This window comes from Euprymna scolopes, chromosome 16 (genome assembly GCF_053919585.1).
Source record: "Euprymna scolopes isolate OS-2025 chromosome 16, ASM5391958v1, whole genome shotgun sequence".
Taxonomy (NCBI): Eukaryota; Metazoa; Mollusca; class Cephalopoda; order Sepiida; family Sepiolidae; genus Euprymna; species Euprymna scolopes.
The window spans coordinates 34,211,937-34,284,025 of NC_136497.1; positions in this window are offsets into that span (position 1 = coordinate 34,211,937).

Genomic DNA, 72,089 nt, shown 5'->3' on the forward strand with positions numbered 1-72,089 from the left:
TTTGTATATCTATTTGTTTCATATTTTATTGTATCATTCTTTGAGTCATATTTTTGGATATATTAATTGCTTTATTAATAATTTGATTTTACGTAAGGTGCTTTTAATAGATCGATTGATTTTACTTATATTCGAAAATCAACGTTTTTTTAAATTAATTTTCCTAAGGCTTATTTGCTACTTATATCTTAATTCAACGATAATTTTCCCATCATCATAAAATTATTTGTTACATGTATACGTATTTCAATTTTCTATATCAGCTTTATTTTATGTCGCCTTAATTTCATATGAACATCAACCGAGAATTTACTAAAAATGAAAATGTATATATATATATATATATATATATATATATATATGTATATATACATATGTATATATATACATATATATATATATACATATATACATATTTATATTTATCATACTTAAAATATGAAGCAATTATGTACCGAAAATTGTGTGTATACCAATTAATTTTTAATATCAAAATTGGAAAAAATGACAGTCAAAATTATTAGCACAATACTTATGTTTGTATATGCTAGAATCTTGCTTTGGAGATATACACTGACTTTACTATTCGTTATATATATTGAAAATGTGAAGGACTATCTAGTAAGTTAAGCATTTTACTAGTAATAGGTACTTTAAAAAATTATTGTCAGCAATACTTAATATCTCCTGAAAGATTTATAGTACATAATTTCATTTTTTATCAGAATTTTCTTGTGATTTTTTTCAGAACTTATGTATATGTATATTTCATTTATATAAATATTGAACTTCTTTTTAATTCAATTTTGTTTAATATTGTGTCTATATTTTCACACTTTATTGTTTTTTTATCTATTATTTTATTTATTCCTATAATAGAAGGTTTTTTTTATTTCAAAATCTAAAACAAACAATTTTTCTATTTCTAATCTAAATCTTCTCAACGTCGGCGTGTTCTTGTGCCGTTACAATGCTGATATTTTTCTATTCTGACGAGAAGCATTTAGCTTCGAAATGTTATGGATTAAGGAGTTTTACAATGTATTTCCCATTATGTAATTCTTATTGATTACATAATGTAATAACATTTCTTGGTAATGTTAACCTTTTACCTTTACACATTCAATTATATGTTTCCTTTAACGCGGTATTTTTTTTTAAGTAGAAAGGTTTACTTCAAAATTAAACTGAAATAAGGAAAACCTTTTAAAGAAGGTCAATGTTGCTTTTGGCATGGCTAAAATATAAGATTTTCTACGGATATTCTCTGTGAATTAAAATGCAATTTGCATACACTATTATTGAAAGTGTAATTTATATAATCACACGTTAAGCGACTAGAAAACACTGTTTGGAAGGTTTTGTGAATTAAGAATATAATACATATTTTGATAAAACAGCGTTGAGAAAGCATACAAAAAGGAATATAGAATGTAATAAAGTACTTCCTCGGTTAATTATAGCTGTAAAATTTAATACAACAGAGCGAAAACAGGAAAATGACGTAAAAAGAAAATCTAATACTAAATAAATATAGACAATAGCAAAGAGGAATATATGTGCATATGTAAAGAAGAAACGGTTACTATATGATAAAATAAATTAAACATTAAATATAAATATTATACAGAATACTGAAAAAATGGAAGACATATTTCTAATCGGAAGAGTAACGGATACAACAGGAAACAAGATATGTAAAGAGATCTGTAGAGTAAAATTATAAGGATAGAGATTTAGAATTATACCTATTAACATGCATGTAAATAAATACATAGAAAGACAAGATGGAGAATAAAATTGCATATAAAATAGAGATATTATTATCACTCCGTATTTAGAAACAGCAGATCATACTCTGTGCCTTAATTACATATAGAAAAATAATGCAATACTTCATTTTAATTTCGTTTTAATATATTAGGTAGATATTAGTACGAAGGTAAATCATCGTTAAATACATTTTTCGAATGTGCATACATTATTTTTCGATTTTTTCTATTTTTTTCACTCAGCGTTAGGTAAACCCGACGCGACAAGAAAGCCACATCATTCCATGCAGCATAAAATACTATTTTTATCCAACTATTAAATTTTAACAGGTTTCTCAAATACTGCCAAAGATCTATTCAACGTGATTTTGACACCAGAATTTTTTAATGACTGCGTGTTTTGTTAGAAGAGGTATTCTTCCTTTACTTACAAGTACATACGTAAAATCACCGCAGACAAGAAGGAAACTGACCGTTTTTCTTCCACTAATATACAAAAAGAAAAAAATAGCTCAGGTGTCGAAACAAAATACACATTTTTCGATCATTTAATAAGACTGTGTTAATTTACAACTTAACACATGTGTTTATTTCAATTAATACACTCACCGTGTATTCTTCGCAGTATAACAAATGAAAATAAATTGCAACCTATTATTTTTAATGCATAAAGTCAAGTTAATTCATATAACAAACGTTACATGATATGTATAATCTTACGTATAAATTTAATATAAATATAAGTGAATAAAATTCTGCACGTACTAATTAAGGACCACCAATAATTATCTGAATATACCTTTACGGTTTTTATTAATTCGTTATAGGCTTCTAACTTTGATTGCAATAGATGAGCGACAGGTATTATACGTACAGGAAACTTATAACGTAGCGTTGTTTGAATTCTACAAAACAGATCATGTTTTCTATTCAGAAATATTAATCTTGATAGATATTAAGGTAAAACAGTGCTCCATCGATTTTCGTCGCCCAGTAAAAATATCTTATTATAAGCTTGTTAATCATACGGACCTTAGATATTACTGTTAGGTTTTTGGAGTCATGTGTAAACTGTAGTTTTGTGGAACAAATCAATTATTGCAATTGGCAATTTAGAAATAAAAAAATTGAACATCTTCACCCTATCATTTTAAAGCAACAGATTTCTATATTTGTGTTTAGCCCAAACATGATATGTTGGTATTGAATCTGATATCTAATACCATGTATACTGTGAAGAGTTTAGCATCGACATGTGTGTACACACTACTATAAAACCTTTTCAAGACAGTGAAGTCAAGAATGACGGAAACTGCAAGCTGTCCAAAGTCTCCAACTTTGAGGTTAAAATATTAAAGTAAAGTTTTTTCGGCATTTAGGGACATTACGAGTGAAGAGCTGGGAGTTTTCTGTTAGCTGCGTTAGTTAAGAGTACGCAGGTCGGGACAGGCACGTTCTATCAAGTAATCAGATCACATAACAATATTTGTAAGATATTCACAGAAATGCATGATAGCGACCAAAAAGAGAAGGATTAAGTTAGGCCTAAAAAGCGAGCCTTATAACATTTGAGACGGGTTTTCGACGCTGCATAAGAGTGAATGACATGTTAGATACACTCTCCTCAATGTCGCAACAATACTCCATGCATTTTAATATTGTGTCTTTTTAGAGGTATAACCGTTTACTTTTCCTTTATTCTCCTCACCTCTTTTCTGTTTCTGCATGCCGGATTGACTTAATTAATTCATATTCGTTCTACACTTTCAATTGTAAAATGTTTTGAAAATTTGATCCCGGCATATAGAAAATAGAAATAAAGAAACCGGTATCTCATTCTCTGAAGTATAGTCGGTTATATCTATCTTTGTTTGTTTCAATCTGTCTATCTTTATATAATAATCTCTCGACAACCTTTACCGATTCGACAATCTTCAACAAGTCCGCATTAGTAAAGTAAAAGTTGTTCTTCATCCCGGACGCATATTCCCGAAAGCCGCAGCAATCGCCTCGCATTTTTATAGAAATTCTACACCTGAAAGAACCAGTTTATCATGTTCCGTTTGAATGAGAAATCCGAATAAACAGATGATTATTGCTTACACCAGGAAATAAACAAACTAAACGCAACAAAAAGAAGCAATCCAATCGATCGTTATATTGTCCAGTCGATGTTAGAATTAGCGTAAAGGTCAATGCGATTTGGAAACTCTAAATATAAACCTTTTCCCAAAAGAACTTTCAACATTTCAAGTTAATTCTTTTTGATGGAGACAATTTTCATTTTGAACGAATGACTGAACCAACAATCTTAGCACAAGTAATATGTCCATTTTAACTGTTTATAATAAGTGCGCTATTTATCTCATCGGCAGTGACATTTTACCACTAATGTCATATACAAAACACCATTTCAATATTCAGCTAAGCATAATCTCGCGATCGATGTATGTTTGCTTATGAATTTGTATGCTGAATCGAAAAATAACTCATTATAAACTTTAACTAAATTATTAATTTTTATTACCTGTTTTCATATTATGACGATAGAGATTTTGTATTTAGGAATATTTTAACACTGTGGATAATATTAAATTTTGGATGCCAATAACCCGAATATAGTTGTGACTTGTAATTTATAATCACCCTATAATGTAAACCCACAATCACACCACAAGGAAAAAAAAACTGAATTCATGAGTAATTTTTACATATTAATATTTAAACCAAAGAGAACACTACAAAGACCAATTTCAGAGCATTAGTGTCTAAGCAATCTTTGAAATAGTTTCTCGTATATAAAATAAAACAAATCCTGTAGCTCTCAAACAAAGACCATGTATTAACATTTATAAATAAATATGTATATTTTTACAGAATTGTAATTGTGTGGCTAACCTTTTAGATAACGAAGGATTTGTTTTGCCGATTAAGGTCTTTATTTTCGGTTTCGATAAGTTTTGAGATAGCTTTGTTACAGTGTAACATATGTCAGGCCTTGATGCAGTCATCAATTATATGTGACTCCCTACAATTTCCCTGTATATTCGATTATCTTTGGATTTTGTTTCGGTCCCTATATTTTCATTTATGTCCATTTCAACGAGAGTTGAACGCAGCTTACAATCTTGCATTGTTTTTTTTCTTGGCAAGGCGGTCACCACATATCAAGATCCGGAAGCAACTCAGGGATAAGGGTTATTGTAAGTACAGTACCTTAGTGTGTAGATTTAATAAAGTGTCTACTTAAGAGGGCTGTTCATCAGGAATTTGTTTACGTTGGACTTGAAGAAATCCAAGTTATATTCAGGAGGGAAGCAGGCAGACGGAACAAAGTTTTACAGACTTGCAATTCTAAGAAAGAAGCTTTGGTCATGGAATCTACGTTTTGATTTAGGTATAGATAAATATTGGGGAAATTATTTACAGTGGATTTAGCTAGACGGGTACTTTTCGTAAAATATTGGCGAGAGGGGGACCAGAGTTTGGAGTTTTGTTTTAGATGCATTAAAGTTAACCAGCCACGAATTCGGCTGCAGAGACCAGGTAGAAGTAATCGTCAAGGATCCGTTCTTGACACTCAGCCCAACAGGTGAGGGGCCGGGAACCGGCCCAGCACATGTCGGACTGAGGTACGGCCCCTGGGTAATATCTAGGAGGTCCACCCTCCCAGACTTTGCCTCTGTGCTTGCCTGAGGTACGGCCCCTGGATAATATCTAGGAGGTCCACCCTCCCAGACTTTGCCTCTGTGCTTGCCTGAGACGCCCTACTTGGGAATACCTACGAGGTTACTCAGGCAAATTTTCCAATTGCAGGAGTGCCCCTCCTGTAGGGGAGCCTGCTGGTTTCCCATTTTCCGGCATTGTGCAACAATTTGCTGAGGTGACCAGCAAATAAATATCTGCCCCCATTAGGAGTCATAAACACTTTACATCTTCTGGCAGTGAAACTTTTAAAGCAAGATTTGTTGCAAAACGTTTTTCACAAATTTCTGGAGTGGGATATTTTGCAACATTATCACCAACGACAAATTTAATGACAATTAGAATTTTATTATAATTGGCGCTCAATACAATTTAACATACATCAAATGGATGTAAAAAAATGCTTATTTAAATGCTCCGATTGACTGTGAAATCTACATTTACCCTCCAGAGGGATTTAAAATGAAAAATAAAAATTGGGCGTGGAAATTAAATAAATCGTTATATGGACCAAAACAAAGAGCACACAATTGGAATTTTATACTCCATAATTATTTAATAGAATCGGAATTCAAACAATGTACTGTAGACGCGTGCATGTATACCAAACATGTAAGTAATAAATTGTTGATTTTGTTTTTTTGGGTTGACGATATATTACTCGCCTCAAACTGTGACAACACTTTAAAAGATGTTATAAATAAAATTAAAAAATTAAAATGGCCGATCTGGACGACTGTCATGGTTCTTTGGTATAAAATTTATTTGTGAAAATGAAACTATAACCATGAACCAATCACGATACATTGAAAAAATTCTGCTCAAGTTCGGAATGCAAGATTGTAAGCAGCGTTCAACTCCCGTCGAAATGGACATAAATGAAAATATAGGGACCGAAACAAATCCATAGATAATCGAATATACAGGGAAATTGTAGGGAGCCTCATCTACCCGATGACTGCAACTAGGTCTGACATATGTTACACTGTAACAAAGCTATATTACAACTTGTCGAAACCGACAATTAAAGATGTAATCGTGCAAAACAAATCCTTCATTACCTAAAAGGAACCAAGGAAAACTCTTTAAGATTTAAAAATCTACATATTCTCTAAATTTAGAATTAGTTGTCGTAAGTAAAGGAAAAAGAAGTATTACCAACTGTGCGTCTCGGGCGAGGTCGAGCGATAAAAACAGAGATTAAAAGTGGTACCTGTGTTTTATAAGCTGTGGCCTCGCGAACTCTTGCCACACACATGCAAATGGGGAACATAGGCTGTATAAAAAGCAGTCTGAGTTGAGAAGTACGATTGTGATCTTGAACGATTGTTGACTTTCTAGCCATCTGTTCTGGGACCGCTATACAAACTCCTAGCCTGTTAAGCAACGAAATAAATAGCTATTTCGACTATGAAAACCGGCTTGAACAATATGATAAAATCATTCAATGCCCACGAAATTGGTCCTAGTGGTGAAGCTCCAAAAGATAGGAAATGGTGGCACACTGATACAATAATTATGGAGAGGGGATGCACTAGTCTTTTCTACTTTGAGATGAATAAGCATGAACAAGGTGATGCAGACACAAGTAAGGTCAGATTAATCCAAATATTTGCTGAAAGGCAATTCGAGGCGTTCAACAGATTAAAAGAAATGAGATTAACGAGTGAACCCATTCGATGTGCACGGTAATGAGGTTAAAAGATTGGTGGAGCCATCAGGAATTAGGAGGCAGGCAGCATGACATTATGGCATTGGTCATTGGTTTACTAGAGGGGATTTCCAAAATGGTGTAACAGGTCCCGGGTGTGGAGACTTTTGAGGTGAGAGAGTGCTCCCAACTTCGAAAATGTTTGGGAGCAACCAAACCTCTTGGTCCTTAGGAACGGCGGTAACTGCGTGGAAGGATGTGAGCAGAAGTCAGCAGAGACCGCGAGTTGCATGTTTCGAATGTGGTGGTCAGCACATGCGAAGTAATTGAAAAAAGTTCCACGGAAAGATGGTGTTCCACAGATGGATAGAAAGGGAAGGGCGAATTAGATCATTCGATGGGGCATGAGTTAAATGTCGAGGAAAGAGGACCGGAAATATAAAAATTGAGCCCGGCTGATGGTTCATGAGGTTGTCGCCGACTAACTAGAGTCTGGCGCCCAAGCGATTGTTGGAATAGACGTAATATGCCGATGTGGAGGTGTCAAAGTATGTAGCAATGGCGTGAGAGTCGAACTGCCAGAGTGCACAGTGAAAAAGCAGGTCAACGAAGGGCCCAGAGGGACCGAAGAAAAGAGATTGATATCGATCAGTGATCCGGATTTTCAAGCGGAATTCGACAGAAATCAGTGGACAGTGATGTGTGCGTGGAGAATATATCACTAACGCTAACAAACAGGCACACTACGATAATTCGCTCAAAGAAGGAGTTAGAGAGGATTCTGACGTCGAATCGGGCATCTTGCCATTGATGGCCGTTTTGCAACGGAAGATCAGACAAGTTCTAGACTTCCGAGAGCTGAACCAAAATATTGAGTGCTATACTTAAGTTTACGCTGAAAATATTTGCAGTGTGGCCATTAGAGAATAGAGGCAAATTAACGGTGCGATTACGTTGGTCGATCTAAAATTTCCATACTTGCAACTCTGCGTTGCCAGGAAACTCTGGAAATACCAATTGGTCAGATATAAAGGAAGAACTTACCGCCTTACGAGGCAACCTAGATCATGTCGACCAATCTGAGGAAGTAGATGGTGACGTTTGCTCGTACGTCGATGTTATCCTCGTAAACGAACCCCTAGTGAATGCAAAGGAATTGATGGGCCACTATAAGGAGATTGAGATGGCTGCCAAAGCACCCGAAAATTCTACGGGGGAGGGCCTTGCCCCTAAAGCTGAAACGGAGTGCGTCAGGTGGACTAGAATTTCGAAGGGGGAATTAGATACCGCATATGAAAGAAGAGCTCAATAAGCAATAACTTTTTTTCCATATGCAGTTGGCTGAACGGGCATTATCCCGTTGCCGACTGGCTTAGACCAGCATGCAAGTACATCAAGAGGTATGGAGTATAAAGTGGATGCAATGATACAGTTGGAGGAAGAATTGCCATTTTGATCGAAGAGGTTCTGAAAATAGTGGAAAGACAAGAGTCGGTTTGGTGAACATGCCGCGAAACTGGGTGGAGTCGAGTGGTGGTATGCAAGCAGTATTGTAATAGTAGCCGTCTTTGAAGTGATTTGAGCAATTGTGGAGGGCGTGACCTAGCTGAGGAACAAGTATAATGCTAGTCACATCTATGTGGTAGATTTGGATGCAGTTACCAAAGGAGTGAAACTGGCCTTGAAATGTGGGCTGCGCGACGTCTGTGTTGAAACAGACTTTGCCACTGTGTTTGCCTTGTTAAAATCAATGACCTCAAAAGATAAGAGGGCAAAAACGAAAGGGGCAGCAGAGATGCTAATGAAGCGAAGGTTTGAAATGCTGGCTGACCTGATACAGGAGATTTTCAGAAGCTGCACGTAATCAAGGTGGCCTCTGAGACGAACAGAACGAATGTGCACACGGGAGTTAGTAAAAGCTGGCTCGTGGCAGAAAATGAGGATGTTGCTGAAGTGTATGATCTGAATAATTCTGAGGTGTGAGAGCTGCACGGTATGCACGATATAGGGGTAGAGGGGACGCTGTACCGAATGTGAAAAGTCGACCGAAGTGTCACAAAAAGCAAGTAAAGCAAGTAGTCAGCACTATCGACATGTTTCAGTTAACTGTCCCTGCTTTATGCACGCGCGAAGCTGGAGAACTAAATGTGACTCTGACCTGGGAGAGACTGGCAGGTGACGTAATCCACTACATGAGTGTGCTTTACATGGCAATGGTCGACTGTTGTTGGACGGTTTGACCTAGAGAGAATATTGTGAGGTAAAACGGACAAAGAAATAGTGGCAGCCTTCAACGTGGTGTTTCTTGAGCGAGGTTCGGCGGAATGGCTGCTAACCGACAATGATTCCGCATTTAGATCGGTAGCAGTGGCGGATGTTCTGAAGAAAGGGTATATCATTCAATTATTCAGAGCTGCCTATAGCCAGTGGCATATGGATTGTGGAACAGAACAACCGGGCAATAACGGCAGTGGCAGCAGCTTGCATGACTAAACTATCTACTGGTACAATATGTCCCCTTGATTGGAACAAGTGGAAGAGACAGTTTCACACCTGTCAATATTCATCTACTTCTAGAGACATCCCAGAATTATTGCAGCAAGCAGGGAGACAAAGGAAACAGAGACCATCAAACTGGGAGATGAAGTATAGGCGCGATGTACTACACAGGTGAGCAGAGGAGCGTTACTGGGAGCAATGCGAGGAACAACATTGCGGTATACGGGTAACAACACATATTCTGGATATCAGCCCATTTGAAAGTGGAACAGAAGAAAATGATGTGCAACAAGAAGGTGGTTAGACACCTCGGAGATCAACTAGGCAACGACGACTGCCACAGTAGATGAGGGAGTACAAAATGTGATGTACACTTTAGGGGGTATGTTGTCTTAAATAAAGGGCACAGAAGTTATACAACGGGTGATAAAAAGAAAGATTAAATATAGCACCTGTGGTTTTATTAGTGGTGGTCTCGCAAAATCTCGAGATATACATGCAAATGTGGTAGACAGGCCGAATGAAAGCAACCAAAGTTGTGAAGTAGGGTTGCGACCTTTGACGATTGTTGGATTTCTAGCCCCGTGTTTGAGGGATTGATTGTTTGACTTCTCAGAGTTGATCAACAACAGAACAGCTACAAACAGGGATTTGTATTAAACATGAGTAACCTCTCTGCTTTCTCTTTGTTGATCGTGATTTTGCCCTTTGTTTTCTTTATACATTTTTTACTCGGCTGTGAATACTGCTTGGTAGCATCAGGATATGTTATACCGCCTTGAACTATCGAAACTCTGTGTCACTTGTCAAGCGTATAGCCTCTAGCAAAATAAGAACTTAATTATAAAGTAGAAAAAATCATGAAAATATGATGGGATGCAAGATAAAAAATGTTCATAGAAGACTTAAGATTGTCTGGTTGCAACAACGTTCATATTGTAAAGCGAAACATATGTTATTTGATGTATGAATCAGTGTATTATTTTTTTTATTTCTATAATTCTTATAACTATAACTTTATTTATATAATATTTATTTCTTGTAATTTGTTAGGTTGGGTTATATCAAAGGGTTTACACCGGTTTACGAAACTAATTATTCACTTTTTTCTTTACACGCTTCAATTTTCTGTAAGTTTACGAATATTAATAAGGTTTATGCATATATATATATATATATATACATATACATATATATATATATATACTTCGTATCAAATTATTAACGAGTTTATATTTTTCTTAATATTTCAGGAATGAGTAAATAAAACTCCATTAAATCTGAGAAAGTGCTTGCAATACTATTCAGCTACTTCAGTCAAAAAATAAAAGCATTTAAAGCAGTGTTAGCGAAACTCTGGCAGAAGATAGGAATATCTGTTGCTTTCAGTGTGTCAAGTTATTACCGAGGTTGAGAAAAAACACAATATCCCCATAACTTGTTTATTAAAATAATTTGTAAACATTAAATGAACTAGAAAATACTTTGAACACAATAACTGCATAGCAATTTCTACGTTGACATAATTATTCGCCCATGTCACATCTCGGCTGGTGCATCTGCTACTAGTCACTCTCTCTCTCTCTCTCTCTCTCTCTCTCTCTCTCTCTCTCTCTCTCTCTCTCTCTCCTTGACAAGGTTCAAAAGAGAGTCGCAAACCTGATAGGCCCTGAACTGGCATCCATACCATCGACGAAATGTTGCCTCCCTCTGCCTTTTCTACAAGTATTTTAGTGGTGAATGCTCTAACGAACTGCAATCACTTGTGCCCCCACGACGTGAGCACGCTCGACAAACCCGACAGGCTGCTAAATCCCACCCCACTCTGTAGAGATCTCTAGATGTAAAATATATATTTTACTCCAATAGTTTCTTCCCTAGAACCGCTAGATTCTGGAATTCCATTCCAGGTCCCTGCTTCCCCAACAGTACTGAAGTGTAGAAGATAAAGTGTAACGTGAACCGACATCTTGCTGCCCAAATTCCTACATAGTACCCAAGTAGTTGTTGCCCTGATAGTAGCCCCCTACGCCAAAGTGGCAATTTGCCTTGTTTGGGGTGAAAATGTAATTAAACAGTTTTTTTTTAATTAGTAAGAGATATGCAATCCTTTTTTATGAATAACTTGTGAAAAACGTTGTGAATTTTATGAAAGGCGTGCCCCACAGAATAAGTCAAATTTGTGATTGCGTCAACAGTTACTCCTCGCAATATATATTGAAGAGCATCCTACAACTTATTTTTTTCTCTTAAATAGGCGGCCATTTGCATAGAAGCGTCGCTTCATGATACTCAAAACCTTCTAAATTGAGGTCAATTCTAGTGAATTCGCTAGAAGTCTATCTTCCGTAGGCTAGAGAACCCCAGTTTTTAAAAATAGTATTTGCTTTTGTTTGCTGTATGTATCCTGCATGAAAATACTAGTTCTTCTGAATGTCAACTTTTGCTTCTTCAACTATTATTCAAAGTGATCTTTCAGAAAAAGCTATGTAAGCATTTTTTTCGGCTTCTGGTACTGTCCATTTGCCAACGAAAGTACCCCCGATAATCCCTCCACAAATATTTATACCACACCAACATTTTTAGCGCCTTAAACGCTGATGAAGATGTCATCAATCTAGGACCCATTCCTTGCTCCAGCCATCTGGGTCATCAAGAGTGACACGCACATTATCTGTAAACTCAACATTGAAAAAAATCCGTTTTCATGTTGCCTTATTCCCATCTGAATCGGTTGTGTATGTGATGTTGCTTTAATGGAGGTTTAAGTACAGGTTTAACAGACATTGCCACTTCTTTGAGAAGACAACATCGAGTGTTTTTGAGACATTCTTTAATCTGGCTTTGTCAAAAACTTCCCAACTTGTCTGCCCAGGGTTCTTATCAACTTCGTGTTTAATTTGGAGTAGAGAACAGTGTTAAACACCTCTAGATTTACCTTCATCATCTCTCTTACATACATTTGTAGGGTCCTTGACAAAGCTCTTAACAGTTTTATGGTATCTTACTACCATTTTCGACATTTAAAGGGTAGTTTTAATTTTGCTAGCTGTTCTATAATAGCACTCTTTTCAAAGCTACTAAAACCACCTTTACAACCCATTTCATTGACGAAACAAACTGTCTTGTTAATAATTTGACACGTCTTAAATGCTGTGGATTCGGCAATTACGATAGCAAGTAGTTTACATTGCGCAGAACAGTACGGAAATTCCACAGTACGCGCAGCTCAACATTGAAAACGTTTCCGAAGATTTTGATTTGAAACTACCTGTAAGTTTCTGAAAATGGTGGAAAATGTTATCTTGTTTATAATTTGACACGCAGTGTATATATATATATATATATATATATATATATATATATATATATATATATATATATATATACATGGATATGTGTGCATACATACATATCTAAACGTATGATTGTATATAAAAAATATCAATACACTTTAGCTAATTTAATAGAAAATCAATTAGAAATGAGTGCATATTTATGAGCACAGGTTGCCATATATATTGTTACTCGGCTGATTCCAAAGAGAATTATTTTATTGGAAGTTTTAATAATTAGCTATTTAATATTATATGTATAGTAATATTTGTTAACTCAAACATGTTCAACGGATTACCCCTCTCTCATACAGATATACATATACCCACCCACACGATACAATATATTTTATATAGTTAGGTGATTATACATGTTTATATAACACCTGTTATAGACAGTGGAAACAGAGGGCTGAGAATAGACAACGAAAACCATAATATTACAATTAAACTAAAACAAAAAAGCCATGGCCATATATATAAATGATGAAATATAAGTACCAGTATGTAAAAGACTAATGTGTAAAAAATATTAGTAAAAATAAATACGGTTAATCGTAAATTTTGCTATAGATCGGAGATATCTGAAAGAAGTAAGAGCACATGTATATTTTAACAGTAAGAAGTCTCCGAGGGAGTATCAGTTCGGGTCCGAAATTTAGCATATTTAGTTATTTGTCCTTGCAGTAGAAAATTAATGTGGGTGTATCTGTTAGTGCATTCTTCACATAATTATTTTGCTTTGTCTTCATCTTACCTTACTTAGTTTTAGATTAGCATATACTTTCAAATTCGTACACGAGGTTGCCTTCTCTGTCTCGCACCGTCTGCAATTTTAATTGGATATTTTGTATTTCAGTATAATGATAGGCGTGTTCATCTCGCATCGGCTATCTGTATAAAAAAGGAAGTGAATCCCTTCCCTATGTTGACGATGTTTACTTTATTTGTCTTGGATATGTGCCCACCACTGTTGTAGGCCTAACAAATATTTTGGGGTGCTAACATATTTCTTATGAATAAACCTTTTGCTGCGTTTCAACTATAACAAGCGTTTCTATTGCATATATGTTATTCCAGTAGAAAAGATGTTCAAATATTTTCTTCTTTAGTAATTCGTATTTAGAAATATACTTTACTAGCGTGCGGTACCCGGCGTTGACCGGGTGTTGGGGGTTAAAAAAGTAAGTATGAGGATCGAACCCGAACCGTTGAGGCAAAGTTGTAAATTAAATTGTGAAAAAAAAGTGCGATGTTAACAATTGCCCCACCGCGAGATGCTAAGGGAAACACGTTTGAATATATTTAATTAGTTGGATTTAGCAGGTTCCCGTTTTAAATGAGGTCCAGTTTTGACTGCGGGATAGTATTCGTTTACTGCTAAACGCTCCCCCCGAAGACGTTATAGGGAAAAGACTAACCCACATGCGGCGAGCGACTAATATTGAATATTTATCATCCTGATATCCACCACATTAAATAGACAGGCGAGCTTCATTGTTAACTCTCAGATATTACGATTTGTATGTGATATAAAAAGTTTTAAAATGTAGTGAACCGACCGACCGCTTCTCTGGAAGAAACCTTTTGTAGACACACAGAAAAAACGAACACACATACATACATTTTCGTTTTTATATGTATAGATTGGAGCACAATTCGAACACATGGTCAGTGATCCGAGATTTATATTTTTTGATAAATAGCAGCGACGGGAAAAAGAAAAAGAATTAGAGGCAGTAGGAAGCCCGAAAAAATATATTTAACTGTCGAAGCTTTTATATTGTGGACAGGTAACTTACCGGCCTCCAATACTAAAAATAGTTTGTCTAAAATTCTTATTAAAAAGCAGAAATTAATTTACAAACGAAAACATGGAATCATATTCTAAGGAAATGAAAGGATACTTATAACGTGTATTTATCATTTATTAATTTTTTTATAAATTGCTGCAATACTTGATTTCAATTATTTTACATATAATCCTAATAAATCAAATAAAACAAAAATAAAATAAAATAAACTCAAAACACAAAAACAACTAAAAAATAAATGGAACACAAGAATGAACTGTACGAATCTGATTATAAAAATCACCTAGTAACTGGAGAAAAGCACAACATTTTATACGTATTTATCGCAAGCCGTAACTCTGTTAAAGTGTTAAACTTATTAAAGATATACTGTTTTGTGTGGGCACGAACGTGAAACCTGTAGGTTTTAAAGCGGGTCCGACATCCTGTTTACCACGACGTCCGGCTGGAATACACGCCTTGTTGTATTATTTTCTATCTTAAGCAAATAAAGGCACGCGGTAATGAAATGAGGTACATCCGTTCTGATGTTCCCCTCTCTCTCCATCTCTCTCTCTTCTCTATCTCTCTCTCTGTGTTTTTCTATCTCTCTGCAGTTACAGGCATTTAATTTCTATCTGTCTTATTGTCTGCTGCTCTCGTTCACGGACTCTCATTCTCTCTCCTTTTTGTATAGTGTTTGAATGTAAACAGAACATATATAACTGTCGCTCTGTCTCTTGATCTGACTCTGTTTCTGTCCGGCTATGTATCTCTAACTTACGCTCTCCCTCTTAACACATGTAGTTAGAGAGAAAGAGATAGAAAGAAAGAGAAAGAAAGAGGGGTGGAGAGCGGAAAAGAGCAAATTATTTCGTTGAGGCTCAATAATCGATGTATTTGATGCAAAAAAATCCTCCTGTATCGATAAACGCCATGTTGGGCAACCTCATGCTTGCGTGTTCGGGCAAGTTTATTGAATTGCACTCTGAAAGAAGGGGTCGGCCGCATCACATCTAATTAGAATAGCAGGGATTTTGAAAGGGAGACTTTATTATTTTTCGAATCTAAGGACTGAAATTTAACGGTTAAGCTATTAGTTTATGAATTAGTTAAGAAGAATGTGCACACAATAGCCATAATATCTGTATAAATCCCTGCTATGTTTATGGGGATCTGTCAGAGCGTTTAAGGTATAGGGTGGAAAATCGGGATTACTTACTCTGTAAATTTATGCGACAGTGCTTGTGTAGCTCCGCGGATGGAATCTATGTTTTTATTTGATTTGACACTGGATTTATCAGGAAGGTCTTTATAAAATTACATACACTACTGGATAATAGATATAAAATATGTGTATGTGGTATCTTTTGTTGTAAACCTACGGTGTTTAAGTCCAGAGGGGAAAATCTTCGACTTTTTTTAATTATATATAGAAATATGAACTTTTGCTTGCCACACTGAGTGAATTAAGCTACAGCTGTGGACCGGCAAAACAGTGAGTATTTCACATCCTGTGTTGTGGAAGTTCAACCGCATCATCATAACCAGAAGCAAACGTTAATAAATTAAATCAAACATAATTGCAGACATATATATAAAGTAAAAAAAATGAGGATATAAAATAGTCCTCTAATAGACGGTAATGAAGCTGATTTAACATTATTAGCTCGTTAAAATGTTATTCTCGTTTAAATAGTTATATTAATGAAATATCAGGCACTGCGAAATCGTCATTAACTAATTTCACAAATTTCCACTTCTCACAATCTATGCAATTAGATTTGATTCTGACATCAGCAAGAGTAAAACGAACTTTCGTCCCGTTAATTTTCGTCTTCCTTGGCGTAAAACCTGATATTTAATCAGGTTCTTTTAATGTAAAAATAAATGTCAGAAAAAAATGTAACGAGAAAATACAAACTAAAAAACTTAACAAAAAATGAATGAATCCTCCCTGGAATAAAATTACGTATCCATGATGACGTCTTCTCGTAAATCATCGTCTATCTCTGATTATTCCTGTGCAAATCCGACATTCATCCTACCTTTGCCATGAAAGATTAATGAGATCAACATGTATCGGCGAAGGTTAACAACAAGAGCTGTTTCCTACTCGACTTCTGACTCAGACAGAAACTGTCAACGCATTTAGCGTATCACATACATAGTTTGATATTATAAATAACAATGAAGAAATGCAGTGGTGTTATCTTAATAAAATGCAGCAGAATTTACAGAAGATAAACCAATAGAAAGCAAATGATGCCAGTTCCCACCTGTGAATTGAACTGGCAATTCTCCGCGTAAATCACATTCTTAGCAAACAATAGGAAAACGAAATAGGATGTTGATCATATTAGAGATTCATACGTAATAGAACATTTAATGAAACATTTAGTGAATCATGTTATATTTCAACTAGCAACATGTACTTTAATCTCGCTCTTTCTCTCTCGTTCTATCTCTCTCCATATATATATATATGTATATATATATATATATGTATATATATATGGGTGTATATATATATATATAAATATTTATCTGCATTTTCTGCTTTATTCTTTAAACTTTCCTTTCTATCTAATATATCAATCTACCCACACTTGCATATCTTGTATGTATATTTACTTATAATTTACTTTATGCTTTTAATTACTTTTTTCTTGCCTTTTCCTGAATTTGCAGATACCGGCCATCCTCTCCTCATAAATAAGTTTTATTTTATATTTTATAATTTATTTTTTATTAATTTATTTATTGTTAATTTATTTTTTATTTTCTATTTATTTATTTATTTATTTCCCCTCTTAGTGTCTTCTAACAACTCTTGCTGACATGTTTTAAAGTGATGACCTGTACATTTCACTTGACCTATACCATTTTGCCGTATATGTTTTTTCGCGCCTGTAACATTTCCTGTCTGGGTCATTTTGACATTTGTTCCGCTATTTTATATTTAACTATTTCACCATTTTGTTATTCTCTTCTTTTTCTTCCTTGATCTTTCTTATTTATATTTATATCTCGGCAGTAGAATGAAAAACATATCTCATTTTATTTTATTAATATTATTGGAATTTTTTCCTTTTTTCTTTGTAAATATTTTTGTGAATATTTCCATGGATTTCTGCCTTTGGATAACATATCCAAGAATTATGAAAAGTGATTAAATGTAAGTTATGTGATTGGTGTTTTATAATGAAATGAACAGCCCAGATATAGTCTTAAAGTTACTATTTTAGTAAGAGGGGATTAATCATGTGGGTTACATCATTAAACATGATTGTTGAAATTAGTAACATATCCAAGAAAAGTGAAAAAGTATAAAATGTGAATTATGTGATTGGTGTGTTTGTAATGAAATTACCAGCACAGACAATGTCTCAAATGTATTAATTTAGTAAGAGGAAGGGGGAGTATGTGGGTTAACTCATTAAACATGATTGTCGAAATTAGTAACATATCCAAGAATTTTTAAAAATTATGAAATGCTAATTATTTGGTGTGCATATTTGTAATGAAATAGACACCTAGACAATATCGCATGGGTGTTATTTTAGTAAGAGAGGGCCGATTATGTGTGTTAAACCATCGAAAATGATAGTCGAAATTAGTAACTATCCAAGAATTATGAAATAATAAAATGTGAGTTATTAGATATGTGTGTTTATCATGAAATAACCAGTATCAATGTCTCAAAGTTTTTATTTTAGCAAGAGGAGAGGGGATTATTTGGGTTAAATCATGAAAAACGATTAGAAAAGTATAAAATTATTGTCATAATATGCGAGTGGCCTCCCTTGGGTGTAGCTTCATTGTCGAATACCATTAGATTAATATAAAATCATTGTTATATTATATAAGTGACCTCCCTTGGGCGTAGCTTCATTGTCGAATACCATTAGAATAATATACAATCATTGTTATAATATGCAAGTGATCTCCCTTGAATCTAGCTCCGTTGTCGAATACCATTAGAATAGTATGCAATCATTACTATAATATGCAATTGACCTCCTTTGGATGTAGCTTCATTGTCGGATATCATTACATAAATGCACAATCATTGTAATAATATGTGAGTGAGCTGCCCTGAATGTAACTTCATTTTCGACTGTCATTAGATTGTGCAAGTGACCTCCCTTGAATGTAACTTTATTGTCGAATACCATTACAATAATATACAATCATTGTTATAATATGCAAGTGACCACCCTTGTATGTACCTTTATTGTCGAATACCATCAGATTAATATGCAATCATTGTAATATTATGCCAGTGAACTCTCTTTTATATGGCCTCATAGCTGGATATTTGTACTAGCAGAATCTTAAGCGTTGCCGGTGATTGGATAAGACAGGTGGATATATGTACTAGCAAAATACCCGACATTGCCTGGGATTGGATGAGATTGGTGGTTTGTTTCCTAGGAGAATACCTGGCATCGGATCAGATAGGTGGATATTTGTGATAACAGAATACGCTATATAGGAAGATGTGGCGATTATGTCGTAAAATCAAGAAACATTATTGTCCAAATAAGTAATATATCCAAGAATTAGGAAAAAAATGATGAACTGTGAGCTATTTGATTGGTGTGTTTGTAATGAAATAAACAGCCCAGATATTGTCTGAAAGTTAGTATTTTAGCAATGAAAAATCCCAGCCAGACAATGTCTCAAAGTAATTATTTTAGTGAGAAGAAGAGGATTATTGGGTTAAATCATGAAAAAATGATTGTCGAATTTAGCAACATATCCAAGAAATATGAAAAGTGATTAAATGTAAGCTATATGTGTTTATAATGAAATAAACAGCCCATATATAGTCTGGAAGTTATTATTTTTGTAAGAGTGGGTTAATTATGTGGGTTACATGGTAAAAATGATCGTAAAAATTAGTAACATATCCAAGAATTATTAAAAATAGGTAAATTTGAGTTATTAGTTTGGGATGTTCTTAATAAAATAGAAAGTCAAGATGATGTATGAAAGTTATAATTTTAGTAAGAACGGGGTTATAATTAGTGTTTAATCAAGAAAAATGATTATCGAAATTAGTAAAATATCCAAGACTTATGAAAAATGATGACATGTGAGTAATTTTATTACTGTGTTTGTAATTAAATAGAAAGCCCAGAGAATTTATCAAATGTATTATTTTATAAGAGGTGAGCGATAATGTTGGGTAACTCATGAAACATGATTGTCGAAATACGTAACATATCCAAGAATTATGAAAAAGTATGATATGTAAGTTATATTATTTCTGTTTTTATACTGAAATAAACAGCCGAGAAAAAGCCTCAGAGTTATTTCTTTAGAACGACGGGGTAAATTATGTGGGGTTAATCATGCAAAATGACTGCTGAAATTAGTAACATATCCAGGAATTATGAAAAATGATGAAATGTTAGTTATTTGATTGGTGCGTTTGTAATAAAATAACTAGCCAGATAATATCTCTAAGTTATTATTTTAGTAAGAGGAAAAGGTATTATGTGGGTTAAGTCATGAAAAATGATTGTCGAAATTAGTAACATATCCAAGAATTATGAAATATGATAAAATGTGAGGTAATTGATTAATATGTTTGTAATGAAATAACCAGTCAGACAATCTCACAAAGTAATTATTTTAGCAAAATTAAATGATATTATGTGGGTAAAATTATAAAAAAAACGAATGTCGAAATTAGTAACATATTCAAGAATTATGAAAAGTGATTAAATGTAAGTTATATGATTAATGTGTTTATAATGAAATGAATAGCCCAGATATAGTCTCAAAGTTAATATTTTAGTAAGAGTGGGTCGATTATGTGGGTTACATAATTAAAAATGATTGTTGAAATTAGTAACATATCCAAGAATTATGAAAATTATTAAATGTAAGTTATTTGAGTGGTGTGTTTATAATGAAATAAACAACCCAGATATTGTCTGAAAGTTAGTATTTTAGTAAGATGGGGCCGATTATGCGGGTTAAATCTTAAACAATGATGGTCAAAATTAGTAACATATCGAAGAATTATGAAAAATGATTAAATGTGAGTTATTTGATTGGTGTGTTCGTATTTAAATAAACAGGCTAGGAGATGTATCAAAGTTGTTATTTTTGTAAGAGGAACGGGGTCATGGCGGTTAAAGAGGGGGCGGTTATTTGGGTTACTTTATTAAAAACAATTCTCGAAATTAGTAACATATCAAAAAATTATGAAAAATGGTAAAATGTGAGTAACTTGATAGGTGTGTTTGTAATGAAAGAACAGCCATACAATGTCTGAAAGTTATTATTTTAGTAATAGGAGGTAGCAATAATGTGGATTAACTCATGAAAAATTATTGTCGAAATTAGTAACATATCCAAGAATTATGAAAAATGAAGTTTTAGTTATTTGATTGGTGTGTCTATAATGAAATAAACAGCCCAGTCAATGTAGCAAATTTATGATTTTAATAATGTTGGGCGATTATATGTGCGCACGCATTAAATTTGATTGTCGAAATTCATAACATATCCAAGAATTATGAAAATATGATGAAATGTGAGGTATTTTATTGATGTGTTTTTAATGAAATAAACAGCTTAGAAATGTCTCAAAGGTAATGTTTTAGTAAGAGGAGAAGGATTATGTGATTGAACTCAGAAAAATTAGGTTTTAAATTAGAAACATATCCAAAACTTATGAAAAATGATGAAATGTGAGTTATTTGATTGGTATATTCATAATGAAGTAGATATACCAGACACTTTATGAAAGTAATTATTTTAGCAAGAGTTGGCGATTATTTTGGTTACTTAATTAAAAATAATGCTCGAAATTAGTAACATATTCAAGAATTATGAAAAATGGTATAATGTGAGTTACTTTGTTGGTGGGGTTGTAATGAAATAACCAGCCATAGAATGTCTAAAAGTTATTATTTTAGTGATAGAAGGGGGCGATAATGTGGATTTACTAATGAAAAGTGATAGTCGAAATTAGTAACATACCATAGCCTATGTATCAATGTTTTTATTTTAGTAAGAGTGGAGGAGATAATGTAAGTTAAATCATGTGACATGGTTGTGTAAATTAGTAACATATCAAAAATTATGAAAAATGATGAAATTGAGATATTTGGATGAAATGTTTGTAATGAAAAACCAGACAAGATAATGCCTTAAAGTTATTATTTTAGACAGGTGAGCGATAATGTGGGTTTAATTGTCGAAATGTGTAACAATACAAGAATTATGGGATTAAACGAGATACTTCAACATATATATTTACAGATTACCAGGAGTCACCCTGGATTCAATGAGATACATACAAATGTATGCAAGCAGAATACATGATAACCTGGGATGTAACGAGATAGATGCAAATATATACTAGCGAATACTTGGCGTTGCCTTGGATTGAATTAGATTGATTGAAATATATACTAACAAAACACCCAGCATTGTCCGGGATTGAATGAAATAGGTGAGAATATATATATTAGCAAAATACCTGGCATCGCTTGGGATTTGTTGAGATATATGTGTTGCATATTACCTGTCCTTGCATATACATGCTGTAAATGACCTACCCTAGGTAAGATACAATTATGTCATATGTGTAATACCCGTCTTACGTAGGTAAAATATTTTTTTTGCTCGAAATAGCAAATGATAAATAAACATACAAAATTCCTCTCTCATAAGAATAATAAATATATTACAAAACCAAATTCAATTTTTACATTGTTTATATGGTCCCGAGCAACGCCGGGTAGCCCCGCTAGTCATTGTTATGAATTACATTGGACATTATTCCGTCTATTTAAGAAGAAGATATTTTGAAAATATTGCAAAAAAAAAACTGGCCATAATATAACTCAGTGTTGTTAGTCAAAAAACGAGAACAGTAAATAACTCCATATAATTTCAGTTTTACTGGGTTTTGATATTTCATCTATCAACTGTTATACTTAGGAACAATAAAACCAGCTGACCTTATAAAATAGTAAAATCTGTAACCGACGATTAACAGATGGTACATTTACAGTAAACTAAATCGCGGTACAAACAGGTTGAAAAACTACGTACTAAAATGTTGGCAAGAGACTGGATAATTTAATCAATAGGATAAAGTAAATAAATAGTGAGTAATTTTTTTTCGAAAAATAGTAGAATGTCCAATCTGGTAAAATCCAAAAAGAAAACTTAAACATCAATTTCCAAAGGTTTTTTTTTTCTGGTGGCTTGGAAGGACTGGGCACTAACTCTATGAAAGATTAAACGGAATGCCCCCTCCCTGATGTAGCGTTTATCAACAACGAAATAGATAAGGTTGAATAAGCAGTTATTCTATCAAATACAGATGTTTACTTATGGGCAACAAGTAAAAAATAACTCCAACAAATATGAATATGCTCTGATTTTCACTACATGGTTTAAACGATAGTTTGCAGAATCAAAATTATCTTTTCTAAAGCTCTGAAGACATGTTCAATAAACTAATCTGACCTCTCAGACGCATACTCACAGATCAAAGATAGTGAAGAAAGTTCCACATTATTCTGCATAGATACCGATAGAAGGATTAAAAATACAAAAGACTTAATAATTCTGCGCCTGCAATATTCCAACATTTCAAGTAAATCCTGCAGGGCGATAATGAAGCGATAACTTATTTGGATAATATATTGGTAGTCCGTAAAACAAAGGAAGCGCACCGGAACAATATCATAAACGCATTTGAAAACGTACAAAAATAGAGGTTTTAAGGTAAAGATGCATAGTGAGGTATGTCCTTATCAGATATCAGTTAGGTTACATGATAATTAGAACATACATCTATACTGATATTAAATGTCCTCGTTGGGAAACGCCTCCTGTGTAAACGACTTCGATATTGAATTACTAACATTTAAAATTATTGGCCCTGTGGACATCTTATGTCGACTCATCCCCCAAAATCAGAAAGCTTTCGATAACTTCGTCATTGCTATATTTGGGAGGAATTGCGTGATAAAAACGCCTGCGCAACTGCAGTCAAAAAGTTCCATATTTCTTAGGTCGACATTAAAAAGTTGTTCTGAGTTGATGAATTTATATTATCTATAAAAATAAAATACACAAAAGAAAACAAAAAACAGAATGTGCCAAAAGTTTCCCCCCTCAGTAATAGTGTCATACTGTATAATGGCCATGTAGTGATTGCCTAAAACCTACAAACAAAAATTCTCATACATTTTTGCACGAAATATTACGGGAAAACACGTACAGTAAGCGTCGTGCGCTGCTTAGTATATTGGGCAAGCATGAAACACTATATAGCGGAAATGAATAAGGTCTTGCAAAAGAGGCGCGTTTGAAGCAGACTCCGTGACTACGACGTGCAAACTATGGTAAAACATTGACTACCCGTGGTAGAAAATTTCTGTGAATTATGCAGACCCTTTAGCCAAAATGTACTATTTTATTGTTGTGAATAACCACTCAAAATTGCCTTAGAGCATACAAAGCAATATACCAACCACCAAATGTACGGTCGGTCATTTACAAGAGCGATTCGCGTGTTTTGGCATTGTATCTGTTGTAACAGATAACAGCACATAATTCACATCAAGTAAATTCAGAAACATTTGCTAGTCGTATCCAGTAAAACATGTTACACTCCCGACTATCACCCTAGCCTAATGGTCAAGCTGAGAGTTTCCTAGAGAGTTTTCCTAGGTGTATTGGATAACTAGTAACTGGAACACGCCTATGAGAGGCTCGTTTGCAGGAACAATGCCACTAAAGCTAAGCCTTTCTTCAATAAACTTATTCAACGGCAAGCGACTTTCAGGAAAACCACCTTGCCCAATTAAAAATAATTCTTTTTTTTCTGCGATAAAGTAATTTTCAAGGCCTAAAATACATCATTACATTCTAGAAAGTAGGAACCATCAACCTAAAATATATATCTGAATATATCTATATAGCCAAGTGATCCAAATACACCCATATACGCATTAAGGACACGCTATGGAAATGTCATTAATATGAATCGGAAGAATCACCGTAAAATACTTGCGAAGAGCTAATCGGCATAATATTCGTTAACTTAGATATTTACACACTCCGAGTCTCTCCAAAAGAGCAACGCACGGGACGAACAAGAACATGTATGCATCCACTCCACGTAAATACCGAATGCAGTTTAATTTTTCTTCTTTTATTGATTTTCCTTTTCCAAACAAACCTCTTGGAATGGGGCTGCGTGCTGAAACCGAAACTTATCTGCATAATGAAATCACCCATAAATATATTACGATATGAGATCGGAGAGCATTATCGTAATAATATGGAATCAGTGTGAAAAATCGAGTACGGCGATATGTTTATTGATGTCCAAGAAGTTCATCTATTTCGTAAGTTTATTTGGAATGGACTCAAGCGAACCATTCGGGGTGGATTAATAGAAGATGTCTATTTCCAACCAACAATCTTCACTCTTATACATATGCGTGGATATCAGTTACTTTTTTGGAATCTTAAACAGAAATTCGAATATACTCATGTTTATGATGGCCCAGTCTATTAACTACTAGATCACCCATTCGACATCACCTGTGTGTAAGGTTTCACTTGACCGAAACTTTGAACTTCTTGAACGTAAGGTGCAAGTTTTCAAAAAGCACCTTCACTGCTTTTTACTGAAGTAATTCTTGTCGTTACACTGCATAATTCTCTTAACATACCTTTCAATATTGAAAGTGTTTGCCATAATTTGTACTTGACAGCTTCCATAATATATTAAACCTCTTGGATTTAAAGTTAAGTCATCTATTCCCTTTTTCTATTTATTCTTGTATTCATTTGTTAATGCCTTTTTAACCATGCCTGAATTCGACTTATATCATTCTTTAGCCTTTCCGCTCTTTCCAATGCTTGGTTAGTTGATTTTTCCTTTCTGTTGGGCAAGCTGTTATATTTTTGTTCTTACTTCGTTTACGTTTGCTTAGAATTGGATCTTATGGATTGCAGATATTGTGTTTGTATCTTATCTTTCCAATTATATATATATATATATATATATATATATATATATATATATATATTTGAAATTTCCTTTCTTTCGCTGATATATCTTGCTTTAATAATTCTTTTTCACTTGTTACACTTTTGCTTTTGAAATAGATACACCGTGTACTTAGAAGTTACCATTGCAACTAAAACAATGGCTTACGTCGTTTATTATCCTATTTGCTATATGTGCATGTAAGTTCTTTAGTAGTAGTAGCTCTATTCTCCTATTTGTTGGTTCAGAAAATATACTCGTTGATCTACTAGTGACTATTGACATGGTATCGCTTCCGCAATGATCGTTTAGGAATACGACTCTGTTAATTAGTCACAGGAAAAGTTGCCACGTTTTCCTGACATTTGCTGCTATTCGAAGTGGCGTTTGGATCAGAAGGCTTTTTCTCAGTATTTATCCAACAATAGAATAGTGTTGTTGCTGCTTACTTTGCCATGCGCGCTTTTTAATGTCAGTTACTGTTTTTGTGATGTTTCCTATCAGTTTATACACTTGTGTTTAGGAAATAAATTAATATACGTTAGAAACTCATTAAAAATAAAAACTAGAAATTTTACGCTGATTTATGAAACCTTTAGTAATTAACCAAAAAAAGTAAGTCATTAGCAGAAATTAATTGGAACCTTTTACTAGATAATTTCAGAAACATTTCCAACATGTGCACTGATATTGCTTAACTACCAAAATTAAATATGAATACAAAATTTCGTAGCCTAGTGGGGGATGCCCTTTCTCTTCCATGCAACCTCTCTCCAACGGAGGGAAGGTTGCGAGCCTGTCGTTATTTTATCGTTATTTCCATGGCAACTGCTCGTCTGAGCTCCAATCTCTGATCCCCCGCGCCAATCTTTCAGAAAAAAGCACTCGTCTAGCTGAAACCACTGTCAGTAATTTCCAAACTCTTTATCTGTGCCTAAATCAAAACGCAGATTCCATGAACAAAGCTTCTTTCGTAGAAGTTGACGCCTGTGGAACTCTCTTCTGCTTGGCTATTTCCCACCTGCCTACAACTTGGATGTGTTCAAGTCCAACACAAACAAGTTCCTGTTAAACCGCCCCATTGAGTAAGGCACGTTATCAGATCTCCATTTCTAGCGATTACTACGATATTATCCCATTGATTACTTTACACGCAATCACCCTTATCCCCGAGTTGCATCCGGTCCTTGATAAAGGGTGGCTTCCTTGTAAAAAATGTAAAAAAAAATGTTCTATTAGTCAATAACATAGAGTACTGTCATTTGATATTTAAGAAGGCCAATCTGATATCAGTAACGGCGTTGTTGAATAGTGCCTGTGGTGTTCACTGGTAGCTGAGTGACAAGAAGCCTCCCCAGATTTGCCAGTACTCTCCACGTCTTTCGACATTTAAACATCAATTTACATTATCGCAACAGCGATTGCCATTGATTTCTCATTGGCAGCGGTCATTGGTCTTTACTCGAATCTAAGTGGGAATAAGCCTCCAAACCGTCCCACTTCTCTTCGCACTTGAACAGATGAGGGCTGGTCAGTGCTTCCTCCTCGGTTTTTCCTTCCTCTTTGATTTTTTGGCTTATTAGTCTCACTCTGTTTTTGTAGGGGGAATCTCTATTCACTTACTATATGGTTTATCGTTTCGTCTTTTATGTCCACAGAGTATGCATTTGCTGTTGTATTGTAATATCTCGGGTTTTTCTTTTATGTGCTTAGTTTTGATCGGGTTATATTGTTATTAGGGATTCGGTTTCCCGGCTTATGTGTCCTTTTTGCATCCATGTTCAAGTGTTTTCGTTATTCTAACACTCCTCATCAAGGGCAAACCGTGGGATTTTTATATTAAAAAAGAGAATATCGGGGGAGAAATAAGAATAAGATTGAAATTAGTACGAAATATTTACAATTACCGTAAAAAATATGTACAGGCAGGGAGGACGGGGAGAAAAAAATAAAATGTCGCTGATACGTGTATATATAATGATTATTTAAAGGAAAACACAAACAAAAACTCGTAAAATAAGACGAGTAATGATATATACGGGGAAGAAAATAAAACAGAGGAATCATATTTATAGTATCTCTCTACATTTCGCCCAAAAGGTCCAGCGTGTTTATGAATTCCTTCTGCTTGCTGAGAGAGGGCTTGAGTCTCGCAATGGAGGCCGATTTTAGAGGTTTTAAATGAGTACTCGATCGGACTCGAAATAGAACTGAAAAAAAGTTGTCCTTATATGCCAACCCATATTCCGTATTATCCAAAAATGTTGTACATTTGAGGAATCTTAATGATTGTACGTAGGCTTAAGGATAATTTATTTTTTTTATTTTATTATGAAAGCATAAAGATACATCTTCTCAAATTCAAAAGTGAACGCTGGTTCTTCCGACGGAGACAGCATCACACTGACAAGGGGGTTTATACATAATATTACTAAGTTTAGTGCGTGGCAAACCGGATTTTTTTAAAGGAATAAATGCAGGTTTCGTATTGAAAATGACGCAAATTAGAACAAGACGGAAAACACTCGTAAATCGTCTGTTTAAGCTGGTTAATGACAGGGGCGCATTATTCCCAAGCGATGATATACAGAACTACACAGCACTTTGAATAGCCAAGGCTTATACCTTTATTAAATTTGTTAATTAAATATATATGCATATATATATATATATATATATATATATATATATGTGTGTGTGTGTGTGTGTGTGTGTGTTACATGATAAGGGATGCCCCCTTTTCATGTAAGTAAAAAATAGAAAATTAGTTTAATTTACACATGAAATAGGATAGTCAAGGATTCAAACTTGCGAAACTGGACTTGGAATTGAGAATCCCAATCATAAGTTAAAATAAACACAAAATATTATTATAAATAGAATGTCCAGTAAATTGTTGATTCTGTTAAAATATTTAATAAATACAAATTTGGCTGGAAACTATTCATATTCTTAGAAAGAATGCATAATAAAATATGGGTTAAATAATTAAACAATTAGGTTAAATTCCTTTGCGAAACAACAAAGGGAATAGGAAATTCCCTGGTCGTCAAAAATGGTTTCAAAACGTGAAAATCGCGCATGTTGGAAACACGTGAGCTGTAGTCACGTTCACAAGACATACATGTGATTTCTCAATATAGGAAAGAGCCGAAGTTTGTTAGGAGGACTCAGATCAGTCAGATTAGAGAAGCAGAGATGTTCAGACCTATTCTCGGTTCGAGTCAAGGTACCCTCTAGGAAGCGAGATTTTTTTTAGAGATAACCATGTAAAACTTTGCATCCCTGAAATACAGAATCATTTCCGACCGGTCGAAGAATAAATGATCATGTTTTTCAACTGCCGTCTTGCTGTGTTCATCATTACAACGAGAACGGTAACGTGATTATATATTTTATGTACAACTGTCAAATGTAAATATCAAACGCACTCTCGGTCTATCTATCAAGATATTCAAAAATCTCTTCTAGTTGAATTACAGGCTTTGTACTATTGTAGTAACATGTACACTGCCGATTATATATATATATATATATATATATATATATATATATATACAGAAATGTCTCTCTCTTTATATATACCCTGTTTATGTATGCAATATGCTACCTCAATAAACAGTAACATACTAAAACAATATGAATATTCACAATGAATATATATATATATATATATATATATATATATAATATCGAACATCCAACAACACTATCACACACATGAACAAACAAAGCCTCTTATAACATGAGCAACAAAAAATTTTAAGCCGTCATCTAAATAAGAACAACGAAACATACTCTCATATTTGGTAACTTTTAAAAAATAACACAACGTAACATATATATATATATATGTGTATACATACATATATTTATATATATATATATATATATATATATATATATATATATATATATATATATATATATATATATATATGGCCAGCTAGTTACTCCTTAGTATAATGTACTAAAATTCAACATTTTGCGTCCTCTCGTAATCTGGATTCAGGTAATCATGTACACATGGTTGCCGATAATAGATTTCATATTTCTACGCACTCAAAAACTCCCTCTAAATATGTCCTCATAAAGCATCATCTTACTTTATGTCCCCATTTCCTTTTTTAATCATTAATATGTGTTTTGCTCCGATTTTCCCATCATCGCTCGTTATTTTTGCTATTAGACATTTTGAAGATGTTACAAAATTTAAGTAAAGTGTGTACATTTTGACATCATCTCGTCTTAATTGAAATCAAGAAGAAAAGAAAAGCGATTAACAACGACTAATTTATTTTATTATTCGTATGTTTTTAGAAGTTTTTCAAAGAACGTTTTGTTAATGACATGTGAAGATTGAGAAAGGTGTCTCTTAGCGATATAACAGGAATTTTTATCTACGTAATTCGAAAAGAAGATTACGTGAATTACACGAACGTTGATTCCGATACAGACTTACAGACGAAAGTGATATATATATATATATATATATATATATATATATATACATACGTATATATATGTATGTATATATATATGTATATATATACATATATATATATATATACATATATATACATATATATACGTATGTATATATACATATATATATATATACACACATGCATGGATAGATAGATATAGATATGTATATATATATATATACATATAACTACTTATATATTTATATATATATAAACATATACACACCCACACACACACACATATATATATATATATATATATATATATATATATATATATATATATATATATATATATATATATATCACCCTCATCTGTAAGTCTGCATAAAAATCAGCATTCGTGTAATTCACGTTATCTCCTTTATATATATAAATCACATCTATCATCTTTGTACATAAATAACATTGACTTAAAATAAACATGATGATTTCGATAATAATAGAGTTTCTGCAAAAATCCTAATAATAAATAGCTCATTTTTCATCCAATCAAAATCGTTTGTAGATTGCTGCATAAAAAAACAGAGTTTTCTGTCAATATTCTCATCGATCCCGAAATGGCTGCCATTTGCTGTCCATTAATCGATTGTGTTGTTAATAGAATTTTATCTCATGTGTTTATTTCGTTCATCGGGGATTACGCTTGTAAAAATATGTACGTTCCTGCAGCTGAGCGTCTAAATGCAAATGGATTTATTGTAAACATAATCTAAAATTGGCAGGCATAATCTTGCGGAGAATCAATCGACAATATCAAAGTTGTGCTGATTAAAAGAGAAAAACATAAAAATAATGATTCTTTGAGATAAAGTTTTGAGTGAAAAAAAATAAAGAAACAGCATCAGAGTATTGTATAGATAATGGCGAAAGCTATGTGAATTTCAATGAAGATTAGTTTCAACTGAATAAAAATTTTCTAAAATAAAAGAAAAATATATTTACTCTAAAAACACGGTATGTGTGTGTCAGTGTGAGTGTTCACTGTTTGAGTCCGTTTTATATGAATTCCAAACATAAGAACGGGGGTTATTATACACCAAAAAGTATATCATATGTATCTGGGAGTGATCCTCACAGTCTTTTATCGTAATATCTCCGATTATTATTGAAAATGGATAATCCAAAAAGTCCGATTAAAGAAGAAACTGCGCAAGTGTGACCAAAGTAAGCACACATTATAAAGCATAACGTCACTAATGCCTTACAATATGTTATACATATATTATATACAGCTCAAGTATAAACTTCTTTTCTGGTATAGAGTCGCGTAAAAAAAATATGTTTAGAGGAAACTTGAATCATCATGATTTTTTTTTTACACAGTGATCTCCACTTATCAAGGTGCGGAAGCAACTCAGGGATAAGGGTTATTGCAAGTGCATTACTTTAGTGTGGAGATTTGATGAAGTGTTTACTTAAGGGGGCGGTTTATTAGGAATTTGTTAAAATTGGACTTGAAGACATCCAAGTTGTAGTCCGGTGGGAAGCAGGCAGATGGACCAGAGTTCCACAGGCGTGCAGTTCTAAGAAAGAAGCTTTGTTCATGGAATCCGCGTTTTGATTTAGGCACAGATATAGAGTGGGGGAAATTTTTCACAGTGGATTCAGTTAGACAGGTGTTTTTCGTGAAAGATTGGCGAGGGGGGACCAGAGATTGGAGTTCAGACGAGCACCTGCCATGGAAATAACGATAAAACAAGGAAAGGCTCGCAACGTCTCTTCTGTGGGAGAGAGGTTGCAAGGTAGAGAAAATGGCATCCCCCACTAAGCCACCGTCTATTTTGTACTCTGTCAAGGCAGCATAGACTGTTTTTAGCAGCTCCTGCCTAGATATGGCAACAGTATTCCATCCTTGGACGTACTTGGCTTTTATATAGATAGCGAATTGCATCAGTAGTGAGATATCTTCTGGAGCGGTAGAAGGATCCCACGATCTTTCCAGCAACCTTGGCAACAGACTTGATGTACGTGTTCCATTTCAGATCAGGAGTAAAGGTCAAACCCAGAAGCTTGTCAAAACACGGGGCCTCACCCAGACGAGAGCCATCCATCACAATTGATGCCAGCTGGGGATCAGAGCGTTGATGATGTAAGGATAGGAGTGTGGTTTTTGATGCATTAAGGGTAACCAGCCACATCTTCCCCCACTGAACCATGCGCTCGAGATCAGAGGAGAGATTGACTGCATTATGTTGCGGACTAATTATTTTGCGTAAACATGTGACGCTTCTGCCCTGAGCTCCTCGCCCGATCTTCTATAAGATCAGATATTTACCGTTTAATTGAAATATTAGTGATTATACCAATTTCGACGAGAAAATATTAATACAAATGAAGAACATCCATTTATTCTCATTCAGACTCATACAATATCACATCTTCTTGTAAGAAAATATAGTATCAATGTTTAAACTTGCAGATAATTAGTATAGAAGTAAGATTTGGAACACAACAATGTTGACGCGCTTTTTATCACACGTATATTGATAAAGTAAAGCCACACCTGCAAGCTTATTAAAGCGGAATTCTCTTTTTCAGAATGTAACATATATTCTATTATGATTTTCTTATGCATACTACTACAGGGGGGGAAAATAGCATGCAGAAAATCACAACATATTAATTGAATCTAAATATAAACGAACTATAATTTATAGATTTCTGAAAATATAAAGCTACGGTATGCAGCGAGCTGCAACGTCGTTAAACTATTTAAGGAACGATGGCTCCTAAGCATATTTCTGTCGGATTCCTGCTTTACGTTTATTTTATAATCCTTTTAAAATGTGGATATAAACCAAATATGTTTAATAGGTGCCTTAATATTATTAGTGCGCACATACACACACAGACACACCCACACACATACTCACACACACAGATATATTTATATATTTGTAATAAGATTATATCCAAATTAAATATAGAGACAGAGTATGGTACTTGTAATGCAAAATCAATAAATAAGAAAGGTTTCCTGTAATATTGCTAAAATATACCTAACGTAACATAAACGAATAATCCCTTTCCACTGTAATACACGCATAAACAAGTAAGAAATAACAGCACTAGCAAAGGAGTAGACATAAAAATATCATGAAATCTTTTCCAAATTTTAAATGTTATTTACACAAATTGAAATATTATATTGCCTCTGACTGTAATAGCGCTTGAGAAATTGACATGTTCATATGGAATTACGTTTTTTTTAAATTCACTAATACAAAAGTGTAATGCTAAAACTATTGGAATACGAATAAATGGTGAAATGATGACATGCAAGTTAGTCTGGTTACACATTTGTTAATTTATTTCAAAGGACGTGAATCCTTATTTATACAACACTTTCCACAATTCAATGTATTCAACTTTCGTTTAGTTTATGTCTGGTTATCTATGACTATATATATATATATATATATATATATATATATATATATATATATATATATATATATATATATATAAAAATATATATATATATATATATGCATGCATATATGTATATATGTATATATGCTCGACTGATTAAAATAAAAGAACTCGCAGCTTGCCAACCACCGCTTTATCGTAATAATATATGTAGAGGAAAAATACGCGCTTATTACAATCTCTAGCTCTAACGGGTAAATATTATCACTTTCATTTTTCTAAATCCATACTACGTATTTTTATAAAAAATGTGACAATCTTTCCATTTTTTTCAATAACTTTTTTTAATGCCTTAGTAATATATTTTTTGTGAAGGTTTGAAACAGGTGTATAATGTTCAGCATTCTTTGAGACACGATGCATGCATATAAACAAAGGTGAATAATGCCCCTAAAAACTAAAGAAAATGAAATACTTATTACTGATTGCCCCAACCTACACCCTTATTGCTTATTAAGCCCCACCCCCAACGCTTTTCTAAGAGGATTGGCCTCACTAACGCCATTCGATCGTAGACGATCGGTGCGGCCAATAGTCTTGAAGACCATGAATTATGACTACTAAATATTATCTATTCGTTTTATATGAAACCGTTTAGAATATTAAACACTAATTTCTCTTTCCTTCGATATATTTTATTTTTTCTACATTATTTCAGACATGCTGAGGCCATCTTTTCACTTGTTTTAATGTTGCATAGTGTTGGAGTCATATTAAGAGATAGAATGGGGGCATTGATATTGATGAGGGGAAGATACATTTATACAGTTCTGTGATGTTCCCTCCTAACACGTATATTGCAGAGGAGAAAGGGGTGATCAGTTCTTTAAACACAGAAGAGGACAGACATCACTTACGATGGAGAGATACATTATTATGATGGGGTTATACAAAGTTCCTATATAACGATGAGGGAGACAAAGTTCATACTAAGGATGTTTCACATTTTCTTTAAGTATTGTATGAGGACACGAAGCCAACAGTTACAAAAACATAATGGTAACTTCTTTATTATCATATCGACCAGTCGAATGATGATGACGTCAAGCAATTCAAAGTCGATCTACATGATAAAACGTTCTTCCTTCGCTTCTAAAGGGACCGTCCTCTTTCTGATCGACCCTGATGGTTCTTCGATTCGGACTCGACTGCCTGACTCCTCTAATCTTCGACTGACTAGCTCCTATATTGAGAAATCCCCTGCCTATCACCTAATTTCCGCAGAGTTATTATGTCAGGGATTCGCTTGGGGCGCCCTGTGTCTGGTCTTGATGCCTGATAAAGAAAATGAAACTTGACTCCCTGTGTGTTATTTGTTTGCCTCAATACTGAGCAAATGCCGTTGCTTGCATGCTTCTATTTTTCACTTGAATTGTTTATGCCGTAATTATGAAGTTATCGAATAATATACTTGAATTAAACTTTCCATCTTTATAATATATATATATATATATATATATATATATATATATATATATATATATATATATATATATAGAGAGAGAGAGAGAGAGAGAGAGAGAGAGATAGAGAGAGAGAGAAAGGAGAGAGAGAGAAAGTAAGAGGAGGAAAGAGAGGGAGCCGGCAAAAAAAAGTCCGAAATGTAATATTTTCAAAAACTGCAAAATTAAACCTAAATGTAATGTAACCATTTAAACACTCTATACTTTATTTTATTCGCCTTTTATTCATCTATAAGTTTACCTGTTCACATTGGACTTTTCATTGAATATTCTGGTGGTCACGTCAACTTAAAAATATACCTTAAATTTAGGGACGCAAAAAGAAAATCTGTAACAACAAATTAGCTTAAAACCAGCTTTAATTTTCGCCCCTAAATCAGATTAAAATATCCACCAACAGGCAACAAGCATCTCTAATCGTAATTGTTGTTTCTCCAGGTAATACGAGGCAACGTTTGGTCTCTATGCCAGGACTTTCTCTAAGTGATCTCAAGAGACCATTAAACATTTTTAGTTTATCCAATCGAGAAATAGGCCACAGATTGAAATGTGAAGAGGAAACGGTACGGAAAACAGAGCAAAAGAACCAACACACCGGCAGTGTTCGCGTTGCTCCCAAATCTGGTCGTATTAGAGCTACTTCTTACAGGGAAGACAATGCTATCAAGATCAGCAGCCTAAGAAACAGATTTGAAACGGCTCTCCAAATCCAACAACAATGCAATCTTGTTAAAAAAAAGTGTTCTCCTTCTCTCTTACAGGTTATGGTTTTGCGCTCAAATTACGTCATTAAGTTAGAACAATGTCCTAGACACATATATCTAAAATTTCAAATGTTTAGACAAACAATTCTCAGAGGAGTTTGATAGAGATCTCAAAAGGGAAATCCTTGCACTCTGACCCCTTTGTCGCAAAATTTCAGCCCAAAAACCGATCACATCGATTTTCCAAAATCGCAGTCACCTGTATAACTCATGTCGAGCCTGTAGACTAAAAATTGACGGATTTATTGCGTAGGGAAATATACACACACATACAGACAGATACACAGAAAGATACACATACACGCTCACGTTTCTAGATATACTAGCGTAGGTGCCCGGCATTGCCCGGGTGTTCGGGGGTGTATGCTGAGAAAAAAACCGTCAGGTTTTTTTTTAACTCTGCCCCTATTATGAACCCTTAAAATGTATTTTTTGGGGCTCCAATCAAGTTATTAAGTTAGGTTCATGTCCAACGAACCTAAATCTATTATTTCAATTGTTTCGACCAAAACTTCTCAGAGGAGTTTGGTAGAGTTCTCAAAGGTTAAATCGTTGAAATTTTACCCCATAAACCCCAAATTTCTGGCCGAAAACCGATCATGTAGTTTTTCCCAAATCTTAGTACCTTGTATAGCAAATTTGGAGTATGTAGACAAAAATTGTTATTGCGTCGGAAAAGCCACACACACATACACACAGACATACAAAAACACATACACACAGACACACAGACACGTTCACATTTATATATATATATATATATATATATATATATATATATATATATATATATACTAGCATCGGTGCGCGGCGTTGCACGTGTGTTTGAAGGTGAATGCTGAGCAAAAACAGAAAACAAAAAACAAAACAAAAACGGTCATTTTTTTTTTAATTTGACCCCTATTATTGCCCCTAACCATGTATTGTTTTGGCCTCAAATAAAGTTATTAAGTTAGATCTAGGTCTAAGGAACATATATCTAAAAGTTCAAGTGTTTAGACCCAAAATTCTCGGAGGAATTTGGTAGAGTCCTTAAAGGTCAAATCGTTGGACTGTGACCCCTTAACAGCCAAATCTCCGGCCGAAAACCGATCATGTAGATTTTCCCAAATCTCAGAAGCCTGTATAACAAATTTGGAATCTGTAGACTGCATATTAACAGTTATTGCGAAGGAAAATGTACACAGACACACACAAAAAGACACATATATATATATATATATATATATATATATATATATATATATATATATATATATATATATATATATTACTGCTTTATTTACTCACATAAAATTAATATACGGCAGTATAGATTTATGCGTAAACTTTAAGTATTTACTTCAAAAGTGCTCAATACGTATGTAGAGCTAGTTAGTTAGTTATAAAATATATATGGCGATAAAGCCACACTGAATATTCCGCATTTCATCCACTCAAAGATTATTCAGGCTTATGCGCATAAGCCTGAAGAATCCTAAAGTGGAGTAAACGCGGAATATTCAGTGTAGCTTAATCGCCATATATATTTTATAACTAACTAACTAACTATATATATATATATATGTATATATATATATATGTATATATATAGTAAGTTATAAAATATATATGGTGATTAAGCTTAAGTTTAGCTTTATCGCCATATATATTTTATAGCTAACTATATATATATATATATATATATATATATATATATATATATATATATATATATATATATATATAGTAATTTATAAAATATATATGGCGATTAAGCTACACTTAATATTCCGCGTTTCATCCACTCTAGGACTCTTCAGGCTTGCGGAATATTCAGTGTACCTTAATCGTCATATATATATATATATATATATATATATATATATATATATATATATATATATATATATATATTAAATTGTAATTCAATGAATTTCAAAAAACTCTCATTGAAATGAAATGAATTGGTTGAGTTTCATATCAAAGAATTTTTATTATTCTAAGCATGACAAAGAATGTTTTAGAAAGTTTATCTCCTTAACCTATAGGGTTTCGATGTCTACCATCTCATCAGAGGAGTGAAAATATTAGCAAATAGTTATAAAGGTATGCACCCTATTTGCTAAAGTCAGTGAGACATGGAAAGTCAAAGTGAAAATAATGTATTTATCAGAAGGCCTGCTACAGGACTTCTGATAAATGCATTATTTTCACTTTGACTTTAGCGCAATTGTATTCGAAAGATTTGTAAAATTCAGATATCGTTATTCTTATTCCTTTTTTGCTTACAAGTCATTGTAAAGTTATTGATTAACTCGTTGGTTTACATGAAATATGTGCAGGGATAGATTTATTTTCCCTAGTGTATTTATTGTCGCTAAAAAATATAAAAATAAATGTGAGATAATAAAATATTTTTACAAAATTCATTTCTGTTAGAAGGACTTATACGGGTCATTTACTTTGTCTGGCAATATTCATTCCTGCATTACACAGTGTTGTTGTTACAACTTAAAATCTTTCTATTTATACGAACAAGATGAAATGTCAAATAATTTATCAAATGTTGACTCAAATCCTTTTGGAAACTGTGAACAATATATCTCTATCTATTTGTGTAACATTGTAAAAGGGGGGGGTCCACGATTAAAACACAATAAATACCTGTTTATAGTGAAAAAGGATGATTACCGGCTTTAAATATACCTGTGGTATACTTGTTATTTAGCATGTAAGTGCAAATGTTAAAAAAATTTAGTTAAAATTATTTATATAATAGCTATATATGAAAAATTGACGAAGAGAAGTGGGTTCTTTTGTCTTAATAGAAGGCACGCGCATGTTAATGAACTATTTTTGAGTGTAGAAATATTGCATTTTTCCACATGTGTGTGTGGGTGTGTGTGTGTGTTATCGTAACACATAGGTAATTCGTAATTAAAAGTGAAATCCAGAAAGATATACAAATATAAAAAGGGAAACTGATTTATTAACCATAGAACATGAAAACACAAGGTATACAATTCCCAGGCAAGTACTATTGAAAAGAAAGGCTATATCTATAAAAATGAAGAAGTATTACATATCTAAAATGTTGTAAGATATTTGATTTATATTAATACTGTAAAGTTTGCGAAGATATAAAACGTAAAAAAAAAAACTTTACTTTTTGTATATTATATTAATTTTTGTTTTACAAAATCTCCAGTTAACAATGCGTAAAAAACAATTATGTGTTGGTGTAGATTGAAAGAAAAACGAGTAAAAAAAAACTCTGATTTATTAGTTATTCAATTTATTGAAAATATTTTTACAGATTTTCTTATTTTATGGACGCTCATTTAGTTTTCTTAAAATTACAACAGTAGTCTCCAAACCCTGAAAAAAATAGTGTTTTGCGTTGTATCCTTGTGATCTTGATTATAATTATTGTATGTTGAATCACATAATTGCGATTACTTGGAAGTATAATGAACAGGCTTCCTACTCAATATATATATATATATATATATGTATATTTGTATATATATATATGTATATATATATATGTATATATACATATATATACACATATATATATACATATATATATATATATATATATATATATATATATATATAAGAGATAGAGAGAGAAGGAGAGAGAGCGAAAGAGAGAATGAGTGGGAGATATAGAGAGATTAATGCGTATATGTGTAGGAAGAAAGAGATAGTGGCAGGACCTACTACTTAAGATTATAAATATTTGCTCAGACATAAATAATTCAGCGTAATCACTTATCACACAAGCGAAAACCGTAATGTAGGGTTTGATATTGTTACCGTCAATACAAGTGTCAACATTATCAACAAGTAAAGACTTCATTTTGTCAACATAATACCACGTAACGCCCACGTACAAGTATTCGCAATTCTTATTATAATGCCTCCGAATAATTCATGTGTCGCAAAGCAGTCAACAAAACAGAGCATTTCATTATTAGACCTTCGTAACTATATCAAACCGTATGGAAAAGCACACAATAATGTTTCAAATAGAAAAAACGATATGGAACTAAAAATATATAACTATGTATCAAGCAATAAAAATTTAAAAAAAAAATGCTGAAAAAGTGCATTACCGTTTCTTTTATTTAACGTTTATTAAATAAGGCTTATGTGTTAATGCCAATTTTTTTTATAGGTTTATCTTTTAGGATATTTTTAAAATTGTCACTGTCTAATCGGTGTTTTTTCTTGGTTCTTATATCACGCATTCGTTTTTCTATGTAGTCTTATACTTTTCTAGTGTACTGTGTGATTAATTATACGCGTGATATATATTTTACAATTGATTTTAGTTACAATATTTTACCTAAATTGTTCTCTTCTGCCCTCTTTTATTTTCTTTAGTTATTCTCTAAAGCATCTATCATTAATTTTGTTCATTTTATATATATATATATATATATATATATATATATATATATATATATATATATATATATATACATACAGATATAGATAGATATTAACAGTTTTTTTTTCAATTTTTACATAAATCATTCCAGAAAGTTTAAAAATACGATGTGAAAGTATCTACATATAACACAGCTGTTGATAATGTTCGAAATAGAATATGTTTTTTCATAGTAATATTGTTGTTTTAATTTTCTAAATCAAAATTACTATGAAATATTACATTTTCACCGTGTGCAATATGGCGATATATCTGGAGAAACTACACACACACACACACACACACACACTGGCGCGTATATATATATATATATATATATATATATATATATATATATATATATATATATATATATATATATATATATATAAGGGGGTAGTCACCAACAATGTGTACTTTTTAACATTATTTTATTATTCTGTGTCTTGGTTTTTCATTGATAATTATGTTTAGATCTTTGTAATAATGTTTTTAAATCATTGAAATCGTGTTTAACGCGTTTCAGACGTTCTGTGAAGCGCCCTCTTCAGAAATTATTTTCAAAATTTGTTGGAGATGTAAAAATAGCATTTTCTAGTTCATTTGAAGTGTTTGCAAGGGGGGAAACGTGTAAGTGTCTACTATTCATTGGAATGTGACGTGTAGGTTTTGGTCACTCTTGTGTTGTGTTTCTCTCTCTCACTCTCTCCCTCTGCTTGTGTGTTTTTCTTTTCCTTTAGGGTACGATGTGTGTGTGTGTTTTCTTTATTGGTTTGAAAATGTGTGTACTGTTTTATAGTATTATGAGGTTATTTGCTTCCCTAGAAAGGTGACTGGGATCCAAGGTCGTTACTAATGTGTATGTGTGATGGGGGGGACAAGCTTTTCTTAAATAAGTGTAGGGGTGCTTTCATTCTATTTTGATATTTATTTTTTGGATTATTATATTTTAGTATTGTGATTTTTCGTTTCAGTCTTTTCGGGTATTCTTTATATTATGTTTGTTTAGATATATGGGTGTATTTAAAAATATGTATAAGGGATTTTTTAATGTGTCTACTTATTTGTCCCCCTATGTGGGTATGGCCAGACCCAGGATCAGTTCCTGGTGTGGGGAAGATCTCGTTCCCCAGAGGGGAGGGGCCAATTGGAGGGGCATAGGTATAGGTGGGGAATTATAGAAGAAATGATAGTTGTCTCAGTCATAAAAGATTTCTCCTCCACTGACTGATGGGGGAGCGAGGTGTTGGAACAGATATTATACTATGGTCCTAGGTGTTTACTAGTGTTGTTGGGTTCGAGGTTAAGTAGGGTTAGTATTGTTTAGTGTGTTCTATTAGAGATAGGGGGTATGTTGGTGTGGTTGTATGCGCGCGTGTGTGTTTTAATGTGTCGGTTCACGTTTGCACACCATCAGTAATAAAATGGGTAAACATTTGGAAATTGCAAGTGCTCAAATTTTTATTAGGGAGGCTTAGATCTATCCACGCCACTGCGATTGATTAGTGTCTAATCTAGGGAGGTGTGGTTGATTTTGCGCAACACTTGCCTTAAAGATTACACACGCAATTTCCCTTTCAAGCATGCCAAGCGTCTCTGCATATTGGACGCCAGAATCCGCACTGTAACATTTGATACAATGAAACAGTAGTATATATATATATATATATATATATATATATATATATATATATATATATATATATATATATATATATATATATATATATATATATATCTGTGTGTGTGTCTGTGTATCTGTGTTTGGGTGTCTGTGCGTCTGTGTGTATGTGTGTATACATGAATATGTATATATATTCGAGATAAATATTAGATGCATGAAAGTATTTTTCTTTGAGAAAATTAAAAGAGGCGTATCAGGTAATCATAGGCATATAGATATAATACTTAAAATGATACTCGGAAGGTACATAACTTGTATATCAACATGGATGAATCAATATTAAATTACCTAAGGGAGACAATTTAGTATACTTCTAAAAGACAGTCGTTGTCCTTGAATAAAAGAATATGAATTGGAACAGAAAGAATATCAACATAAATTAAATAGTTTATTAATACTAATTAATTGGATATCAAATAAAAAACGTCCAAACGTTAGAATTATACATAATAAAATATTTGTACTAACAATATTATAGTCCGGAAAGTTTTAAAATTCAACGTACCTGAAAATATCATATACATATTAAAGAAATGTAATTAGTTTCGTATAAAATATATGTAAACACATACATTTTGAGGTTTACCGTTATCAATATCATTTAAGAAAATAAATATAAACAATTTACATTATCTATTAATTAAAACAATTAATAATTAATTAATAAAATATTAATAAAGTATGCTTCTGTTGGTTATAATAATATTACACCAATTGACAAGCTTATTGGTGTGATCTTTACTCCTGATCTGAAGTGCAACACGTACATTAAGTCTGTTGCCAAGGTCGATGAGAAAATTGTGGGGTCATTCTACCGCTCCAGAAGATATTTCACTAATGATGCAATGCTCTATATATAAGTCAAGTACGTCCAAGGCTGGAGTACTGCTGCCACATCTGAGCAGGAGCTTAAAAAAACAGTCAAGCCTGCCTTGTCAGAGTAAAAACTAGACTTCGTGTATTAGTGGGGGATGCCATTTTCCCTTCCCTGCAACCTCTCTCCGACAGAAAAGACGTTGCCAGCCTGTCGTTGTGTTATCGTTATTTTCACGGCAAGTGCTCGTCTGAGCTCCAGTATCTGACCCCACCTCGCCAAGCTTTCACGATAAACCCACGTTTATCTAAAACCACTGTCAATAATTGCCTTTATCCCTGCTTAAATCAAAACGTATATTCCATGAGCAAGGCTTCTTTCTTAGAAGTGAACGCCTGTTGAACTCTCTTCCATTTTCAACCTGACTACGTGTATATATATATATATATATATATATATATATATATATATATATAGAGAGAGAGAGAGAGAGAGAGAGAGACAGAGAGAGATGTATATATATATGTGTGGGTGTGCGTGTATATATATATATATATATATATACACACGCACACACAAGGAGATTGTATATATATATATATATATATATATATATATATATATATATATATATACAATCTCCTCACCCATAAATATATATGTGTGTGTGTGCATATTTTTATTTGTTAAAAATATAATCATAATACTTAAGCAGAATGACAGTTTAACTGATTTCAAAGCTTCAGATTTTACAATAATATATACATAATTGAAATAAATGTGCATTAAATGTTAAAAATATATTCAAGTTTGAACAGTAGAGTTTTTTTGAAACGGCTTGCTGTGTTGTGGTTTCTCGATGAAACGAAAAAAACTCAATTATTCTGAACTGATAAAATTAAAGAGTTAATATTAAAATTTGTTTGGTGTTACAATTTGTAGTTTGCAAAATTACACAAATCGGCTATGTTAAAAGAGAGATGACAGACGCTCTTTGTTTTATCAACACACTTATCTCATGGTTTTAGATGCATTAAAGGTAAGTTTTGAATTTTTATTGTTAATGATGTATTTTCGAATCAGCTTTCGTTTTATATTAGATGCGTAAAAACATTTTTCGTATTTCAATTCAAGGGTAGGTTGAAAAGCTGATGAAACAAATCGGGATATAAACGAAGCGTTTTGACCATGAACCAATACTGACCACACAGCTGTGGTTTAAAAATTCTGTGGCGGCGACAGGAATCTTTAAAATGATGAGCACAGTTCTCGCGTATATGGTGTTTACAACGATCAATTAAGAACGTTGGTCGAAGCTAATTAACGCACAACTGTTCGAGAAGTTGTTTCTAAATTAGACGTAAGTTGTTTATGTTACTGGCACACATATACTTATTTGAATTCCCAAAAATCTCTTCATTCTGAGGGTGCTTGTTTGAGCTGAGATACGTTAATCTGAATTTAAATGTTAAAACCGCAATAACTTTCTTGTCAACGTTAAAAAATATTGTAAAAGCAAACATATAGATAAATAAATACCATGTTGCCTTTTAGTAAAACGCAGTTAACTATAATATTTTTGCAATCTTTCGGAACATTGAACATTTGAAAGATTAACGTCGGCATTTGCTTGTGCTAGTATAATGCAATCATAGCTAGACTATCTCTATAACTACATAACGTTCCACAGGTTTTCACACCATAATATATTTACACACGCACACCTGAGATTAGTATAGCTATCGTCTTGCAAAAGAACCGTATTGACTTACTCTTTCCTTGTCTCTGTTGTATAGTGATTAGCTTAAACTCATTGACGAAAGCGCGTCGAATGTTCTATGCGCCGTCTACAGGGAATATCTTTATCGATATTAGGCGGACCCAAAGTGAATAATATCAATTCTCTTTTCGGTTAGTCCTTTTCTAATCTGACGTCTTTGTCGGTGACGAAATGAGTTTAGCGATACCTCCGCCGCCTTGTCTATGACGATGTCCCTGCGGTGCTGCTTACCGGACTAGAGATTGCCTTAATCTGACACGTGCTGATGCGAGTCCAGGCAATTATCTTCTACTTCACGTTGTTACTCGCGAGAGTTCTCATTTTCATGAGAACACCGAATGGTGTACGACACTTTATTGGTAAAATTCTGGCGTCACTTCATTGACACACACAGACATGTTGTCTATGAATCAGAAACGACGTCAAATTTTACAATTCACCAATTCAACACAAAGAATTAAGTTACAAAAAAAAGCTATACCAAATGTTTTTTTTATGAAGAAGTGATAATGTTCCTATTTTTGTAGATAATAATATGTTTCAGACCGAAGATATATAAACATTTCTACATGATTATGATGGTAATTTTGATGATGATGATACTACACCTACTACTACTACTGCTGCTACTACTACTACTACTACTACTACTACTACTAATAATAATAATAATAATAATAATAATAATAATAATAATAATAATAAACGGTTGCTAGTTATTCGAGGACAGACGTAGAGCCCAGCTCCTTCTCGTCTATGGAATACTCTCAGGGTATGCTCAAATGTATAATGTAAAAATCTAATTCTACTCCTGACATTCTCGTGCAGATTAGTCACCACACCTTGATGGACCTGTATTACTGAAAAGACAGGGGTGCACTAAACGTGTAACTGGCGCCTTTAAACCAGTAGTTCTAGTTATGTGGTGCTCGAAAGTTTCGTAAGATGAACCGTCCCGGTGAAGGCAATGTATATTTTCAACTACATGAGATGGTCTTGATAAAAAAATAACAGAGATTTGTAACTAAACTTCTAATAAACACAATGTCAAATTAACGTATTGAAAGTACCGGCTTGAATAAGACTGGGACGAACAGTTAGTGCCACAGCCCGGCGGGTGTATCTTGAAATAGCAGCGAGAACTGCCCGTCACCATGAAAGTCTTAAACGAAAGGGAAGTAAAGGGATTATAAATGTGATCATATTATACTCTTTCAGTAGCAATCCTTTTGATAAAAACAAGAAAGGTGATTAGGTGTACAGAACGCATATGCTTTTGGATAGGAGAGAACGAGTTACGTTAGAATAAAAAAAATGCGTGTGTGATCAGCCAAGATCAATACGGGGGAAAGATCGAATTGGAAGCTACAAAAATGACAGATGAACACAGAAATAATAACGGATTACAGGGCAATAGAATGAGGTGCAAGTTTAGAAAAAATATAAACTATTTAATGTGTCTGAACTGACAGGAAAAGAAGGGAGACCATGGATTAAGGAATTAAGATAAGAGAAACTGGTGATAAGGCGCTGTAAGAAACCGTGGAATTTAGACTGGCAGGGATTATGGTGAAGGGAAAAGAATTGTGATGGAATCGTGTTTAACAAACTAGAGAGAAAAAGTAGGGATAAGCGCTGAAGGTTAATGCATTTGAAATAAATAAAGCAATGTATAATGTAAAAGTGCAGGACCATCAAACAGCGTTATGATTGTAGCAAGAGGACTTCGCGTTGCGGAAGAATTAAGATTTTGAATGGGTGGACACAGAACAGAAACGAATCGAAGTGAAATAGAAGTATTTAAAAACGTGTGCGAATTCTGCTTGAAAAACGGTTGAGAGAACAATGAGGTGCGAATAAGGCAAATCAATTTAAATGACTTAATGAAAAGTATACTTGGAAGAAATAAAAATAAATTAAAACTAGCCTAAAGGATATAAAACTAAATGCTAGCAATATGGCCAAAAGTGAGAAAATATGAAGAGAGAAGTACACAGAGGGGAGGTTTAGTCTGGAGAAGAAAAACTTATCCGAAGGGAATAGACGGTCAAATTACGTGATCTTGTTCTACATAGCTAGACTAAGAAATACACTGTATTATTTGGCATATCAGAAATTTCTTGGCGGGAAGCCTGAAACTATGGAAAGATTGACATAAAACAAATAAATATTGAGACAGTTCATGTAAAAAGTGATTTTTCAAAGAGACAGTTTGTCTCAGTTGTTGTTTATTTAGTGTATATCATGATTGTCATTCATATTACGAAATGTAAATGACTCTTATGAATAAAACTGAAGGAGTTCCAATTAAGTATTTATAGATGACTTAATGCGTTATATTGTAATAGTAGTTTAAACATTCAGTAATAAAGCAAGTATCTAGTTTTGCATAATGAATCCTGGTTCCATAAAATTGAAAAAAAAATATTGTTGAACGTTAATAAAATAAAGGTTATAATGTGGAAATATTAAATGCGAATATAATATACAAATAATTACGAAGAGTAAAATCTGATGAAATAAAAGAAGCTGAAACCTGGAAAATAAGAAAAATACAAGACGAAACTATATTTGTTTCTTTCGCCAACATTGAATGGGGAAAATAAAAAGAAATATCGGCAGTAATCACATCACCATTAGAAATTACGTATATATTATATTAGAGTCAATAAAAAACAGGACTTGGCTCCTTCAGTTAGAATCTAAAACGAAAGCAACATTTCTAAGCAAAACATAGAGGCAGAGTAGCAAATACAAGGACACATATCGCTGACCAATTTTCAATCATTATTGTTCAGCAGTTAAGAAAAATGAGTCAAAGTTAAAAATTTATAAGATAGGAGAGAAAAGCATTTCCGCATTATTTATCGAGGTAATCAAAATAATGCCGCGTGGTGGGCGACTGTAAGACAGTTGCTTTTTTTTTGTTAAATATATGGGGAGAGAAATCGCTATTAAAAAAATATCGCGTGATCAGTGCAAACTTACAACATTGATGTTCGTAAGCGAAGAAGCCACCGATTGGACCAAGTCGCCACGCTGTTATCACGTTAAAGTATATATATTTTTAAAATGAAACAACCACAACCAACCGAACATCGTGCATGCGTGATTATGAAACAGCTCTGAATCTAAATTTTTACATGACCACCCCTTCAAACAAAACATTTTTCTACATGAAATAATTGACGATTTTTTATAATTGTTCTATATGAAATTAGTCTGTCTGACCCGCATTGCCCCGATGTTTCGAGGTGTGTGTTGAGCAAAAAAGTGGTAGTATGCAGGAAGGCACGAACCCGTACCGCAAAGGATGAAAAGAATGTAAAAAACATTTGACCCTGCGTCCATCGCAAAATTGGATGTAGCGAAGGTTTTAATTGAGATTAAGGCTAGTCAATCGAAAAGAGAGGACGACTTTCGAAAATATCGGAGAAAATAGCGAATGTGGGTGAAAGCATTAATGTTTTTAGCAAATCCTTCGATATTTATCGTCCGAGGTGTCGAGCTTTAAAACACTACCGTTCTCCTCAAAATCTGTGACTTTCTCGAAAGTTTAAGGCAGACAAAAATACATACATACATACATGCATACACACATATCACATAATACACACATGCATACTAGAATGTGCTACTGCCATTGCACACAAAATAACTTTTTCCATCACTTCCAACCTAATAGATATACTAAGATTAAATCGCCTTCAGATCCGCCAGCTACCTCTGTAAAAAAGCAAAAAAAAGAAGTGAGAGAGTTGTATAAGTTTTGGCAAGTAGCCAACAGAATCCTGAACAGAAGTGTGTGCTATATCCCAACTATCTTCAATGGACCTGAAGTAATCTCCTCAGCATCAGACAACGCAAAACTCTTTGCTAGGATCTTTTCAGCTAATTCTACCCTTTAGTACCTAGGCTGCCAACCTCCAGTATTTCCGCTTGTATCTGAAAACACGTGATGCGACATACAAATATCTTAACATGATGTTGTCAAGCTAATCCAAAAACTTGATTCCAGTAAAGTAACTAGCCCTGACGGCATTCCAATTATAGTACTCAACAAGCTTCAACCAGAATTATCGCCCATACTTAAAAAGTTATTCGAGCGTTGTATTAATGGGAAATGCTCCCCCAATACCTTGGAAAATCTCATAGGTATTCACTGTATTTAAGAATTCAGGTAACGACTCATCGCCCTCTAAGTACAGACCAATACGTCTCCTGAGCATCCTTAATAAGCTGTTGGAATTTGTGTTGAATAGAGAAGTATCCAACAATCTTAACACGAACAACCTTCTTAGTGACGTTTAATATGGTTCCTGTTCTGCTACATCTACAGCAGATGTGATTACAGTTATATCTCATAGTATTAAGGAAACTTTCGCGGAGGCTTCCTGTGTAGGGCAATTGCTCTTGACATATCAAAGACCTTTGGTAAGTGTAGTATAGCGGGAAATGTATTCTCAAGTATAAAATCATTTCTCTCATAGGTTCTTAAGAGTAGTGATTGATAGGCAGAAATCAGAAGCTCTGAGTATTAATTCTGGAGTTCCTAAGGGGTCCTTCCTGCACCCAACTTCTTTCCTGGTCTATCTTAATGATATTCCATATCACATCCTTATATCGTTCGTAGACCATTATGCTGACGACACTAAAATCTATGGTAGCACATCAAAGACCGTCAACTACCAAGTTCTCTCTGATTCTCTCCTCTGATCTTGGACATCTGGTAAAATGAGGAAAGAGGTGAAGGGTTACTTTTAATGCGTCTAAAACCAAGTTTCTATCTTAACACTATCTATTCTCTGATGCTAATCTGACATGGGCTGAAATGAATGGCTCCTGTCTTGGGAGGGTTAATGTTTTGACAAGATTCTGGGATTGACCTTTACTCCTGGCCTGTAATGAAACACCTGTATCAAATTCATTGCCAATGTCGCTGGATAAATGGTGGGATTCCTCTACCGCTCCAGGAGATATCTCACTCCTGATACAATTTTCTACCTATATAAAAGCCAGGTACGGCCAACGATGGAGTACTGTTGCCACATCTGGGCAGGAGCTGCTAGAAGCAGCTTAGCCTGCGTTGACAGAGTCCAAAAAAGAGTCGATGTAGCTTACTACGGATGCCCTATTTTCTTCCCTGCAATCTCTTTCTCACAGAAGAGACGTTGAGAGCCTGTCCCTGCTTTCTCGGTATTTTCATGGCAAGTGCTCAGCCGAGCTTAAATCTAATGTCCCACTAGCCAAACTCACATGAAAATCACTTGTCACTATCAAGAATTTCCCACCCTATATATCTGAGCTTAAACCTAAATGTAGAGTCCATGAACAAAACATCTTTCTTAGAACTGCACACCTCTGTAACTCTCTTCCGATTTGTTGTTTTCAAACTGAGTACAATATGATTGTCTTCAAGTTCAACTTAAACAATTTTTTGATGAACCGTCCCCGTAAGGAACCCAATTTAAAAAATTTTGACTACTTTTGTTTACTACGAACTAATCATATTGACTAATATATACTCATTAACCCGTATCATCGGGTGGCCTCCGGGTCTTCATAAATTGTGATTCGTGTGTAAAAAATATATATATTTAAACAGACAGGTGATGTTTATTTAATAGATGTTCGAGATATCACTCTTTCTACCGGTACCAGGTGTGTATGCGGAGGAGAAAAGTTTATAGGAGATATACAAACATGCAAACACACAAACATACATATATCTGAAATTTGTATAATATGATAGCAGGGATACCCAGGGTTTCCTTGGTAAAATGAGGTTCCATCTGAACACTCCCGCTATACTTAGCATATCGAGTCCTTATTCATTACTATGTGTCAACTTCCAAAAAAAAAAGATACGGCAATCCTACTTAAAAATCGATAAATAACATTACAATAGAAATCGTCGCTAAACAATTATCTGACAACATCCCCAACAGATTGTATGGCAGAAAAGGATACAAATAGAAGGGGCTATTCGCAGGATATTAAACAAATACACATTTCATTAATGTTTCTAATATCTCGAACATTTCTGCATGTGGTTTTACAACAGGTGTGTTACTTTGCTCTCCGTAAATCTCATTTTTGTAAACAATGTTTGAACAATGTTAACCTATTACTTACTGTCTTATTGAAAAAAAAATACCTGTGCTAGGCGTAAACCGCAGACGCTAATCATGTAAGTGAACACTGCATCAGGAATAATGTAATTCCTACATAAGTCAACATCTCTATTATATTGTCGACTGGAATGCAAGTGCGCCTCTTCAGTTTGGCATTAGAAGTCAGTTTGCCCCATACAACTATCAGAGTCTCATAAATTGGTTATTTCGCAAACATCTCATTACATTTAAAGTAATCATCTGGTTGGGATATTTTGGTGTACTGCTTATTATTTCCTCGAAGTGGACTAAATTCTTGAAGTATGATGGCGATATGCCTATGATTCCGATGATTATATCTTCCAGGTATTCGGCTCAATAGATTACATGATGCACCTTGTGCACAGACAATTGGCCTTAAGTGAATACCGTCCTTATGAATCTTAAAGTTACTGCATAACTGTGGTAGCTTGCTGGAAAACCGTATTAGCCGTCCGTATTTTGCACATGTTATCAAATCCTTGTTTTTTCTGATGATTTGTGAAAACATCCTTTCCTCTTTTAAGGTAGGTTTCTTTTTCATTTAAAGTAGCCACCAGGTTCTACGAAATCTGATATTATTTTTTTAATATTCTGCTCTAGCCATTAACAGTGTGTCATTGCCTTTGCATTATTGTATCATTGTCACTGCGCAGGGACTTGTTAGCCAATATTTATCTTGTTTCCAATGTTTGGTGTTGGAATGTTTGAATTCGCCGTACTTGTTTCATATCCCCCCTTGCTTTATTCCTTTTGCTTTAGTGTAGTATCCGGTATGATGCTACGCTTCACCTTTTTTGTCCTTCATGTCTGAGATAATTTTTTTTGTTCCTAGCAAGAGTGGCTCCTTTAGGTGGTACTGTTACAAAAGGCCTATACTCACAGTGGCCGCTCTTTCGTGTTTTTATTCTGTTTTTCTATGTTTTCCTATTTTCCTTTTCCCTGCTTATGCGTGTTCATCGTACCCCTCTCCTCAGTCTAGTCGACTTGAAGTCTTCTATTCTCCCCCACTTCTGGTTTAATATTTATGCTTCATAACGTTTTCATAACCGGCATTATTTCTCCTCTTTCAAATAATATATTTAAAAACATATATTAAGAATTAAAAAAAAACATTTTAAAGTAAAACAGAAAGGAATGCGTGTGCAATTAAAAACAAAATTATCTGGGATTGGCAGACTCAGGTCTGAACAAGAAAGTAGGGAAAGCATTAAAGGCAAACGAACCCTACCAATTAAGACATCATACCCCAGCATAAAAAAACGTAATTAAACATAATTTAAGTTTTCTGCAACGTGAAAACTGACTCGATCGCAAGGAATAGTTTAGTTCACCACCACATAATTTTTGTTTTCTTTTTTTTGTTGCTCACATATTATGTGTCCGCGGAATTGTGCTTTCAGTTGGTATCGGTTTGGACGCAATCAGATGCGACTGACGATCGTTTTTAGCGGACCTACGAAGAGTGAAACGTAAAAACAAACAGCCGTTTTAGAATTATATAAGAGATTCATTTTCATTTTATTTTAAATCATATTTACTTCATACGATCTGAAATGTTAATATCATTTACAGATTATTTTTGGCAAACATTATACGTAAGTGAGTTACGTTATGAGTACCCTACTGTATGGAGCAGAGATTTGGATCACGTATGCTCGTCACGAGAAAAAAAACTAACGTCTCCCATGTCCGATGCTTGCGATATATCATGCGCATCAATTGGTCGGATATAATCACCAACTAAGACGTGACGGCAGCCGCTCCTTGTTCCAGACACTCAAGATTCGAATAATATTTGCAACTAATGAAAGCCAATTCTACCAAATATGAACGGAGGAAAAACAAAAACAGAACACCCAAATCCGACAGAAACAACATTCTACCAGAGTAAAATATGGGTATAGCGACGAGATCACAATAGAAATGCCGAGTGGCTGCAATACATGAAAGAAGTGTTACAACAAATAGAAGAAACAGTGACGGAAATCAGCAAGGAACACCTAAAGAAAACCATAGGAAAATGGCAAACTGGAGACCACCAGGACACGACGGGATACGTGCATACTGGTTCAAAAAATTCACAACCTTACACGAACGGCTACCTCAAAACATGAAAAAATGTATACAGGAAGCAAGCGTACCAGACTGAATGACACAAGTTAACCACACTGCTACAGAAAAACACGGATAAAGGAACAGCCCCTAGCTACTATAGGTCAACCATGTGCTTACCAACTATGCTGAAGATACTGAGAGCACATCTGAGGGAACAAATCTACCACTCCCTGAATAACTGTGGAGCAGAAAGGATGTCAAAAAGGAAAAAGAGGATCACATCAGTTATATATAGATATATGATTCTAAAGGAGGTAAAAAGGAGGAGAAAGAATTTAGTCACGGCATGGATCGACTACAAAAAAGCGTACGACAGGATCCACGAAGCATGGATAATACAATGCCTAAAAATGTATAAAATACCAAGCAGGATACATAGCGTGATAGCAAATGCAATAAAAACATGGAAACTGCAATTGACAGCTTATGGACAACACACGACAGAAATTAACATACAAAGAGCCATTTTCCAAGGCGACTCCCTATCACCATTACTGTTCATCATAGCCACGATGCCCTTGAACAGTATTCTGAGAAAATGCGAAGCCTGATACAAGTTCTCCAATACAGAGGAAAAAAATGGATCACCTGATGTACATGGACGATCTGAAACTTTTTGCAAGGACCGGACAGGAGTTAGAGACACAAATTAATACTACCAGGATCTTCAGCCAAGATATTCAAATGGAATTTGCAATAGAAAAGTGGGCACAACTTGTTATAAGAAATGGAAAACTGGAAACGACAGAAGGCATGGAATTACCCAACCAAACAGAAATGAGGGCACTAGGGGACCAAGACGACTATAAATACTTGGAAATTGTGGAAACGGACACCATCAGAGCAACAGAAATGAAAGAGAAAATTGGAAAGGAATATCTCAGGAGAACAAAAAAACTCTCGGAAACAAAATTATATAGCAAAAACCTAATAAAAGGTATAAATACATGGACAGTATCACTAGTAAGATACCCTGGACCCTTTATATTGTGGACAAATGAAGAACTAAGACAATTCGACCAGAAAACCAGGAAACTCATGATCATGCGTAATGAACTACACCCAAAAGTCTTTATTGACAGACTCTACATAAAAAAGGAAAGACGACGGTGAAGGACTGATCTATATAGAAGACTGTGTGAAGGACATGAAAAAAGAAGTAGAAAAGTACATAATGCAAAACACTGAAAGGATAATTATGGCAGCGAAAGACACTGAAAAAAACCCAGAGACAAATGAAAAAAAAAGAAAAGAGGAGTGGGAAGAGAAACACCTCCACGGAAGATTCATGAGAATGACAACAGATGAGAATAACGAAAACACCTGGATATGGATGCGAAAAGACATATAACCCGAGATACTGAATCTCTAATAACTGCGGCGCGAGATAACTCGATAAGGACCAACCATATCAAAGCAAGGATCGGTAAAACACAAGAAAACAGCAAATGCAGACTGTGTGCAGAGAGACGAAACGATAAACCATGTAGTAAGTGAATGCAGCAAAGTGGTCAAAAAGGAATACAAAAACAGGCATGACCAACTAGTACAAGCATAAACCCGCAATAGCACTCGAAAATTAGAACTACAAAATCCTATGGGGCATGGACATACAGACGGACAAACCCATCCAAGGAAGAAAACCAGATGTCGTAATAATTAACAAGAAAGAAAAATAACTCATGCGCCACCACCGAGAATCCAAACCAAAACTTCCAGCTCACGATTTATTTTGCGTCTGCATTGAATGACTGAGCTATGAAAACCTGTTTACTACAAGGCTGAAATTTAAAACATGAACCAATAGCTTCTACGTCATGCATTCGTAATGCCGGCGTTCGACCTTCACCTGACAAGTTTCAATTTTTTTTTGTTCACACTTTTGCACCGATTTTTCCGGGAGAAACCCATATATATAAAGTTTGCATTGATTCAAATACCTTATATATGAAGTGTCATGTCTGTAGACCTAAATCCTTAGGAGGAGTTTGGTAGGCCAAATTTGTTAAACAAAAATATAATACATAAATATATATGCATGCAATTTCGTGTTTACTATAAAGGTTTTATGCAAATATTATGCAAGTATAAACCAGGTAGAAGAAGCGCAAACATACAATTACACGTAAAAGTTAACAAAAGATGATTATCGCATTAGAAAATCGAACCAACTAATAGGAAATTATAAAAAATGAATATGAGAATTAGCGAGATATTTTGCTAGTGAATGCAATTCCATAACCCTTATATAAGAAAATTGTATACTCTGTTTAAATAAATAGAAAAGACGGTTATATTTTTTCTGTTGTTCTTGACCTTCAGACCGGGACCAAAGTGTAGTATCTGTTCTGCAGATGCGGCACTAGAAGTAATTTGTCCCAGTAAATGGCGGGGAAACCCTCTATACTGGGACAATCATTATCTTTGGTAATCAGAGTGCCCCCTTTTTCCTACTTTTAGGGGAGCTAGTTTTTACCCCTAATTAAAAACGCCCCTGTGCCTAATTTGCTTTGGTGGGGAAGCACATCAATACAATAAATAGAAAAGAGGGTTACATTTTTCTGTTGTTCTTGGCCTTCGGGCCGGGATCAAAATGTAGTATCTGTTCCGGCAGATACTACAAGCAAAGAACATATGTGAGGGAACCCCCACATATAAGACCTTGATCAATGTAGGGGCAACCCTTCATGCACATTGTCACTATCCAGCTCTCCTATTCCCCGGATAGTTGTTCCCCATTTCTTCACTCCTGACATTAAAAATCGGCCTTGAACCTTATTTGCTCGGTGGGGGAGCAAATACATACCCTGTTGTTTTTGGACTTCGGGTCGGGATGCTGCACTTAAGGTAATTTGTCCCAGTCAATGGAGGGGAAATCCTCTATACTGGGGCAATTGCTATTTTTGTACTCAACGAGAGTGCCCCTTTTCTTTTTTTTTCGGGGAACTGGTTTAACCCCACATGAAAACGACCTCATGTCACATTTTGCTTTGGTGGAAAAGCAAATAAATACTACTAGAAAAGAGGGTATTTAATATGAATATCAATACACACAACAGAAATACGAATTTCTAGGAGTATAGATTTGCGTATAAAATAATAGTTCCCTATATTAATTTATGTGATTAAATGAAGTGGATATATATATATATATATATATATATATATATATATATATATATATATATATATATATATATATAAATTCCAGATAGAAAAATATTTAAATGGGTCTTTGATAGTGGTCAATCAAAGAGAGCAAATTATATGTTTTATATGATTTATATGTTTTATTATTCTTTATGTAAATGCAGGCATATCTTGGTACGATGTGCATACTCTTTTAATCGTATTTGATCCGATCCAGCAAGAAGATTTACAATTCAAAAATTTAATAAGGGTTTAGGTCTATTTGCAATCTCATAGGAGATCAAATATATTTCGCCATGACTGACGTGAAGTAATATTATTGATCCAATAGATTTAAACTTTAATACAAAAATAAAATTTCAGTTCATGATATTTTTTCATACTCAAGACATTCTTAAATGGCTCGAATTATAAAATTGTTAATATCGTCTTCCACCTTCTTTTGTTACATGTCAACTGTTTACACCCCTACTTTCTCCCTTTTTCTATCTTAGTAAATTCATACACCCTCTATATCTCTACATTACTCCTCCCCTCTTATTACTCTCTTTAATCCTTATCCAAAAATATGTTTTATCTCCTCATTTTTTAACTGTATTTCTACATTGGGGTTGTCTCTTAAACTCCATAAAATACACGTTGTCTCGCGGCTTTTCTATGGTTAATGTATTGTGTATGATATGTTCTTGTAAGCACATATGATTGTATAGACATTGGTATAATCAAAAATTTGTTTATATGATGGAAAGATAGACACTTAAAAAGGGTGACATCGTAACAGAATACACGCGTCTTTATCGATAGATGTTTTAGTCAATTTGATCAATTACACATGATGTTACTAACATTAAATTTTCAAGATTATGTTTACATTTGTAAACAGTGTACTTTTCCCCAATATAATTATTGCAAGCATTTAGAATAATTACAAGCACTTTGGATTGTGATGGATAGAACAACATTCCTGAATACAGACCATGTATATTTTGCGTAGATTATACTATGCTACACTCGATTATCTAAACGTAATATCGCACACCATATGGAAGTGTAGTTGAAATTCTCTACTGTTTATTGATGGCAAGCACGTAAATTTGCAGATAATTAATACTGTTTACAATGCTACCGTCCATCGTATATCCCAGAAGAATATTTAATCAAGAATCTTTCAGTGGCTTATTTCTCAGGAGAATATCCTCGAGGCTGGAAGGAAGTAAATTTTACTTATTAAAAGGCTTTATGCCAATACATAATTGGGTGGCATCCAGCCCGTCACTCATAAAGCTAAAAGGAATTTAAAAAAGGATCAAACTTTTCAATAATTATATGACAAAAGTTTTTTTTATGGTGTCCGTGTACTAAATAACAAAATATAGTTACAGCATAGCCTACAATTATAGTATAGCGTTCGCGAGTTTATTTTACATGTGAAAAATAACTGCTTTCAAATATCCTTGGAGGACATAGTTAAGAATGAAAAAACAATAAATATTGCTACCAACTCGGATAGCGTGTAGAGCGCCACACTTCTCTTACTGGTCCTGAGAGGAGCGTATAATGTAGGTTTTTTCCCCCTGGTGTGTAAATATACGACGTTTCACCCATACTATACTGTTCGATTTGATATCAGCATCGCTTGTATTCTCTTTACTATCTTATGACCAAAACAACTGCGGAACAACGATTCGGACCACTCCGAGGGAAAAATAAAATATTCTAAAAGCAACCATGAAATATCGATGTGACAACTACCAACGGTTATCTGAATTTAAAATATCTTAGTGTTCCAATTACAACTGAAAATGTAACTCATGGGTTTAATAATATCTGGTGAACAAAAATTCAAGAACACACAACGAAAATGCAATTTTAATATCACAGTGGCCAAATGACAAACGATAGAATCTACATTTTCTTATAGCAATAATAGTACGAACTGAAAAACACAGGGTGCTCATAGCATAGCTAGAAAAATTGAAAAGAAATAAAAGCTCATATTTTGACGTCGGATGATTAAGAAAAGCCAATAATCCACAAATCAATAACTGGAAATGATAAAGAATTATAATATTATTCCGTGGTTGATTGTTTTTTGATCATCCATACAAAACGGTTACTATAAGTTTAAATAAATATAATTTCCTACAGATTCTTTGAGAGGAACTGTTTCTACCTCCTCTTCATTTTGTAAAATACGAGAAAGTATTAGTTTAAAACGTATGATGTTTCATTAATACCTTATATTAACAGACCTAATATACTTGGGAAGGATGTCCTTTGCCAAAAACAAATGCCTGAAACAATTTAATTCGTAAGCTAAAACAGGAAATGACAGCAAAAGATAATAGCGTTTCGAAAGTCTATTAATATGCGGAAGGGTATTGTCGTACAGCAAAAGAGACGGCATTCCAAAACATAACAAAATATTAAAAATATAGACATACGACACCACGGTAGATCCGTATATTAAAAAAGTTCTCATGAGGAGTTATGTCTACTGGCCTGCAGTGAATAATAGCATAGTAAATATTTTAAACGATAGGACACTCTAAGTTGCAGCAAAATCCGCAACTTCCGCTTTGAAACTAGAGGCGAAGGTAAAAATAAAAATAAAAAACATTGGCACACATACATAGTGACTTCACGCATGCCTACATGCATTTCTACTCATCTTGGTAGACAATCGAGGTTGGCAGAGGTCATAAGCTGCATGACACTGACAGCGAGATTACTACATAAACTGTTTACAAGATTTTAAGCCCCAACCTGCGTTGTTAATTACATGGGACAGATTTTACGACGGCAGAATTAAAGGATTTCTTAAACACATTCAAAGCTAAATGCATAGGAACGCAACAGGCTAGAGATGGGATGTGTAGATAATTTTAAGACCTTGCAAACAAACGGATACAACACCTAGAGATAGAGCATTATTCCAGTCCATTAAATACTATTACATCAAGCCGAACCCGAATATTATATAAACTTGTTAATCAAAGGAAACCATTTTTTACAGAAAAATATGATCCATGTTTTACAAATCCATTCCCAGATATTTCAGCAAATGTTAGGCCGAAAATATGCAGGTAATATGATTTCTCCCGGGATATATATATATATATATATATATATATATATATATATATATATATATATATATATATATATATATATATTTTTCAAAAGCATATGCGGTACTGGGATAAGGTTACACTCATTTTTAATATCGTCCAGATTGTGTACATAATCAAATGAATAATAACTACACATAATCCTTGTATTAATCAATTAAAAAAAACGGAATAGCATCGATTTGCTTAGCACACAGAATATATTTGGAATGAAACCATCGAGATTATCTACGATACGTTTGCCCTCAGTTTCCTTCAATATATTATAAACAGCTAAGGTTACATAGAAAAAAATTACTGCATTTTTTAACGGTTAAAAGCTAGAATTTTAGATAGCAAAAGCGAATTATGACCTTTTTTCCATACTATAATCTTGTGAAGGTGGGTTGGGGAGACATGCCTCCCTATTAAATAAATTCGGATGTTGGGGAGACATGCCTCCCTATTAAATAAATTCGTGCACACCTTATTACCCCGGCTATCACCTCGGGGGATGTAACAAATGATTGACTGAGAAAAGTGGAGAGGATCGAATATTCTTCTCACCCAGGTGTATAATTTACGGCGTTTAACTCAGAATATATTGTTTGAACTGACAGCGTCGCTGTTATATTTTAACTAACGTATGTCAATAACAAGTATCAATTTCTCAATTACATCGGTGCATATTGTCTAGTGTTCTCTTGAATAAATTGTTCATTAATAAAGACATGAGAACATTAATTACTTATTAAGTATGCAATTCCTAATTGATTTGATAATTTAGTGGTAAATTCTGACGCTTAAAATATATTGTAAATAAAACTCAATACGATGTATGCCATTATAAAGAATTCCTTTAAGCATAATAGATTATTAAATAAGTCCCATCACTTAATTAATGTGGGGTTAAGACACATGTGTGCGAGAAAGGTAACCTTCCATAAATAAAGACATATGAAAAGTAGTAATGTCGTTCTATTAATAAAAAATATAGTTGGGAATGAAAGCTTTCGTGAAATTTATGGTTGTTGATACTGATTAATTTCAATATATTCATAAATTAGAATGCCGCCCATCGTTTTCATGTCGTCAAATACGCATTAATATTATAGCCTAATCCATACCGAAACTGGGACATGTGTATCCAATTATTGATTTTTCAAAAGTAAATAAAACACGATTTGAGATCAAGACATAAATCTAAAAACAGGGAGTCAAGTACAATAAGCATTAGTCCAGCTAGACATGCACTTTAAAAAGGTGTTGACACACCTAATTATTCAGAGCATCAGTTATCTGTCATGTGAACAAGACAAGCATGCGCATTCGTGAAAAGTTTGCAAATAGATAAAACTCCGACGACAATCCCATACCAATTTTTTCACTTGTCCCTACTCAACACAATTTTATCTGGATGAAAACCGCTTAAATTTCTGTTACCTCGAACGAACTGCGTACAACATCTTAGCCAACGCGTATTTTCATTATATTTTGTACTAGAATATCTTGTCATTCCTTTTTTTTTTAGGTTTACCATATTACTTTTTATGCTCGCGTTTTTCTATTGTAATATACATATAGTTTTGTCCCTTCTAATTTATATTGGTATATTTTTCTATATATCTATACTTTTATATTATATATTATACTTTTCATATCTAATGGCGATCCGTATAAAACTGGCCTTGATATTTCACGATGAAAAGCATTTAGCTCTTAAATGCCATAACATACTTAGTTTTCCTTTTTTTTTCATAACTTTCCTCATAATTGTTCTGATGATATAACAAATGTATGCATTTCTAAACCTTTGGTGAATACATATATACATTACACACACACACACGCGCGCACACCCACACACCCACAAATACACATACACCCACAAACACACACGTATATATATATATATATATATATATATATATATATTGGCTACATATTTCGATTAACATTCGCATATATGTGGAAATATCTATAGAAATCATTTATCGACGTTGGCTCCCAGCTATTTAATTCGAGACTTTCACGTACATGAATGGAACATCGCCACACGCGGCATTTTTGACCTAAACTAGATGCAAGCATTGTATACAAACAATAACCATACAGGCAAAAGTCGAAAAAATATCGAACAATATCAATAAGAAACAAACAACAATATTTGTTCGAAAGAATATGCTGTGCTACCCCACCGACTACATAAAGCATAGGTAGTTCCTCATATTATCGAATTGACGTGTTTTCTTGCGTTAATACCTGGACTGCTATTTATGTCATTCGCTCGAATCTAGAATTCACTTAAACACAATATTAAAACGAGGCTCTTTTAGAAATCTATTTTGACACTTTCTTTTTTGAATTAGTCCTACACACAAGAGGAAAATACTCAAATACGTGTACGGAAGCATCTATTCAGATTTACCTTTAGAATGTGAAATGTAAGATATCTTGCTGGGTTTTCAGAATAGAATTGTTAACATGTTTTCAAACATTAGGCACGCACGATAACACAGGTATAAATGTGCAGTATGTTATTACTTTTGAAATACATTTCTTAGGCCTAACATTAAAAAATTGAAGTAAAATACATTTATATCTTTACATTTCCTCATATATAGTTTTTCGTGGTAATAATTCTTCCACTCAGATCATTCCTCTTTTTTCTTCTTTAGTTTTCTTATAAGATGTAAACAATGGGGTTGTTGTGTACACACATTACTCTTGGAAAAAAATGTGTGTACATCGATTCTTTACATAATGAACTCCCATTGAAAGTATAATTAAGCAGGTTCTTTATAAATTTCTACCGTTGAAATCTCTTTGAATACGCAGGATGTGTGGCTGGTACAGTTAAAATAAAAATGATTGCATCTTATAATAAATAAAATGGGAAAAGACAATTTTCTACCATTTTAAAGATTATTTTGTTGTGAAAATTTAAAAGTCATACATTTGTATGTCATTGTCCATCGGACCACGATAACGCGTGTTATAAGAATAAATAAAATATTATTTTTTGTAGGTATACATTTTCTAAAATACGTTTTATTAAGCAGATATTTTATGAGTATAATATTCTATAACTGTACAGGTCTCCCCAATTCATTAATTTTTTGTCGAAAATACTGTAAATTATTTTATCTAGTAAATACTTTCGTATTATATTCGAAATTAAGTCATATTAGTAAAAGACTACATACATTACATTCTTATAATCTGAAAAAATATACACTCACGCCAACACATAGACATCCCCATATATATATATATATATATATATATATATATATATATATATATATAATATATCTTAGTCATCGACATACAGACCTGTTTCGTTGTTTCACAACTCATCAGTGCCGCTAGACTAACACCTCTCCCAAGCCGAGGATCGAACCTAGAACCGTCGTGATGACAGTCGGCAGTTCTACCCCTTGACTACGGAATCGGTGGCCGAAATTAACCTGTCCGAACGATTATTTAAATAAACATCCGTCCGCTACTCGTAGAGGGCTCAAACGTTTGTTTGTAAACAAATCGCGAGCTTCGCATTATTTCAGCTAAATTAAGTAGCGAGTAAGATAATTTACGAGAGTGCTCTACCAAAGAGGGGAGCTTTATAAAATATATTTTAGTCATCGACATACAGACCTGTTTCGTTGTTTCACAATTCATCAGTGCCGCTAGACTAACACCTCTCCCAAGCCGAGGATCGAACCTAGAACCGTCGTGATGACAGTCGGCAGTTCTACCCCTTGACTACGGAATCGGTGGCCGAAATTAACCTGTCCGAACGATTATTTAAATAAACATCCGTCCACTACTCGTAGAGGGCTCAAACGTTTGTTTGTAAACAGATCGCGAGCTTCGCATTATTTCAGCTAAATTAAGTAGCGAGTAAGATAATTTACGAGAGTGCTCTACCAAAGAGGGGAGCTTTATAAAATATATTTTAGTCATCGACATACAGACCTGTTTCGTTGTTTCACAACTCATCAGTGCCGCTAGACTAACGCCTCTCCCAAGCCGAGGATCGAACCTAGAACCGTCGTGATGACAGTCGGCAGCTCTACCCCTTGACTACGGAATCGGTGGCCGAAATTAACCTGTCCGAACGATTATTTGAATAAACATCCGTCCGCTACTCGTAGAGGGCTCAAACGTTTGTTTGTAAACAAATCGCGAGCTTCGCATTATTTCAGCTAAATTAAGTAGCGAGTAAGATAATTTACGAGAGTGCTCTACCAAAGAGGGGAGCTTTATAAAATATATTTTAGTCATCGACATACAGACCTGTTTCGTTGTTTCACACCTCATCAGTGCCGCTAGACTAACACCTCTCCCAAGCCGAGGATCGAACCTAGAACCGTCGTGATGACAGTCGGCAGTTCTACCCCTTGACTACGGAATCGGTGGCCGAAATTAACCTGTCCGAACGATTATTTAAATAAACATCCGTCCGCTACTCGTAGAGGGCTCAAACGTTTGTTTGTAAACAAATCGCGAGCTTCGCATTATTTCAGCTAAATTAAGTAGCGAGTAAGATAATTTACGAGAGTGCTCTACCAAAGAGGGGAGCTTTATAAAATATATTTTAGTCATCGACATACAGACCTGTTTCGTTGTTTCACAACTCATCAGTGCCGCTAGACTAACACCTCTCCCAAGCCGAGGATCGAACCTATTACCGTCGTGATGACAGTCGGCAGCTCTACCCCTGGACTACGGAATCGGTGGCCGAAATTAACCTGTCCGAACGATTATTTAAATAAACATCCGTCCGCTACTCGTAGAGGGCTCAAACGTGTGTTTGTAAACAAATCGCGAGCTTCGCATTATTTCAGCTAAATTAAGTAGCGAGTAAGATAATTTACGAGAGTGCTCTACCAAAGAGGGGAGCTTTATAAAATATATTTTAGTCATCGACATACAGACCTGTTTCGTTGTTTCACAACTCATCAGTGCCGCTAGACTAACACCTCTCCCAAGCCGAGGATCGAACCTAGAACCGTCGTGATGACAGTCGGCAGTTCTACCCCTTGACTACGGAATCGGTGGCCGAAATTAACCTGTCCGAACGATTATTTAAATAAACATCCGTCCGCTACTCGTAGAGGGCTCAAACGTTTGTTTGTAAACAAATCGCGAGCTTCGCATTATTTCAGCTAAATTAAGAAGCGAGTAAGATAATTTACGAGAGTGCTCTACCAAAGAGGGGAGCTTTATAAAATATATTTTAGTCATCGACATACAGACCTGTTTCGTTGTTTCACAACTCATCAGTGCCGCTAGACTAACACCTCTCCCAAGCCGAGGATCGAACCTTGAACCGTCGTGATGACAGTCGGCAGTTCTACCCCTTGACTACGGAATCGGTGGCCGAAATTAACCTGTCCGAACGATTATTTAAATAAACATCCGTCCGCTACTCGTAGAGGGCTCAAACGTTTGTTTGTAAACAAATCGCGAGCTTCGCATTATTTCAGCTAAATTAAGTAGCGAGTAAGATAATTTACGAGAGTGCTCTACCAAAGAGGGGAGCTTTATAAAATATATTTTAGTCATCGACATACATACCTGTTTCGTTGTTTCACAACTCATCAGTGCCGCTAGACTAACACCTCTCCCAAGCCGAGGATCGAACCTAGAACCGTCGTGATGACAGTCGGCAGTTCTACCCCTTGACTACGGAATCGGTGGCCGAAATTAACCTGTCCGAACGAGTATTCAAATAAACATCCGTCCGCTACTCGTAGAGGGCTCAAACGTTTGTTTGTAAACAAATCGCGAGCTTCGCATTATTTCAGCTAAATTAAGTAGCGAGTAAGATAATTTACGAGAGTGCTCTACCAAAGAGGGGAGCTTTATAAAATATATTCTAGTCATCGACATACAGACCTGTTTCGTTGTTTCACAACTCATCAGTGCCGCTAGACTAACACCTCTCCCAAGCCGAGGATCGAACCTAGAACCGTCGTGATGACAGTCGGCAGCTCTACCCCTGGACTACGGAATCGGTGGCCGAAATTAACCTGTCCGAACGATTATTTAAATAAACATCCGTCCGCTACTCGTAGAGGGCTCAAACGTTTGTTTGTAAACAAATCGCGAGCTTCGCATTATTTCAGCTAAATTAAGTAGCGAGTAAGATAATTTACGAGAGTGCTCTACCAAAGAGGGGAGCTTTATAAAATATATTTTAGTCATCGACATACACACCTGTTTCGTTGTTTCACAACTCATCAGTGCCGCTAGACAAACACCTCTCCCAAGCCGAGGATCGAACCTAGAACCGTCGTGATGACAGTCGGCAGTTCTACCCCTTGACTACGGAATCGGTGGCCGAAATTAACCTGTCCGAACGATTATTTAAATAAACATCCGTCCGCTACTCGTAGAGGGCTCAAACGTTTGTTTGTAAACAAATCGCGAGCTTCGCATTATTTCAGCTAAATTAAGAAGCGAGTAAGATAATTTACGAGAGTGCTCTACCAAAGAGGGGAGCTTTATAAAATATATTTTAGTATTCGACATACAGACCTGTTTCGTTGTTTCACAACTCATCAGTGCCGCTAGACTAACACCTCTCCCAAGCCGAGGATCGAACCTAGAACCGTCGTGATTACAGTCGGCAGTTCTACCCCTTGACTACGGAATCGGTGGCCGAAATTAACCTGTCCGAACGATTATTTAAATAAACATCCGTCCGCTACTCGTAGAGGGCTCAAACGTTTGTTTGTAAACAAATCGCGAGCTTCGCATTATTTCAGCTAAATTAAGTAGCGAGTAAGATAATTTACGAGAGTGCTCTACCAAAGAGGGGGGCTTTATAAAATATATTTTAGTCATCGACATACAGACCTGTTTCGTTGTTTCACAACTCATCAGTGCCGCTAGACTAACACCTCTCCCAAGCCGAGGATCGAACCTAGAACCGTCGTGATGACAGTCGGCAGTTCTAACCCTTGACTACGGAATCGGTGGCCGAAATTAACCTGTCCGAACGATTATTTAAATAAACATCCGTCCGCTACTCGTAGAGGGCTCAAACGTTTGTTTGTAAACAAATCGCGAGCTTCGCATTATTTCAGCTAAATTAAGTAGCGAGTAAGATAATTTACGAGAGTGCTCTACCAAAGAGGGGAGCTTTATAAAATATATTTTAGTTATCGACATACAGACCTGTTTCGTTGTTTCACAACTCATCAGTGCCGCTAGACTAACACCTCTCACAAGCCGAGGATCGAACCTAGAACCGTCGTGATGACAGTCGGCAGTTCTACCCCTTGACTACGGAATCGGTGGCCGAAATTAACCTGTCCGAACGATTATTTAAATAAACATCCGCCCGCTACTCGTAGAGGGCTCAAACGTTTGTTTGTAAACAAATCGCGAGCTTCGCATTATTTCAGCTAAATTAAGTAGCGAGTAAGATAATTTACGAGAGTGCTCTACCAAAGAGGGGAGCTTTATAAAATATATTTTAATCATCGACATACAGACCTGTTTTTTGTTTCACACCTCATCAGTGCCGCTAGACTAACACCTCTCCCAAGCCGAGGATCGAACCTAGAACCGTCGTGATGACAGTCGGCAGTTCTACCCCTTGACTACGGAATCGGTGGCCGAAATTAACCTGTCCGCACGATTATTTAAATAAACATCCGTCCGCTACTCGTAGAGGGCTCAAACGTTTGTTTGTAAACAAATCGCGAGCTTCGCATTATTTCAGCTAAATTAAGTAGCGAGTAAGATAATTTACGAGAGTGCTCTACCAAAGAGGGGAGCTTTATAAAATATATTTTAGTCATCGACATACAGACCTGTTTCGTTGTTTCACAACTCATCAGTGCCGCTAGACTAACACCTCTCCCAAGCCGAGGATCGAACCTAGAACTGTCGTGATGACAGTCGGCAGTTCTACCCCTTGACTACGGAATCGGTGGCCGAAATTAACCTGTCCGAACGATTATTTAAATAAACATCCGTCCGCTACTCGTAGAGGGCTCAAACGTTTGTTTGTAAACAAATCGCGAGCTTCGCATTATTTCAGCTAAATTAAGTAGCGAGTAAGATAATTTACGAGAGTGCTCTACCAAAGAGGGGAGCTTTATAAAATATATTTTAGTTATCGACATACAGACCTGTTTCGTTGTTTCACAACTCATCAGTGCCGCTAGACTAACACCTCTCCCAAGCCGAGGATCGAACCTAGAACCGTCGTGATGACAGTCGGCAGTTCTACCCCTTGACTACGGAATCGGTGGCCGAAATTAACCTGTCCGAACGATTATTTAAATAAACATCCGTCCGCTACTCGTAGAGGGCTCAAACGTTTGTTTGTAAACAAATCGCGAGCTTCGCATTATTTCAGCTAAATTAAGTAGCGAGTAAGATAATTTACGAGAGTGCTCTACCAAAGAGGGGAGCTTTATAAAATATATTTTAGTCATCGACATACAGACCTGTTTCGTTGTTTCACAACTCATCAGTGCCGCTAGACTAACACCTCTCCCAAGCCGAGGATCGAACCTAGAACCGTCGTGATGACAGTCGGCAGTTCTACCCCTTGACTACGGAATCGGTGGCCGAAATTAACCTGTCCGAACGAGTATTTAAATAAACATCCGTCCGCTACTCGTAGAGGGCTCAAACGTTTGTTTGTAAACAAATCGCGAGCTTCGCATTATTTCAGCTAAATTAAGTAGCGAGTAAGATAATTTACGAGAGTGCTCTACCAAAGAGGGGAGCTTTATAAAATATATTTTAGTCATCGAAATACAGACCTGTTTCGTTGTTTCACAACTCATCAGTGCCGCTAGACTAACACCTCTCCCAAGCCGAAGATCGAACCTAGAACCGTCGTGATGACAGTCGGCAGCTCTACCCCTTGACTACGGAATCGGTGGCCGAAATTAACCTGTCCGAACGATTATTTAAATAAACATCCGTCCGCCACTCATAGAGGGCTCAAACGTTTGTTTGTAAACAAATCGCGAGCTTCGCATTATTTCAGCTAAATTAAGTAGCGAGTAAGATAATTTACGAGAGTGCTCTATCAAAGAGGGGAGCTTTATAAAATATATTTTAGTTATCGACATACAGACCTGTTTCGTTGTTTCACAACTCATCAGTGCCGCTAGACTAACACCTCTCCCAAGCCGAGGATCGAACCTAGAACCGTCGTGATGACAGTCGGCAGTTCTACCCCTTGACTACGGAATCGGTGGCCGAAATTAACCTGTCCGAACGATTATTTAAATAAACATCCGTCCGCTACTCGTAGAGGGCTCAAACGTTTGTTTGTAAACAAATCGCGAGCTTCGCATTATTTCAGCTAAATTAAGTAGCGAGTAAGATAATTTACGAGAGTGCTCTACCAAAGAGGGGAGCTTTATAAAATATATTTTAGTTATCGACATACAGACCTGTTTCGTTGTTTCACAACTCATCAGTGCCGCTAGACTAACACCTCTCCCAAGCCGAGGATCGAACCTAGAACCGTCGTGATGACAGTCGGCAGTTCTACCCCTTGACTACGGAATCGGTGGCCGAAATTAACCTGTCCGAACGATTATTTAAATAAACATCCGTCCGCTACTCGTAGAGGGCTCAAACGTTTGTTTGTAAACAAATCGCGAGCTTCGCATTATTTCAGCTAAATTAAGTAGCGAGTAAGATAATTTACGAGAGTGCTCTACCAAAGAGGGGAGCTTTATAAAATATATTTTAGTCATCGACATACAGACCTGTTTCGTTGTTTCACAACTCATCAGTGCCGCTAGACTAACACCTCTCCCAAGCCGAGGATCGAACCTAGAACCGTCGTGATGACAGTCGGCAGTTCTACCCCTTGACTACGGAATCGGTGGCCGAAATTAACCTGTCCGAACGAGTATTTAAATAAACATCCGTCCGCTACTCGTAGAGGGCTCAAACGTTTGTTTGTAAACAAATCGCGAGCTTCGCATTATTTCAGCTAAATTAAGTAGCGAGTAAGATAATTTACGAGAGTGCTCTACCAAAGAGGGGAGCTTTATAAAATATATTTTAGTCATCGAAATACAGACCTGTTTCGTTGTTTCACAACTCATCAGTGCCGCTAGACTAACACCTCTCCCAAGCCGAAGATCGAACCTAGAACCGTCGTGATGACAGTCGGCAGCTCTACCCCTTGACTACGGAATCGGTGGCCGAAATTAACCTGTCCGAACGATTATTTAAATAAACATCCGTCCGCCACTCATAGAGGGCTCAAACGTTTGTTTGTAAACAAATCGCGAGCTTCGCATTATTTCAGCTAAATTAAGTAGCGAGTAAGATAATTTACGAGAGTGCTCTATCAAAGAGGGGAGCTTTATAAAATATATTTTAGTTATCGACATACAGACCTGTTTCGTTGTTTCACAACTCATCAGTGCCGCTAGACTAACACCTCTCCCAAGCCGAGGATCGAACCTAGAACCGTCGTGATGACAGTCGGCAGTTCTACCCCTTGACTACGGAATCGGTGGCCGAAATTAACCTGTCCGAACGATTATTTAAATAAACATCCGTCCGCTACTCGTAGAGGGCTCAAACGTTTGTTTGTAAACAAATCGCGAGCTTCGCATTATTTCAGCTAAATTAAGTAGCGAGTAAGATAATTTACGAGAGTGCTCTACCAAAGAGGGGAGCTTTATAAAATATATTTTAGTTATCGACATACAGACCTGTTTCGTTGTTTCACAACTCATCAGTGCCGCTAGACTAACACCTCTCCCAAGCCGAGGATCGAACCTAGAACCGTCGTGATGACAGTCGGCAGTTCTACCCCTTGACTACGGAATCGGTGGCCGAAATTAACCTGTCCGAACGATTATTTAAATAAACATCCGTCCGCTACTCGTAGAGGGCTCAAACGTTTGTTTGTAAACAAATCGCGAGCTTCGCATTATTTCAGCTAAATTAAGTAGCGAGTAAGATAATTTACGAGAGTGCTCTACCAAAGAGGGGAGCTTTATAAAATATATTTTAGTCATCGACATACAGACCTGTTTCGTTGTTTCACAACTCATCAGTGCCGCTAGACTAACACCTCTCCCAAGCCGAGGATCGAACCTAGAACCGTCGTGATGACAGTCGGCAGTTCTACCCCTTGACTACGGAATCAGTGGCCGAAATTAACCTGTCCGAACGATTATTTAAATAAACATCCGTCCGCTACTCGTAGAGGGCTCAAACGTGTGTTTGTAAACAAATCGCGAGCTTCGCATTATTTCAGCTAAATTAAGTAGCGAGTAAGATAATTTACGAGAGTGCTCTACCAAAGAGGGGAGCTTTATAAAATATATTTTAGTTATCGACATACAGACCTGTTTCGTTGTTTCACAACTCATCAGTGCCGCTAGACTAACACCTCTCCCAAGCCGAGGATCGAACCTAGAACCGTCGTGATGACAGTCGGCAGTTCTACCCCTTGACTACGGAATCGGTGGCCGAAATTAACCTGTCCGAACGATTATTTAAATAAACATCCGCCCGCTACTCGGAGAGGGCTCAAACGTTTGTTTGTAAACAAATCGCGAGCTTCGCATTATTTCAGCTAAATTAAGTAGCGAGTAAGATAATTTACGAGAGTGCTCTACCAAAGAGGGGAGCTATATAAAATATATTTTAGTAATCGACATACAGACCTGTTTCGTTGTTTCACAACTCATCAGTGCCGCTAGACTAACACCTCTCCCAACCCGAGGATAAAACCTAGAACCGTCGTGATGACAGTCGGCAGTTCTACCCCTTGAATACGGAATCGGTGGCCGAAATTAACCTGTCCGCACGATTATTTAAATAAACATCCGTCCGCTACTCGTAGAGGGCTCAAACGTGTGTTTGTAAACAAATCGCGAGCTTCGCATTAATTCAGCTAAATTAAGTAGCAGTTAAGATAATTTACGAGAGTGCTCTACCAAAGAGGGGAGCTTTATAAAATATATTTTAGTCATCGACATACAGACCTGTTTCGTTGTTTCACAACTCATCAGTGCCGCTAGACTAACACCTCTCCCAAGCCGAGGATCGAACCTAGAACCGTCATGATGACAGTCGGCAGTTTGACCCCTTGACTACGGAATCGGTGGCCGAAATTAACCTGTCCGAACGATTATTTAAATAAACATCCGTCCGCTACTCGTAGAGGGCTCAAACGTTTGTTTGTAAACAAATCTCGAGCTTCGCATTATTTCAGCTAAATTAAGTAGCGAGTAAGATAATTTACGAGAGTGCTCTACCAAAGAGGGGAGCTTTATAAAATATATTTTAGTTATCGACATACAGACCTGTTTCGTTGTTTCACAACTCATCAGTGCCGCTAGACTAACACCTCTCCCAAGCCGAGGATCGAACCTAGAACCGTCGTGATGACAGTCGGCAGTTCTACCCCTTGACTACGGAATCGGTGGCCGAAATTAACCTGTCCGAACGATTATTTAAATAAACATCCGTCCGCTACTCGTAGAGGGCTCAAACGTTTGTTTGTAAACAAATCGCGAGCTTCGCATTATTTCAGCTAAATTAAGTAGCGAGTAAGATAATTTACGAGAGTGCTCTACCAAAGAGGGGAGCTTTATAAAATATATTTTAGTCATCGACATACAGACCTGTTTCGTTGTTTCACAACTCATCAGTGCCGCTAGACTAACACCTCTCCCAAGCCGAGGATCGAACCTAGAACCGTCGTGATGACAGTCGGCAGTTCTACCCCTTGACTACGGAATCGGTGGCCGAAATTAACCTGTCCGAACGAGTATTTAAATAAACATCCGTCCGCTACTCGTAGAGGGCTCAAACGTTTGTTTGTAAACAAATCGCGAGCTTCGCATTATTTCAGCTAAATTAAGTAGCGAGTAAGATAATTTACGAGAGTGCT